Below are 72089 nucleotides of genomic sequence, written 5' to 3'. Positions count from 1 at the left end.
CCGAAAAGCTAACATGCTCCCGGATGTCAGCTCGTAGCATATCATGGTAACGAGTCCTCCTCATGTCCTCGTCACCGGCATACTGGGGCACCAATAAAGCCCTCTCCCGGAACTTGGCGGTGATCTCCGCCACAGTCTCCATCGTCTGCCTCATGTCTAGAAACTCCCTGGCCAGTTGCTGAAGCTCGACCGCCGGTGCAAACTCTGCCCTGAACCTGGTCACAAAGTCCGACCAGGTCATTGCCTCGATAGCTGAGGCTCCCAACGAGTCACCCACTGACTCCCACCAATCCCGGGCTTGGTCTTGTAAACACCCTGCTGCGTACCTCACCTTCGACCCCTCGGGGCAGAAGCTAGTCAACTAGGCAGACTCGATATCTGCAATCCATCGCCTGGCAACAATGGGGTCCTTCACCCCATGGAAATCCGGTGCACCACTGCCCTTGAAGTCCTTGAAGGACAGTGTGCGAGATCCTGACTGGCTAGAGGCTAAATCGCTCCTGAATGCCCGTAGGCGATCCTCCATCAACTCCATGATCCCTTCCTTGATCGACCCAAAGAGAATGGGGGTCGACTCAAGGATGCCCCTAGTGATCTCCGACGTGATGAACTCACGTAGCCTCTCGTCAATCGGCTCGGAGCCTGATCTCGAACCTGACCCCTCTCCTGAACCGCCATCTGTCGGTCTCGGTCGAAGTACCACCATTCTGCAAAACATCATAATAATCATTAGTGATACTGCTACTTTATGAGGGATCTCAACTACTTACAGGTTCCCTGGTCTCATCTTGGCCTCCCTTGGTTCGGGTACGGATCCTTTGCTTTCAGTAGTGCGGGCCCATACTACCTTCCACATCTATCCGTACCTTCTCCAAGGAATTCCTCGACTCCACCAGATCCCCTTCACTACTGCTGATCAAAGCTATACTCATCCTAGGCTTGCCCTAGGGAGATCTCTAATTCTACTCTAACCAGTCCTCAGCTGCTGCAGGCCTCATTATAATGCCAATTGGCCATTACTCGAATGCCATCACACGTGACGAGCCTCAGATAATCCTTCGAGTACCGGACTCGTCCCTACAACGGTTGGACTCAAACAAGAGCTATGCAGTAGGATCAAATTCTACACTCTAAGATTTTCCAATCCTGATTACATGTGATGTGACGCATTCAACTAATGGCTAACTCCCATTATTCAGAGTCCCACGGAGCACGAAGCAAGCAACATTCAGACAAGGGTAACAGTCTCAATTAACTCTATCCACTTTCAGGAACTGAGCTAGCATATAGTGCTAAGCTCATACTACCAGGCATAACCTATTCAGGCTATCCTACTTACTGTCTACTCCGTAACTAGCATGCAATTTCTCATACAACTGAAACACAAATAGTAGGCACATAAGGCATCACTCCTAGATCCTTAGTCCTATTCTAGCATGCGGTTCTACGAAAGCTGATAAACATAACATAAACTTGTATGGGTACTATGGGGAATACTTACTTGAGCTCGGCCGGTCGCGCACGTCACACACTTCGCTCTTTCTCATGACCCCTTTTCTAAGTTTCAGAGAACATTTTCTTTTAGAAAATCTTTCCATCCCTCGATTTGAGTTCAGACACTCCCGAAGGCGTGTCCGAATCCCTCAAACCAGGGCTCTGATACCAACTTGTAACGACCCAATTTTTCACATCAAAATTTTTTGTTTAAAAACGTTACTTTAGAAAATATTAATAACTAAAACATCATTCGATCATCCATATTATAAACTGGACCATGTCTGAAAACCAAAACATACAATTAATCAGAATATCAGAGTATCAATCCCAGAAAAACTCGTAAATGCGGAAACCAAAGAGTGTGTGTGTGACATGCTGCTACCGCGCCGGCTCCTTTCCCCTAGCTGAGGAGGTACCTGAAACCAAAACTAAAACCGTAAGCACAAAGCTTAGTGAGCTCCCCCATAATACCCCATACCACGCAAGAATTTAACAAACAACATGCAATTAGGAGATACGGGCCACACCCACACTCGTGAAGATACGGGCCCCGCCCACACTTCGCTTTCTGAGAGATACGAGCCCCGCCCACACTCGTGAAGATACGGGCCCCGCCCACACTTCGCTATCTGGGAGATACGGGCCTAGCCCACACTCCATTCTCGGAGAGATACGGGCCTCGCCCATACTCAACCGCCAACTCATATCATACAAGTATCGCACAGACAACAAGTGTAAATAATTCTATCATAGTGGCATATATCATAATCAACTCAACTAAGAGATACGGGCTCGACCCACACTCTAATACTAACGTCTCGTCTATACGGGCCGGCCTTGGTGCCTTAGACCCGTTACTACTGGAAGGAAACTCACCTCGAAATAGCTGCTGGTCAGTGTGGGAATTGATCACCTACTACTGCTGCTGCTGCTCCGGAAACTCCCCGGCTGTAATTCTCACAATATACTTAATCATACACCACTAACTGTCCTTTGGGTAAAAAGACCATTTTTCCCTGGTCTAGCCCTAAGTCAATTCGAAGTCAACTTTTAGTTGACCCGACTCGCCGAGTGGATCTCCACTCGCCGAGTCCCTGTCCAGACAATTGTCCTGGGTCCCTGATTCTACTCGTCGAGTTGGGCTATGACTCGACGAGTTCATCTTCTAAACTGATATTCAACTCCTTCATCCTACTCGCCGAGTTGTATGAACAACTCGTCGAGTTCATCTTCATCCGAAGAACACATATGCTAAGACTCGCCGAGTTGTATGAACAAATCACCGAGTCTGTTCTTGATCTATGAAGATTGCCTTGGACTCGCCGAGTCAGGGCATTGACTCGCCGAGTCCTAACATGGGTGAGTTCAGCTCCCAACTCACCGAGTCACCCCCCTGTGACTCACGGCTCAACTCGAAACATCATGAAGGGACCAAATCGGTGACTCGCGACCAGACTCGCCGAGTCACCTATACGACTCGCCGAGTCTCCGCCATGCATCCACCAAATACACCGATTTGCTTGATTTCAGTCCATGCCATTCATAGATCTGGACTTCTAGGACACAAATCACACGTAAAGTTTCCAACTTTACGTGTGGATATTCACCAATATGGATTTTAGGGCTCAAAATGCCTTAAAAGGGTAGATCTAGGGCTAACAAGCAACATGGGGCCATAAAGCTAACAGATCTGAGCTCCTGGAGCTCAATCTTGCCTAGATCCAGAGGCCAAACGTCTTAATACGACATATAAGGCACATACGAGCTTGGGGACTTGACCAAGAAAGACCCAAATGAAGTTTTAAGCATAGAATCATGGGGAAAACGGGTTATACCTCAAAGGAACTGCTGGAAGAACATAATAGTTGCTTGGTTGGCTTTCCTTCTTCTGGATCTACTTCTTTCCTCCTTCAAAACCTTCAAAAACACCCACAAAAGTCTCAAACTCTCAAGGAATGGCTTAGGACGAGGTATACAAGGCTCTAAGGGTGAATGGGGGCTGGCTTGGGGCAGTTAAGTCGTTTAAATAGGGTGCAAACCCCTGAAACTTAGGGTTTCATCCAACAGCGGCGACTCGCCGAGTCTAGGATATGGACTCGCCGAGTTGCCAACTTAAAACGTGACCTGGATCGCGTCTCTACTCGGCGAGTCAGAACCATGACTCGCCGAGTCCAAGGCTAAAATGGGAAATGTTCGAATAAGATTTACATACCAGAAACCAGGTGCTACAATAGTGTTAAACCATTAAACGAGTAATGAATCCCTTATGTGCACACGAGTTTATGAATGAAATTAATAGCTATAAGTTACTGAAAATATAGATAATCATGTATAATAGTACTGTGAAAAAAAAAACGAAGCAAAAAAAAAAAACGACGTTTAGTGCCCGAAAAACCAAAAATAAGAAAAATTCGTAGCTAATTCGCTACGGATTAGTTACGGATTTTTCTTATTTTCGGTTTTTCAGGTACCAAACGTCAATTTTTTCATTTTTTTACACCTATATTATACATGATTATCTATACTTTCAACAATTTATAACTATTAATATCGTTCATAAAGTCATGAGCCCTTTCGAGATCGTCGTCATCATCATCATCATCATCATCACCATCACCAACATCATCATCATCATCAACAACAACATCACCATCACCATCACCATCACCATCACCATCAAATTCTTTTCAAAGTTCTTTTCTCTTTTCAAAATTCTTTTTAGAAAATGATTTTTCTTTTGAAAATTTTCCTACCAAGTCCTTAGTTTGAGTCCAGACACACCTGAGAGTGTGGTCGAATCCCTCAAACCAAGACTCTGATACCAACTTATAACATCCCAAAATTTAAGACCAAAAATTTCATTTTAATTAAGTTATCATAAAACAAACAGTACAAGAAAACATCTATAATAACATATCATGTCAAAACCAGTATGTCAATAATCAAAGTCATGTGCCCCTTCGGGATCGTCATCATCGTTATCACCACCACCACCACCACCATCATCATCATCATCCCCATCATCATCACCATCATCATCATCATCATCATCATCACCATCATTATCATCATCATCATCATCATCTTCACCACCACTACCACCATCATCATCATCATCATCACTATGTCTATCATCATCACCATCACCACCACCATCACCATCACCATCACCATCACCAACATCACCATCACCAGCATCATTATCACTATCACTATCACCATCACCATCACCAACATCATTATCGCCATTACCATCACCATAACCATCACTATCACCATAACCATCACCATCACCATCACCATCACCATCAATTTCTTTTGAAAGTTCTATTCTCTTTTCAAAGTTCCATTTTAAAATTATTTTTAGAAAATGATTTTTCTTTTGAAAATTTTCCTGCAAAGTCCTTAGTTTGAGTCCAAACACATCCGAGAGTATGCCCGAAACCCTCAAACCAAGGCTCTGATACCAACTTGTAATATCCTAAAATTTAAGACCAAAAATTTCGTTTTAATTAAGTTATTATAAAATCAACAGTACAAGAAAACATCCATAATAACATATCATGTCAAAAGTACATCAATAATCAAATAGCATGTCATCATAAAACAATATCAGAGTATAATCCCAAAGATCTCATATCTGGGGACTGTTTCACCCCTATCGCTACCATATAATCCCAGCGGTATCAGGTGGTGCCCTCCCTCTTTGAGGACGAGGGTTCAAGTCTCGTTGTGGACATAGGTGGAATAGGTGTTGTTAGCTTAGGAGTAGATTAGATTTGCTGGTTCAAATAAAAAAACCTACCATATAATAACATAGCATAACATATATATATATATATATATATATATATATATATATATATATATATATATATATATATTGTCGGGTATATCTGGGTGCCCGATCTACCCCTTCGGTATCTTTCAGCCGGTATCCGGGAGTTGGCCTCCCCTTCGGTATCTTTCAACCGGTAACTGAGAGTTGGCATCCTCTTCGATATCTTTTAGCCGGTAACCAGGAGTTAACCTCCCCTTCGGTATCTTTCAACCGGTAATCGGGAGCTAACCTCACATTCAGCATCTTTCAACCGGTAATAATAATAATAATAATAATAATAATAATAATAATATAATAATAATAATAATAATATGTAAAAAACGATCCAAAGAAAAGTTTTAATACTCTAATAATAATAATAATAATAATAATAATAATAATATAAATAGAAATAATAATAATAATAATAATAATAATAATAATAATAATAGTAATAATAATAATAATAATAATAATAATAATTATTATTATTATTATTATGATGATGATGATGATGATGATGATGATGATCATCATCATCATCATCATCATCATCATCATCATTATTATTATTATTATTATTATTATCATCATCAGGAAGTGTTTAAAATTAATAGTAGGTAAAATATATTTGGATGTGGCATTCCGAGCCGAGTGGTAAATTATTTGGTTAAGTGTGCTCTAGATCTAAGTTCGAAGTTTATCCCATACGTTTTTTTTTTCAATTTTTTTGAAACATATACAAAATGTATAAGAGATCAACAATAGATGGAAGTGGCATTCCCGGCATGTTGGTAAGTTCTTTGTATTATCCTGAGGGAGCCTTAGGTCGAATCCTTCTACAACTTTTTCTTTTTTGGCTCGCAAATGAAAATTTCTAACTCCCCAAAATTAGGTTTCCCTCTTCTCTCGTTTTCACTTACCACCTTCTCTTTCATAGTATCGCATCCACTCCCGCCTTATACCGTTATGCCCGCTGAAGATGAAGCTTTATCCGCCGGATTCATTTGATTGTTGTCTCTCTCAATGGGAGATTTGCTTGACGGCCGCTGCTTCGATCCTCCGTTCTTCATTTTCCAGTTGATGAAGATGAAGCTTGCTCTGCCGGATTCATTCGATCATTGTCTCTCTCAATGGGTCATTGTTAGGGTGCAAAGTCACACTTGGATGAGGCTTTACCCACTTGTATGTGTAATGAGTTGCTTTTCCTTTATAAGGAAGTGAGTGACACTCATTTTATGTAATGAACCATTTGGAGTGTTAGACTAGAGTGTTACATGATGATTCACTAGATCTTACATATTCCGCACATGCCATCATAATCAACATCACATCTATCAGAGCGGGTGTTCTTGATTGGATCCAGAATTGAACCTTGATGGCTATCTTGATTTGGTGATTCTTCATGTTCTTATTGATCTTCGTATTTAAAGAGTGTTTTGTGTTCTAGAAATCGAATTTTTCCTTAATTTGATCCATAATTCAACTTTCTCTCTCTAGAATACTTGTTTGTATCAATTTCTCTCTCTAAAAAACCCATTCGAAATCACTTTCTCTCTCTAGAAATCTTCAAGTTTTTGTAATCATGGTGAATTTGCCTTACAATTCTTGGATTGTGATCGTTGAAGATATCAAATACAAAGTCATAAAAGATCAATATTATGGGTTGGTGTTAAACAAATTGATATATTGGGAAACTATGGTTTCTTATGGAGGATTGAAGGATGATCGTGGAAGCTTGATATTTCAACCTCTTTGTAAGATCAAATGGTTGGCTGATATCACATGGTCCATATCAACTCGTATTAGTGATAAGAATGGAGAAGAAAAATATTTGTTCAATAAGAAATATGTTTCTCTTATTGAAAACCCAAATGATCTTCATGCTCTTAAGTTTGTTGAATTTCTTGACAATGGAGTTCAATGTGATGTTCTTGATGTTCAAGAAAAAGGAGTTCAACTTGATGCTCATGATGAAAAAGTTTTTTGCATAATTGGAGTTCAAACTGATGATATTTTGTGCTCTTGTGATTCGTTTGAAAAAATGATTCCTTATCGGAAGCCGGTGATCAAAGAAATTCACAAATATCAAACTCCAAAAGATTTGATTCAAACTAATAAAGTTGAAGTTGTGGAAAGTGGGTTTGTTCATGAAATCAAGTCTTCAAGATGCAAAAAGATGAGAAAGAAAAAGATTAAATGGAAGAACAAGCGGGTTTATTCACAAAATTCATCGAATGTTGGTGTCAATTCAAAATCTGTGAAACAAATGTGGGTTCCAAAGCAACAATCTCCAAACGTTGCATTGAATTTGAAGTCAAAACCCAAATGTGTTGGTGGTTCATTTGAAGATGTTCTTGGATTGTTGTAGAACACGAAGAATACGAAGAACGAGTTGTACAACACGCATCGTGGGTGGTACAATGTTCAAATCGGAGATTTTCTCATTCCGACAAAAGAACCAAGATCTTCCAAATTTGATTCGTTCATTGAAAATGGAACTCGATTTGTCAAAAAGGTATCTCAAATTCTCAAATGGATTCCAAAACGTTCATAAATTCAATTCGTACGTTTACATTTTTCAATTTTAATTGTTTTGTTTCGTTGGATCTATTTTTTTTTCCCAAACCTCATTGTTGATCCAGCAATTTTTTTTTGATCAAGTCCAATCCAAATCACAAAACATTATTGTTAATCATAAATTCTTTTGAGCCCTATTTTCTTTCAAACACTATTCACTAATTCATCTTTTAAGCGCATAACACAATTTGTTTTTTATCCAATTCTTAAATTCGAATACTGTTCAATCATTTAAAATTCTAGCCCAATATATTTTTTTTCGATAATGTTCATCATTCACATATGTTCGTAATCCCAAATGATAATCAACTGCTACTATTCATCAATTCATTATATTGATCTCATATTCCTTTGACTTCGTTATTGGTTAATTCTCAATACTTCATCCGATTTTCAAAATTGAACATTCCATCTGATTTTGACTTTTGAGATCAATATTAGTTCACGAATCTTCTGATCAAATTTTTTGATTATTGATAAATGATTCCTTTTGTTGTCTTTGAGTTGTTCGTTCCTCTTATTCTTAGTTGATACAATATATGATTTGTGTAATGAGTTTTGAGTTCTCGATCATGTTATTTGAGATTGAGAAAGTTCGACATAAGCAGGCCAACTCTTGTGTGAATGATTGATTATCTTCGATTTGGTTAAGATTGGAGGTTAAAATCAATGATTGGTATTTTTGGTGATAACTAATGGCTAGATTGAAGAACCGATTGCGAAATTGATGTTTGAAGTTTTGATCAGTCAGGTGGTCAAACTCGATTTACAGATGGTCTATATTGTGTTGTGTTTGGAGTCGATATATCAAAAATCGACTGATGTTGGTTATTGATTCGCTTGTGATTATTTGATTTTGGTTGATAGTTTGATTTCAAATCCTCATAAGTTGATATTGATGATTGGAAATTGTTAACGAAGGTTTTGATTTTGGGAATGAAGATACAGATAACGAAAAGTACGAACTGGGAAGCAAGGTCTATTAATGATTGCTTTAATTTTGTGGTTGATAATTTGGGAATGAGCTGAGAATCACGAACTTAGATATGTTCGTTCGTTGGATTGATGTTCGTGGTTGATAATTTCGTGGTTTTGATTTTGACACTGGAAACGAGATGGGATAATCAACGTCTTTGTTGATTAAAAGCGAAGTCATGGTCGATCGATTTCAAAGTGTTGAGGTTGATTGTTAAGTCACGAAAACTCGATTGGGAATTCAATTTGGGAGTTGATTGAAGTCAAAATAGAGGACGAAGAACTTGTTAATATTTTTTTCAAAACGAATGGAAAGATTTTGTATTTCCGTCATGAAGTTAATTGTGATGATGGTTTTTTTTTGGCTAATTGAAATCGACAAAGTTTGGGGATCGAATGGTTCTGTTTGTGTAGAACAAGAAACAAAGGGTTGGTGGTTAATTTTGAAATTTTGCATTGTTAAGAACACGAAGAATTTGATTTCATATGAAGGGGTAATCAAATTCATACGAAGGGTACTTTTGTCACTTCTTCGTATGTATGGAATGAGAAAACAAAGTTTTGAAAATTGTCCTTTAACCTTCGAATGTTTAACACTTCTTATAGACATTCGAAAGTTGGTACACCTTTCGTATATTTTAAAGGAAAATGAAAAAGTTTCATATGCAGTCCCTATCATTTCGAATGTTTGGCAGTTTTTGTCCAACTTCGACAATTGGGGTATTTTTCGAATGTTTGGAGAACAAATGGCAGAATTGTTGAAATGAGTCCCTGAAGTTTCGAAAATTTGGTGGTTTATACCCTAATTCAAAAATGGATTGATTTTGCTGAGTAATTGAAGAATATGCATTTTAGGCCCCTACAGTTTGTGCGAATTTACGCTTTATACCCAGTTTCGCAAATGGGCTAGAGTTTCGAATATTTGATTATTTTTGGCTCAACGGGTCCCTACAGAATTCAAAAAATGATAATTTTTACCCGGTTTTTGAAAAATCTTGCAACTTTCACCCAAAGAGTCAAAAATTTTCACAAATTGGAAATTTTTTAGAGACTTTTTCGTGATTGTTTTTCCGTGCAAGATTTTTGGTGATTCATTTTTGGTACACATAAAGGGGGAGTATTGTAATGTTCATTCCCCGGGTGCTTCTCACCCTTAATGGGTTTTATAATCATTTTTTTTATTATAAAAAAGGGTGAGAATGATGGGTATTCGAAGCGGGTTTTTCGGATATTAGTTTGCGGATATTGAAGACTGGTGTTACTTCGAGGGGGAGTTTTGGTCTTGATCGCGCTAGCTCGTTGGAAACTAAAGTCGAGGCATCTAATCCTAACTTTGAGGGGGAGAATGTTAGGGTGCAAAATCATGCTTGGATGAGGCTTTACCCACTTGTATGTGTAATGAGTTGCTTTTCCTTTATAAGGAAGTGAGTGATAATCATTTTATGTAAGGAACCATTTGGAGTGTTAGACTAGAGAGATAAACTTTGTACAAACCCATTTGTATATTCTTTCTAGATCTAATAAGGCTTAAAAAGATTTATTTTACTCCTTGTGTTCTTGATTTTACATGATGATTCACTAAATCTTATTCATTCGCTTGACAGCCTTCACCGTCGGTCTCCTCCCTTCATAACCTTCACCACCTACCGCCTTAACAACCACTATCTTCTTTGCCGGTGTTGGTAGGGGCTCGTCTTCAAGACCTAATCGGGTAGTTCACCACGACAGTGCGCCCTTTCACTCTTCTCTTTGTTGATCCATGGTTTTCTATTTGCAGATTAAAATAACGACGACCAGGTACCATTGGACTCTACAACACCACCAACTTCACTATCGTGCTGCTTCGATTCCCATTCCACTGTGAAAACAGTGATGTAAAATTTACCTTCCAATACTTCTTTTATTGAACATTCGATTCTAGGACGAGAACCATTGAGCCAGTAAGGTAATATCATATTAATTATATGTTTTTTTGTAGTATTGAGTCTCAATCATTATGTAATTAGTTTCCAATACGTCTAATATGTGATTTCCCTGATTTTGGTATGTGTTGATGTTTGATTTGGGTTTTGCCATCTGTGGTGTGAATAGGGTTCTTTGCAGCTAAACATAGGAAAACATGGAAGGAGTTTATTTGTTACAATGATACCATAGGTTTGTTTGCTTCTCGTTTTTTTTTTTTTAATATTTTGGGTTTTATTTTTTTGACTTGTGCTTTGTGTTATGTTGCAAAAAGATGCAAAGATTCTTGCTAGAAATGCTACAAACAATACACAGTTTGAGATGTGTATTTTTTTAGTGCTTAAAATGCATTTCATTTTTTGACAATGATGAGTTATTTATATTTTTTTATTTGGGCTTTTATAATTTTAGATTTGGTTTTGTTTGGTGAAATTTACAAGTACATTGCTATATATGATAAGAGTACATTTTGAGTTAACATGCAATTCAACAAATGATTTGGCTTATTTGTATGAATTTAATTGATTTGTATTTAAGTTACTTCTATCTTTTGGCTATTGTAAAATAGTTACTTACATTTACAAAAAAAAAAGAAAAAAAACAAAACAAAACAAAAAAACAAAACAAAACAAAACAAAACAAAAAACAAAAAACAAAAAACAAAAAAAAATACAAAAAAAATACAAAAAAAAATACAAAACAAAAAAAAAACAAAAAACAAAAAGAACATTTTTTTAAATGTCTAAATACTTCTATTAACTATTTTTTTTTGTCAATTAAAAATAATATGAAAATGGTACATGTTATGGCTTAAAAAGTTAAGTAGTTTGTTGTTAATATTGATTAAATTAATAATAAACAAAAGTGCGTTGTTATTATGGTTAAAAGTTAGGTAATTTGTTGATAATATTGATTAAATTGAAAATAAACAAAAGTATGTTGCTATTATGGTTAAAAGTTAAGTATATTGCTATAAGTATTATAAACAAAAATACATTGTTATAATAAACTAAAGTACATTGCTATTATTGTTTAGATATTGAGTTGTGTTACCATTTTTTTAGGTTGATAGGTTACGTGCACAAGTTTCTACCACGGAACAACAACAACAACAAATAAAAGAACAAATGGAAATGGTTATGAGGATGATGAATATGTCTGGAAATCAACCTTGTGCTCCCCCGATAATCCACATGAGGACAATTGATAAGTATTTTTGAACAATTGAATTTGTAAACACTTGGTATTGTTTGTTTTGTTAATTTGTGCTTCCTTTTGTATTAGATTTTGGATAATAGAATGAAATGTGTCAAAATTGGTATTATAGACGTTTTTTGGTATATTTTATATGATATTTGGGACAAATGTGAATTGAATATGGTATTTGATAAAAAATTAGAAATTTTTAATTTTTATTTTTTTTAAATAAAACGAAATTAGCTACGAAATTAGCTACGAAATAGCTATAGATTTCCGTAGCTATTTAGTTCCGTAGTTATTCCATAGCTATCTCCTTCCTTAACTTTTCCGTAGCTATTCATTTATGTAGTTATTCCATAGGAAATCCGTAACTATTTATTTCTGTAGCTATGATAGCTACGAAAAACTTTGTAGCTATTCTGTAGTTATTCCGTAGCTATTTCGTAGCTAATCTGTAACTATAATTTAGCCACGGGCTATTATGCTACAGACATTTTTCCGTAACAATTCCGTAGCTATCCATTTATAGCTACGAAATAGCTACGAATTGTGTTGTAGCTATTGTATGAAAGAACGTTGTAAGTGCATTGATGAATGGCTAGGGGCTATTAATAATCTAGTTGCATTGTTTTGACAAGGAAAATAAATTATATCTTTATGGAGTTTTTCCGCAGAGCTAATCCTAATAATAGGTTATGCTATTTATACAAAGCAAATAAGCTTTAATATCAAAATTTCGATACATTCGATTTTTGCTTTGTAAAAGTAAACAATATAATAAAATAGTCAATAGACAAATTGCTTCACAATCACAGGTTTTCTTAAAATAGGTAAACATGATACTTATGATATTATCTAATAACGCACAATTTGGTCCTTTAGCATGAACACGATCACCATGTGAACGTTAACAAACAATATGCATAACTTCTGCTGAGAACTTCACGCTTGTTATATATTTGCTTCGTACTATATTTTATGATGATGAACTTGATCGTTCTTACAAAAACTTCATTAAGAACGTGAATTTGGGACTCTGGCCCAAAAAATCTATTTGGCATTTTTTTTTTTTTTTTTTTTACCGAATCTCTACGTGAAATACATTTTATTAACATATATCATTACTTTTTGCAAATTTGTTACGTAATTCAGATCAGCATAAGTCCTCAAAATCTACACCCTTTTTTGAACCAATAAATTAAAAAAATATAGTTTCTATTTATGGAATCATAGATTTGAGTGATCTTGGAAATGTAATGCAAATCCAAGTGTAGATGTAGCACTTAACAAATCATTATACACTGTATTAGGGTTTTTGAAAGCATAACACAATGCTTGGTTCATTGAGACAAGTGTTGCCTTTTATATATATATATATATATATATATATATATATATATATATATATATATATATATATATATATATATATATATATATATATATATATATATATATATATATATAGGGTAAAGTGAATATACCTAACAACCTTATATAAGCTTAGGTACTTAACCTTATCAAACTACGTCATTTTGCATTAAACTTTCATTGCAATCATCCAAGGTTCTTAAACTTCATCCCTAAACTTGATTTACTTCAAAAAAATTTGGAAATTCATCATTATATTTCTCCTACATCGTTTCATTTGTAGCGGTAGGATATGAAGTCCATAGGTGGTATTCGATAGAAAGACGTGATGTAAAAGAAAGATATTGTTGAAAATCCAAAGATTTTGGAAGTAATCAAGTTATAGGGTTGAAGTTTAACAACCTTAGGCAATTACAATGTATATATGATACAACCGATGTAGTATTATGGAGTTAGGTACCTAAGCTTATATAAGGTTGTTAGGTATATTCACTTTACCCATATATATATATATATATATATATATATATATATATATATATATATATATATATATATATATATATATATATATATATATATATATATATATATATATAGTTCAGATCGGTTGAAAACTCAAAGTTTTCCGAAAACCCGAGAATTAAAAGTGGAGCGTTGGATCGAAAGTAATTTGTTAAGGACATGATCATCATTTTATCAATCTCATTTAAAGTTTTTTTTTTTTTTGTTATTTAATATATTAATATAAATATCTAAAAATTAACAAAATAACTCAAAATTTCTGATTTATTTTTTTAATTAATTTTTGGGTTTTTTTAAAGAATGAGGTTTTTTAATTTTTTTCAAAAAACAAGAATTTTTCAAAAAAAATTAAAAAAAAAATATGTTTTAAAAAACTGCGTCTTTAAAATTAAAAAAAAAAAAAAAAAAAAAAAAAAAAAAAAAAAAAAACTGCCTTTTTTTTAAATAAAAAACTACATTTTTACTAGAAAAAAACTATATTTTTTTTTCAAAAAAATAGCATTTTTTTTTCAAAAAAACTACACTTAAAAAAATTGTGATTTTTATAAAAAAAAGTACATTTTTTTTTTTCAAAACTGCATTTTTTTAACACAAAAATCAACGTTTTAGGTGTATATATGCATATTTTTTTCAAATGCACATACGCATATTTATTATACTATAATATTCGTAAGTAAATTATAAAAAAATTTCATTTTTATTAACCACTCTATAAACATAATACAAGTTTTTTATTCAATACAAAGTAAAATATTAAAAAAACTACAAAGATTTACAGTGTTATCATTTCTTCATATCAAGATTTCCATATTTTCTTCAATTTATCACTTTTCACCTCTTCAATATTTTCCAAAAATTCTTCAAAATCTACAGGAAAAAAAATTGATTAATGCAAGAACACACACATGTATATATCATATAAGATTCACATGTGATTATATAATGTGATATTCACATGTGATTGTATCTTTTAAGATTTAAATGTGAAATTCACAAGAAAATCTTAAAAAATAATTAACGAAGAACACTTACACAAAATGCATGTGTGCATATAGACGTAATTCATATGTGATTCACCTTTGATTATATGTGAATCACATGTAATTCCCTTGTGATTTACATGTGAATCACATGTAATTGATATGCGATTCACTTGTGATTTACACGTGAATCACATGTAATTCATATTTACATGTGAATCACAAGTGAATCATATGTGAATTACATGTGATTAAAATGTGAATCATATGTTAATTACATGTTATTTACATGTGAATCACATGTAATTCATATATGATTCACTTGTGATTTACATCACATATAAATTACATGTGAATCACATGTAATTCATATGTGATTCACTTGTGATTTACATGTGAATCATATGTAAATTACATGTGATTTACATGTGAATCACATGTAATTCATATGTAAAGTTTGCAACCAAAATACTTCATTAAAAATATTTTTTCATTTATATATTATACTAATGGATTAGTTTATTGGTCACCGAATCAGAAATCAAAGATGGAACAGAAATATCCCAAGGAATAATTAAAATATACCTCTTTCCTTAATGTAAAATGACCAAAAATCCAAACGAAAATGATCGTTATACTTTGATGAGTCATTTAATCTTATAGGAATTCTAATTTTTGGAGCATCAATGTCAATATCAAGAGCAAATGCAATAAGAAATACATGAAATTAGCAAACTTTTTTTTGTAATAGTTTTATCAAAGAGAAGGATATTAGTTTCTCATATATATAGTTGAATTTAGTAAAATTCATCCACTTATACCTATAAAGCAGTTGTCGTTTCATAAGCAACTTCAAGGCTAACAAAATTGTTCTTCACAAATTCCAGAAAATGGAAGGAATTACATTCATTCAAGAATCGTCCATTCCAATGGAATGATACATTCTGCAAGAAGAAATACAGGAAATTAGTAAATATTTTTTGTTTTTTTGTAATAGTTTTATCAAAGAGAAAGATATTAGTTTCTTTTATATATATATATATATATATATATATATATATATATATATATATATATATATATATATATATATATATATATATATATATATAAAAGGAAGAGTTATATGGAAAATGAATGATTAGGGCAACACATATTTGAACAATTGAAAACATGACAACACATAACTTCTACAATAACTTCCACAATACATTACTTGTGAAGAAAGAAATGGACACGTGTTATTTGATTATTGGTTGCGGTAGATGTTGCCCTAGTTATTTGTTTTTCATAGAACTCATTCCTATATATATATATATATATATATATATATATATATATATATATATATATATATATAGTTTGATTTATTAAAATTCATCTAACTGTACATGCAAAGCAGTTGCTATTTCATAAGCAACTTTAAGGCTAAGAAAATTGTTGCTCTTCATAAATTCCAGAAAATAGAAGCAATTACATTCATTCAGGAATCATCCATTCCAATGGAATGATCCATTCCATTCCTTCTCCATCATACCAAGGCTGAGCTCTTTGAGGGCATAGATCCTACATGACATTTTCCTTACAATCTTTGTGATCATGTAGTATACACCCAAATCAGATATAGATATGAAGTTGTTTACCAAATCAGATCGATGAGTAGGAGAAACATATATGGTAATGAAATGTAACGCCCACGTTTCTAGGCTAGGCATTATCATTGATGTAATAGTTTAGGTTAACCCTTGTAACTCTTTTTGAAGTATTAATGATGAAATAGTTAAGTATTATGTGTTATGTGCTTAATTGTGTGACTTAATTTAATTAAGAATAAAAATAAGCGTCAAAATGAAATGTTAGATAAACCGATATCTATGGATAATGTTGTAGTGGTTGAAACGAGGTTTCCGAATATATAAAGAATGCCGAAATCCAAGTTATAACGAAGAAGTTATGATCTGTCGAAGTTTTGCGACAGAACCGGCACCACTGAATGACGTAAAAAGTGAAATTTACGTTAGTGCGATATTTAGCCTTAGTGATCTAAGTGAATGTTGTAGATTTCCTTAAACCGAGAGCGTGCATAAAAAGAACGCCCAAATCTGACTTCGTATGAGGAAGTCATGATTTTTTCGAAGTTTCGACTTAGCGGTATGCAGCCCGAATACTTGAAATAGAGATCAAGTGATATTTAGCCAAAAATTTCTAAATGAGAATTGAAGATCTCATTGATAGTAGTCCAACAATAAAAATATAGACGGAAACGGAGTTCAGATGAAGGAGTTATGAATTTCGAACACAGTTTTCCTGTCCCGGTCTACTAAAAATAATATATAAGTAATATACTTATAATATATTAAAAATAAACTCAAAATTAGCCAAACGAGACTTGTAGAGCATAATCTCACCTTCGCATCGATATAAAGAACGTTGAAAACGGAGTTCGTATGCGAAAGTTATGAATTTCTGAAGTTCGGGGCGCGAAACCCCAAAACTGTTAGATACCACGACGTGGAAAGTCTTCTGACACCTCCGGGAGTCCCCCAGACGCAACATACGATGCCGCATGCAGTGAAGACCAAGCCCACGATGTGGAAAAGGGTGCCACGATGTGGCAAGGGCCAGTTTTGCCTTATAAATAGATTTGAAGGGGCAGTCGAGTTTGGTTGCTCATTCTCTCATCTCTCACTTGTATTGCATCGATTTACGTGCAAAGAAGTACCCCCAAAGCCCGTATATCATTCCCGAGTCCCGAAGTAAGTCCCGAAGGCCGAAGATCCCAAGAAGTGCAATTCCTGAGCCGAAGCTCTGCCTACGAGGAGCTCGGTTTTTGTGAAGATCTTCCAGATCTACTGAAGAATACTACTTCTGCAAGTCGTAGTGCTGTCCGATCATCTTTTGATCAAGTGAGTGTGTAGTTACTTTCTTCTAACACATAGATATGAAGTATCTCTATAAAATTCGTGCTATATGTTATATGTATATTATCTCGTTATTTGGAATGGGTAAGTGTGTGTGGTTGCTTTCTGTTAACATACATATATAGATTATACTCTATAAAATACGTGCTATGTGAATATATACTATTTCTCATGTGATATGAGTGTTGAAAGAATTTGTTATACAGGTTTTATGTTGTATATAAACAAATATATTTTATCTGCAAATATGTGGGTAGAACATGGGTAGATAGTGATGTGTGATGAAATAAAAATGTTGAGAGGCCTCGATGTCATTGTGATCCAGTCATCTAGCGGAATTTAGATGACGACCACAGACTCTTTCTAGACAGTCTTGTGGAACTCTATCAGGCTCATAACCTATAGGTGTTAATGAACTTGGGTGTTTATTCGTTGTATTCCATCCCCCTCATGGTTGCCTTATTTGACTTATATTGCTGAGGAACCCCCGAAGCATGTGTTGTTGCCCCGATGAAATATTCTTAGACTAGGTCCCTTGTGTTAGTTGTCTTAGGGACGTAAAGTGAGAATAACGGGAATGAGTAATTGGGTTATTATTGGTTGATGAAATTAAATTAATTATTTATTGTGGGTTGAAAACCCTATATGCTCACCAGGCTCCCAAGCCTGACCCACTCAGTTTTCTTTACATTACAGGTAATGACACAAGTGTATAAGTTGGTGGACTTGACGAGAGGTTTTGGATTATAGACCAGTAGTTATAAATAACTGTTGTAAGGTCTATTTTATATTGTTTATGCTTTTGGTCTGTATCGGAACATGACATCCCGAGGTTTTTATTATTGAATGAAAATACATTCTCTTTGATAAATGTTTTGATAAATGGTTATCATATTTTGTTTTGGGAACAAATTCCACAACCGTTTTCTTTAAAAGATTTACTCTGAAATTATTTTTAAAGCATAAATGAAACCGGTCTTTTCTGGCGGTGAAATTGGGGATGTCACATGAAGGCACAACAACAGAGGAAGAAGAGAGATCTCGATCGTAGTGGATTCATCCGATGTTGATAGAGAAACAAGGGAGAACGGATGTGCAATAATGGCGGACAAACCGATTCAAAATCAAAGCATCTTCAGTGGAATTTTTTCTATGAACAACGTGAGATCAAGGAGTATGACAGTTAACAGAGGTAGAGGTGGCCGGTGAAGGGAGGAGGGAGGCAATCCACGCCGGATGATTGAGGAGGTTAGAGGCTATTTGACGAAGCTCAGTCGTCGGAGGATGGATCGTACATTTGATCGAGAGAGGAAAACGGGGAGTAGAGAGAGAGAGAGAGATATGAAAATTTATTTAAGAAATCATTTAATTATACTTTTATTCCTATAATACCCCTGACTAAATTAATTAAGATACCTCTCCTTCTTCTTTTGTCTACTTATTTACAAAAACGACACCTTGCATCTCGACCATTCCATTTTTTGATCCAATGTTCCACCTTTACTTCTAAGGTTCTCGGGAATCTTTGAGTTCTCAAATAATCTTTCCTATATATATATATATATATATATATATATATATATATATATATATATATATATATATATATATATATATATATATATATATAGGAAAACTGCAATAAAACATTTACGTATTGACCTCATAATCGATTTAGCTTTTGTAATTTTTTTTATTCAATTAAGTCCCAAAAGCTTGTAATCGTATTCAATTTAGCCATTTGACCCAGTCAACAGGTCATCCAACCTTCAAAAATTACATTTTTGGCCCAAATTTCAAAATTTATTACAAATTTGATCCAAATTTTACATTTTTGGCCCAAATTTTAAATTTTATTACAAATTTGTTCTAAAATTTACCATTTTGGCCAACGTTTTAGAAATATGTTATGAATTCATCATAACTTTAGTTTTTTACAACTTTTTCTCAAAAAAAAATTGAATATTGTTTTACTTTATAATATCATATTTTTTTCTCAAAAAAAATTTGAATATGTTTTTACTTTATAATATCATATTTATACAAAAAAACATATTTTCTTATAAAAAAAACTTATATTTTCTATATAAATTCTTCTTTTTAGTTTTTTTTATACGAAATTCCTATTTATAAAATTAGGTATTTATTTTTCGTGTAGATGGTTTCATGATTTTTCTCATAAATAATATTGTAACAATTTTTTTTTCTGAAAACAATTTAAATCAATTGATTGAATCTATTTATATATGAAAATTCGTATGAGTTTGCAATTTAGTTTTTTATATTAGTTACAGATAACTATTGAGAAAAAATAATTAAGAAAAAAACTATTTTAAGTTAAAAAATTAGTTTATTTAAATATAATTTGTTTTAACAGTAAATATTTTATTTAAACCTTCTTTGGAAATATCTACAAACGTTTTAAAACGCAAAAAAAAAAAAAAAAAAGCACTTAAAATGAAAGAACTGATTTTAATCACTTCCATATCATAAAATAAGTATGTCTCTAGATTCAACAGACAGAAAGATAATCAGGACCATTGAATCCATGTTAAATGATTGTTGTGTTTTTATCTCCTTTAAGACTTTTTCATCCATATTATATTAACCTTCATTATTTTTCTTTTTAATTATTTTAGAATTCATTGTAACAAAATCAAATTAAATCATAGGATAACGAAAAATCAATTACAAAAAAGAGATAAAACTAAATTATATAAAAAGAATCAAAATATGATCTCTTTAAGTTTAATATTATACTCCCTATTAGTTTGGATCATCGCCTGAAAATATGATCTCTTTTGACTATATATTATGTTATTTTTATTAAACCGGTTCTAATTACATATTCTATTAGTTCCACGTAAATTACAACAAATAGTTGTTTATATAGCTATAAAAATGATTTATAGATGGATATGTAAAATATAATTTATTCTGTCAAACGAAATTGTTAAATACGCTTATTTATGTACTTAATAAATACCTAATTTTATAAATAGGTATTTTGTATACAAAAAATTTTAAAAAAAAATTTATAAAAAATATAAGATTTTTTAATGGGAAAATATGTTATTTTTGTATAAATATGAGTTTATAAAGAAAAAATATATTCAAAATTTTTTTGAGAAAAAAGTTGTATAAAATCTAAAGTTAGGATGAATTCATAACATAATTCTAAAACTTGGGCCGAAAAGGTAAATTTTGGACCAAATTTGTAATCAAATTTAAAATCTGGGCCAAAAGTGTAAATTTTGTATCAAATTTGAAATAAAATTTAAAATCTGAGCCAAAAATGTAATTTTTTGAAAGTTGGATGACATGTTGACCGGTAAAAGGTCTAAATTGAATACGATTACCGGTTTTGGAACTTTATTGAATAAAAAAAGTATATGGACCAAATCGATTATAATGTCAATACGTAAGGGCTTTATTGCAGTTTTTCATATATACATTTGTTTTGGAACCAATTCAAAACTATATATGTTCAAATGAGAACATTTCTTATATTGAGAACAATTTTTAAACTTTCTCTTGTTACATATCTCTCTATGTACCTCTCTCCTCTTTCTCTCTATATATATCTCTCATCTCTCTCTCTCTCTCCCTCTCTCTCTCTCTCTCTCTATATATATATATATATATATATATATATATATATATATATATATATATATATATACACACATATATAGGTAATTTAAACCACAATCACTATTAATAGACCTCCACTAAAACCACCGTAATGACACCGAAACCACCCTAACATTGCTAGAATCACCTTAATTTTGTTGGAATCATCAAGCTGCTTCTTCACTCTCTCTGGATCTATTTGGTTTCCCGATCTCCAACTCTGATTATTGTCATCTCTGTCCTTTAGAAACGACCTCCTCTGCCTCTTCACTTACTGTTATCTCGCTCGTCTCCCTCTGTTTGAGCAAAGAGTAGAAGAAAAGAGAGAGCGAACTAGAATAGGATCATCGAAAATCGCCACCAGGTCGGTGCTTGAAACCACCAACGATAGTGAGTCCTAGTGCATTCTCACCTCCAATACCAACTCATAAACCATTTTTGAAACCTAAATCCTTACCTGGACCTTTTCACAAGCCTACATTCAATTTTTCACCAGAAAAAGTTGGAAGACCGCCTATTTATCATCCGAAGATGATAGCAAGGAGCGAAAGTTAAAGATAATCGTTGCAACTTCAACCACAGTGACGAAATTTACTTGTAGTGTTGCTTTGAACAAAGGCATTGGAATCATTTGTCTTGGAACCAATTCAGAACTAGAGAATGCAATTCAAGGCACGTTTACAAATTTATGACTGTTGAATGTTGTTGTTTGAGTTAATCACATATGTGGAGTAAATTCTAGCTTTTTTTCTTTGTAGAGGTAACAACGATTATTTACAAATGTTTAAACATATACTATCTTGGTGGGTGTGTTTTGTAAACGGCAGTTGCACTAAAGCAGTTCGATAAAATGTCTCAAAGAGACCTCATGCTTTTTTTTTAAAGTCATTATCTTATAAAAAAAATTGTAATACAAGAGGAAGTTGGGAAAACTATAAAATATTTTAAATTTGATAAAAAAAATTATTACTAATTCGAGGTCTTTACCATCATCTGTTCAACTTAGCACTAGTATTGTATCTTGAAAGTTTATCGAATAAAATTGATAAAAAAAAAAAAAAAAGATGATTCATCATCCAAAAATAAAAATTAGAAAATTAAGAAACGCTAACTGATTTTAGCATTTATTAAATGTTGAAAATAATAGAAAAATAGGAGTACGTCTTTGATTTATTTAATAAAAACTAACTTCTACGGTAGATATGTGGAAAGATTCAATCACATAAGAAGGTGAATGGTTGTTCTATACCCTTACAACAACTTCAAAATTAAAATTCTAAAAAAACATTAGTCATATGCCCTAAAAATAATCTAAGATACATGTCTTTAGTTATATTTGAAAATTTTATCTTGTTATAGCAATGTAAAAAATATTGAAAAATGCAAAAATCATATCATTTTGACATTTTAATATGTATAATAATCATTAAATTTACTTTGTCACTTTCTCGGTTTCTATTTCTTTCACAACTGTCATAAAGATATGAAATGAACAAGCAATTAAATAATGACATATTAACATTTCTTTTCAAACAAAATGTCCTCCATTATTTTTATCAAAATGAAATTACATTTAACTTTAAATGATGTTGATAAATAAAATCAACGATAAGTTATAATTGGGCTAATAATATTAGTATATTTATACTTAATTGTTAATTGGGTTTAAATCGGATGAGGTCAACCATATGTTTTTGGAAGAATCCGAAACATGAAAATTAATCGTGCCCACATAAATCATATGTAATTAAATACATATAATCATATATGATTAGATACCTGAGATCAACTATTGAATTGGAAACCCGAAAATGAATATTATCCACATAAATCATATGTGATTAAATTCATAATAATCATATGTGATTATAAGTATCTAATCACATATGATTTAAGTGAACAATATTTATTTTTGCTTTGTCGATTCAATAATTGTTCTTGTGTATTAATCATATGTGATTAAATACATATAATCACATGTGATTAAATACATAAAAAATATATTAATTAGAAAACACAAAAAGGAATCTTATACATATAAATCATATGTCATTATACCATCCATAATGGGAGTTGTATAAGAGTTTAATAGAATAAATATGAATATAATAAAGAGGAGAGAGAGAGAGTGTGTAGTTAAATGTCCATGCAAGGGTTCAATGGAATTGTAATGGAAAATTATGAATTTTTAAAGAATTTAAATGAATGTATACATTCTCTTTCCTACTTGACATTTCATACAACTCTCAATGGGTTTAATCCATTGGAGATGGATTTAGATACATCATACATATAATCACATATGATCATATACATGAGAACAAATATTGAATAAAAAAATGCAAGAACTAATCTTTTCCCCATAGTTATTAAATACATATTGTAGCACCTCGGTGTTCACGTACTTTTAAATTCATCCTTATACTTTTAATTCGTGTCATTTTGGTCCCTGTAATAGAAGGAAGTATCCATGAGTAGCAAAATCGTAATTTGGAAGGAATGGGAGTATGTCATGCATATGTGTGTACGCTTAGTGTACTAAGGCTACGTTAACATACATGTGGCGTACTCATCAGATGTTGAAAACCCTAATTTTAGGGTTGAGCTTAGGGGTGTCAATTTATGACACAACACGACAAAAATACACGAAGCGAAACGAAATCGGGATGAAATAAAAATTCGAATTCATGTTCGTGTCAAGATTAGAAAACAAGATGTCGTGTCCGTGTTCATAAATCGACATGAAATTGACACGACTAAGTATGTGGTTTTCAGGTTTTTCGTGTTTGTCATTTTTATCGTGTTATATATCTTTAAGTATGAATGAAATACACTAATAGTTATGTAATATTATCTTTGTAGTTTCATGTCATGTTGTCGTGTTTTAATTGGTTCGTTTTCTTGTTAATGAAAAAAACACGATATCGTGTTGTGTTGTGTTCGTGTTATACAAAACTTTTTCGTGTCGTGTCGTGTCAGACAAAAACACGACACGATTGCCCGATTTGTATAACACAAACTCGACACGAATGCCTAACTTTATACCTTATGGAGCTTCCTGATTATTAACTGGATGTTTATGTTGTTGTGTTAGTACTTAGTGAGCTAGCAGTCGGATATGAGCTAAGGGCCGGGGAGTGCATGCCAGACTCATACTGAGGGCTCATGAGCATTCCAAATACGAGCTGAGGGATGGGAAGGGCATGCCAAACTCTTACTAAGGGGTTAGTGATATTCAATTCGAGGACTGATTTGGTTGGGGAGCAAGCCAAACATAAGTTGTGTGTTAAGTGCAAGCCAAACTTATGTCGTGGGCTTAGGGGAATCCAATATGTTAGTTGTGGACCCATTACATGTTGTTATTATTTATGTGTTATTTGTTGTGTGTTGGTATTTTGGGGGAACTCGCTATGCTTCGAGCTTACAATTTTGGATTATGTTTCAGGTACCTCAGATGTCCGTGGAAAGGTGAAGGCGTGATCGTGCACCTCCTCATGTTTAGCTTTATGATTTTGGAATACTATTATATTAAACATGTTTTGAACATTATTTTGTAAACAATGATGATTTATGGGTTGGTTTAATGTTTAAATTTTGTCATGAATTTTATGGATGTTATACATATAATCATTTGTGATGAAATACACAAGACCTACTATTGAATCGAAAACGCGAATGAATATTGTCCATATAAATCACATGTGATTAAATATATATAATCACGTATGATAATTTGTATCTAATAATATATGATTTTTATATGGATAAGATTTATTTTTATTTTCTTTATTTGATAGTTTTTATCAATTATTTAATCACATTTGATTATATGTATATAAATACATATGATTTATATGGAAAAAAATCAAATCTTGTCCATATAAATCATATGTGATTAGATACATTTAATCACAAGCGATTACACACATGAGGACGATTATTGAATCACGAACACAAAAAAAACTACATAAATCATATGTGATTAAATACATATAATTACATGTAATTTAATACACGAGACCAAATATTGAGCCGAAAACGTGAAAATGAATAGTGTCCATATAAATCATATGTGATTAAATACATATAATCACATGCGATTATACGTATCTAATAACATATGATTTATGAGGACAATATTCATTTTTGCTTTGTCGATTCAATAGTTTTTTTCATTATTTAAACACATATGATTACATATATGTATCTAATCTCATATTATTTATATGAACAATATTTGTATTGCGTTTTTTATTCAATATCTGTTCTCGTGTATTTAATCACATGCGATTATATGTATCAAATTACATATGATTTTTGCATTTTTTATTCAATATTTGTTCTCGTGTATCTAATCACATGTGATTATATTTATCAAATCACATATGATTTATGTGTTTAAAATTCCTTTTTGTGTTCTTGATTCAAATTTGTTAATTGTTCGTATTATTCATATATATATATATATATATATATATATATATATATATATATATATATATATATATAATCACACATGATTAAATACATGAGAAAATTATTGAATCGAAAAATTGAAAACGAATCTTGTTTAAATAAATAATAGTGATTAGATACATATAATCACATATGATTATATGTATTTAATCACATATGATTTATTTGACTAAATACATGTAATCACATATGATTTAAGTGATTATATGTATTTAAATATACGAAAACAACTATTGAATCACATATGATTTATATGGATAAGATTTATTATCGCGTTCTCGATTTAGTATTTGTTCTTTGTCAACTTTAATCACATGTGATTAAATACATCTAATCACATGTAACTATATGTATCTAGTCACATATGATTTATATGGAAAAAAATAATCTTGTCTATATAAATCATATGTGATTACATACACACAATCATATGTGATTATATAGAAGAGAAAAACCATAAAATCAAAAACATAAAAAACAAATCTTTGTTCTGATTAATCATATGTTATTAAATACAAATAATCAAATATGATTAAATACATGAGAAAAACTATTGAATGGAAAACATGAAAATGAATCTTGTTTATATAATCATATGTGATTAGATACATATAATCACATGTGATTATATGTATTTAATTATGTGTTATTTATGTGATTAAATACATATAATTACACATGATTTATGCCATTATATGCATTTAATCATATATAGTGTTGGTAGTTGTAGGTAGTAGGTGGTAGACATGAGTGGTGGTACGCATATATGGTGTTGGTGGTTGTAGGTAGTGGGTGGTGGAGATGAGTGGTAGTGTGTGGTGGTGTTGGAGGTGGGGAAGGGTGATAGGTAATAGTGACGGGTTGTGGTGGTGAATGGTGGGTGATAAGGATAATGGGTGATAGTTGGTTTGTAGTAGTGATAGGTAGCAGGTGGTGTTTGTGGTAACGGGTGGTATGTGGGGGTGGGTGGTGGTTAAGATGGGTGGTGGATATGTTGGTAGTGGTTGTGGTAGTGTTGATAGGTGGGTAATGATGGGTGGTGGTGTGTGTGGTGATGTTTGGTGCTGGCGGTGGACAGTGGTGATGGGTAGTGATGATGGTAGGTGGTAACGATGTGGGTAGGTCGTAGTTGGTGGTGGATATGGTGGTAATGATGGGTGGTGGAGGCAGGTGATGATGGTTGATGTGAGTGGTGGTTGGTGGGTAGTGGTGGTAGTAATGGTTGTGGGGGTTATAGTTGAGGGTAGTAGTGATGGGTGGTGGGTGATTGTGGTTTTGGTGGGTGATGGGTGGTGGTGGTGGTGGTGATAACGAATGGTGGTGATAGGTGGTGGAGACGAGTGGTGGTAACAGATAGTGTGGGTGGGTGGTGGTGGTAGGTGGTAGGTGTGGTTTTGGTGGGTGATGGGTGGGAGGGGTGGTGGTTGACGGTGGTGATAGGGGTGGTAGTGGGTCGGAGCGGTTGTGGAGGGTGGTGGTGATGGGTGGTAGAGGCGGGTGGTAATGGTGGGTTAGTGAGGGTGGTGGTGATGGGTGGTGAATGCGGGTGATGGTGGTGATGGGTGGTGGGTGGTGGTTGGTGGTAGTGGCAGGTGATGGTTATAACAATGGTAATGGGTGTATCGTAATGATGGGTGGTGGATATGGGTGGGTGGTAGTTGTGGTGTGTGTTGGGGGTGATAGTTGCGGATGGTAGTGATGGTAGTGGGTGGGGGTGATAGTAGCAGGTCATGGTGGTCGGTTTGATGGTAGTGATGGTGTGTGGTGGAGGTGGTGGTATTGATGGGTGGTCGACACAGATGGTGGTTGTGGGTGGTGGGTGGTGGTAGTGGCAAGTGGTGTTCATAATGGTGGGTAGTGGTTAGGTGATAGTGTTGGATGGTGGAGGTGTGTGGTGGTAGTGGCTGTGATCGGCAGTGGGGGTGATGGTGGTCGGTGGTGGTTTTGGTGGGTGGTGGGTGAGGTGGTGGTGATGGGTGGTGGTGATGAGTAGTGGTAGTGGTAAATGGTGGGTGGTGGTTGTGGTTGGCGGTGGCGAGTGATAGTAATGGTGGTGGGTGGTGGTTTTTTTTGGATTGTGGATGGGGGTAGTGTTGATGGGTGGTGGTGACGGGTGGTAGGTGGTGTTGGTTAGTGGGTTTTTAATCTTTTACTTATTTTTTATTTATATTAATATTATTTGACGATCTTAATTTTAATAAATCGTGTTGTTCAAATTTGTTTTAAAATGTTCTCGCAATAAACAATGTTCTCGATTTAACGCTCTTATATATATATATATATATATATATATATATATATATATATATATATATATATATATATATATATATATATATATATATATATATATATGTATGTATGTATGTATAGGTAAAAGTTCAAATGAGAACCATTTAAGGTTAAAAACTCTAAGAACCATTATTTTTACCTTATAATAAAGGGTATACTTGTCAACTAAAAATGTTTGATTATTTTAAGGTTTTCCTAAATGTCTAAAAGTAATAAGGGCATGATGGTAATTTTGAAAAGTTAAACAAAACAATCCAAACCTAAGACTAGAAATAAAGACATGGTCATTTTTTTTCTTACATTCAAACACTTACACACACCTTCAAGAACTTAAGACAATGCAAGTCTACATTTGCATCAAATACCTTCTTTGTCTGATGACTCCACCTTCCTTGTTTCAAATCTACACCGACAAGCACCTAAAAAATCGTTAGATCCACTCGGATCTATTTCTCCGCCACTCTCTGCCATCAGATTTAAAACCTAAATCATCTTCGCCGCTCATCTCATCCAGATCTATCGTGAACCACAACCGCTACCACGACCGACGACTACCACTGCCCTTTCTCATACCATATTTATTTAGATCTGATATAGATCTAAGAATTTGGGGTATTTTGCAAAGAGATTTCTTGCATTTTACTGACGACGTTACACCACCGCTGCTACGGACGACCACTGTTGCCACTATAGTGGTTCACATCCATATATTTCTCTCGAATCTATGTGAAACACCACCAAATCTGTTCAGATATGGTTTAGAGTTGTTCAGATTTGGTCTAGATCTAGTCTACCACCAACCTCTGATGACTTTCCACCACTAATCTTCGACGCATCTGATCTATTACCTGACTGTTAACGTTAAACGATCGTCAAACCACCGCCTCATCATCAGTATTTCTCACTTAATGATCGTAAAATGTTAGATCTGGATATAAATTGTCGGAAAGTTTTAGATCGAAGATAAAAAGATAAAAAAACAACCACTACATGCCGGAATAGCTTAGATATGAAACCTTCGTGTAGCTATTTTTATGAACCAACAAATCTATGAGCTCCCACGGATTATATCTACAAGCTTCGGTGACTAAAGAGGATCCACCACAACCTCCTCCATTTATTTCTTTCTCTCTTATCATTGGTGAACACATCTGGTAGGTCGATTTCTATTGTTTTTCCTTCTATTAAACTGTGAATATAATGTTTTAATATATCATTTTTGTTTATTTTTGTTAATCTTAGTTTTAATTGTTCTGAAGTTGTAAATGAAAGTTTATTTTCTTAGTTTTTGTAATATTTGTAGAAAAATGTTACTCCTATTTACGTTTTATGATATTTATATTGTATACTGAGTTTAGAATATGTGTTACTATTTAGTTTCTCTAAAGAAAGTTAATTTATGTTTTAATGTTGCAATTGTGATGTTTTAATGATTCGTTTATTGTTTAGTTGTTTTAATGTTAATTGTTTTTAATAAGAAAATATAAGTTTTAAGCTTTGAATTCATGAATTTTTTTATAATTTTTATGTTGTGCATGCATGTTTTTTTAAGTTTTAAACTACAAATGAATAATTGTTTTTTATAAGTTTTAAGCTATGAACTTTGTGTATTAAACTGTCAATTCACTGTATTAATAATTTTAATTTTATATTTTGGCTATGAATGCATACTTTTGTGTACTAAAATGTAAATTTATTGTATTAAACTATGAATTTTTTGTATGAAGCTGTGATTTTGGTGTTTTAAGGTGTAAACTGACTGCATTAAATTGTGAATTTTCTGTCTAAACTATAAAATGACTATATTATCCTGTGGGTTTTTTATTTAAAACTAGGATTTTATTGTACTAAGCTATGAATTTTGTGTATTAAACTGTGAATAGAGTGTATTAAAAGTTTTAAGTTGATAATATGACTGTCAATTATACTTTTTGTATATTAAACTATGAATTTGTTGTATTAAGCTGTGAATTTTGTACATTAAGCTGAGATTTTTGTGTTTTAGACTGTAAATTAATTGCATTAAGGTGCAAATTTTTTATTTAAACTGTTAACTAACTATATTAAGCTATTAAGTTGTGTACATTAAATTGTTATTTTTATGTTTTAAACTGTTAATTGACTGCATTAAGTTGTGAATTTTCTGTCTAAATTGTGCATTGACTGTATTAAGCTATAAAAGTTTAATGAATTTTTGTGTGAAAAATATGAATGATTTATATATGAATGCTTGTATTAATTTTCTTATGAATGTATTTATTATTTGTATTGTATAATTATTTTGCATTAAACTCTAAATAAGTGAATTAATTGATTTAATAAATTGTGAATATCATATTTAAGTTGTTAATTGATACTTTATATGTACATATTTGATTTAGAAATAATGGTGATTATAATGGTGGCACATGTGGTTTTTGGTGCCGTGTGGTATTTGGTGGTGATAGTAAAGTTTGAGTTTAACTTCTTTGAAATTTGAATTATTGTAAAATGAATTACATTAAGTTGTGAATTTTGTGTATTAAACTGTCAATGGACTGTATTAAGTTGTATATTTTATATAAAATTTGTATTAAAATAGGAATGAAGGTATAGATAAAAATATTAAGTTAGTGAATTATTATGTTTATTAAATTGTGATTATGATATTTTAAACGGTTAATATATCTTATACACGATATATTTTTCAAGAAATCTAAAATTTAGAAAAAGAAAAAGTTGAATATGTCAAGACATAAATCTATTTTGTTTTATTAAAATTTTGTATATTTGGTTGGAAAAATAAAATTGTACGCATTAAAAAAATATCACTAAAGAAGTGAGAACTATAATGTTTGTTCTATTAAGCTGTGAATACGACTAGAAAATGCAATTGAATTTGATGTTAGTCCAACGGTGGTCCGACTGCGGTCCGATGATGGTCTGACGGTGGTCCAACGGCTGCCAACAACAAGTGACAACTAGTTATAAATTAGGGAATGCAAATTTTTGTTTAATATAATATTAATGTTTGATTTGTCTAAAATTCCCTTAATGAAAACATTTAAAAAAATGTTTCTTAGGGTTCCTAACATTTTCGGGTTTTCATTTAAACCACTCCTTATATAATATATATATATATATATATATATATATATATATATATATATATATATATATATATATATATATATATATATATTTGAAATTTTTACAAATATATGTTTTTTAAATATATCAATGACATTGTTATTAGCTTTTATATAATAAAATTCATAATAAGTTGCTATAAACATTGTTTGTTTTGACCTATATAAGAATGTAGATATCTTTTAAAATTTTATAATCCTAAGTGTCATAATGACGTCTACCTGCAGGTTACTTATGATTAAAATTAAATATAATATATGATTTAATGATATTTATAGTTGTTGTTATGATTAACTAATTTTAATTAGTTTATTTGTTTAAGATTTTAATTTCTATCATTGTAATTATTTAAAACATTAAACATTGTTTTTTTAAAGACAACAATATAATTTTTGTATATAATTTTACTTTTAACTATTATTGTTGTAAGTTATTTAAAATAACGTATTTCGAAACTTTTAATTATTTTAATTTGGTTTCAAAAATTTATTTGATGAATATTGCTAGTTTCTATGATTGTAGTTCTTTAAAACAAAAAACAATGTTTTTGTTTTTAAAAAAAACATGATACTTTTTTATATAATATTACTTTTAATTATTCTTATTGTAAGTTATTTTTAAGCTATTTATTTGAAAATTGTTAATAATTATAAAAAAGTAGTTTCATGTTTTTTTTTTGTTAATTTAGGATTACAATTTAGGTTTAACACTATAATTTATAATCAATAACTATTTATAAAGCAGTCTCTTGATATTTTTCATGTTTAACTGAAATCTTGATTTAAGTTAATTGTTTAATATTATATCGAAACTAATAATTTAACTATTTTGCATCAACTCATAAATTATATAAATGTTGTGACTTTAAAATGACAATTGCTCTGTAACAACGTAAATTTTAAAACAAAATTTTCATTTTTGCAAACATCAAAAACCATCGCTTAATATTCCAAATTCAAACGCGAACAATGTTATCATAACAAAATACATCCCATGATCATAAAAAAACAGTTTCTCCGACAGTGTGTACAATCACGCCGGCACCTTCCCACGGTCCTCGCCAGTATCTGAAACACATAACACAACTACTGTAAGCATAAATGCTTAGTGAGTTCCCCAAAATACCACCAACGTACATACGCCTTTCCAGGCCCTGACCTTCCGGTCCATGTGTCTCAGGGGACTTCCGTCCCGACTAGGTAAACCTTCCGGTCCTACCTACGTCAATCTTACGGTCCACATCACAACGCCTTCCGGCCCATAACATATACGCCTTCCGACCCATATCAAGCATATCATACATGACACATATAAACAATTAACTTATCACATACAATGCATATAACTCATAACATATCCGACCTTCCGGTCACACAATAAGACCCTTCCGGGTACAGTATAGTGAGAAAACTCACCTCGTGGAAAGTCTAAGATCTTGCGTACTCGCTAACTCCAAATCCTAACGACGACTCTACCTCACCCAATCATAAAAATATCATTTTAATAATCAAAGACTTCCACAATTAAACTTTACCCCTTATCATCATTCCTCAGAGGGTAAAAGACCATTTTACCCTTCCTTGACCCAAAGTCTTCATGTTGACCAAAACCCTAAAAGTCAACAAAAGTCAACCTTGTGAGTACGCGGGGCGTACTGCTTGATGTACGCGGGGCGTACATCGCCAACCCATGGATTGGGGTCTCCGCTCAGTACGTTGCGCGTACTGGGAGTTACGCCCAGCGTAACCATCAGACTTTAACATACTTCATTTCTAGTCTTAATCGGTTAAGCCATTACTCCAACTTCTAGATCCGACTTTGTTTATGCGTCTATACCCATAAGCCTTGGCATGGCTGTAAAGGCTCCAACACTTCTTAACATCATTCTATTCCAACTCAAGGACCTAGATCTCATGCATGGTGTAACATTCACGTCCAAGATATCCTTTTTATGAGTCTACAACTCCAATAGACCAGAAATATGATGGATCTAAGCTTATGGAGACCATTTGCACAAAAAGTCTCCACATTTGGGACTAAAACCCTAGAAAATGGTACTTGAAGCATATAACATGAACCCTATGTCAAGATCCGAACTTTTTACCTGATAATGAAGCTTCAACCTTTGCAAAGCTCAGATCCACACTTGAACACCACTTCTAGCCTTCCCAATGAGTTCTTCTTCTCCTTTGCTACCTTGGAATGGCACCACCAAGCTTAGAATACTCACAAAATGGCCTAAGAACGAATGCACACTCTCTTTAGGGTTTCTCTCTGAGGGATGGTGGCTGAAAAGTCCAGCCACACATTCCTTTTATAGCCCTCCGAATGGATTAGGGTTTTTAGGTCTGGACCGATTACGCCCAGCGTAACCTTGGGTATGCCCAGCGTACCCGAGGGTGAAAGCGTCCAAATGAAGCGCGCGAGTACATGCATCGTACTCCTGGTACGCCCAGCGTACTCGCCTAACATGCAAACCCTAAATGGCAACATAGCGAAGATGCAGGGCTAAATAGAAACATACCTGGATTTCGGGCTGTTACATGCTAATATATGACAACAAATTTAAACTAATAAGTTAACTATAATATGTTAAAAAGTTAAAGTCATAATTTTATAAATAGAAATATAATATTAGATTTTAATATTAGTCAATGGTTTGAATGACTTCTACCTGCGAGTTACACAGGAATAAAATTAAATATAATCTATGGTTTAATGTTATTTATAGTTGTTGTTATTGTTAGTTAATTGTTTAAAATTTATTTGCTTAATGTTTTAATTTCTATCATTATAAACTTTTAAAACATCAACATTGTTTTTTATTTTAAATATAACAATATAATCATTTATATAGAGTTATTCGTAACTATTGCTATTGAAAGTATTTTAAGCTACTTATTTGAAAACTTTTAATGATTAAAAAAAGATGTTTAGGAAATATTTTAGTTAAATTGAGATTACAATTTATCACTTTTAACTATTTACAAAACATTCTTTGGTTTTTTTAAGTGGAACTAAAATTTATATTTATATTGATACTATAATGTTATACTTAAATTAATAACTTAAGTATTTTGTTCAAACTGTTCAAAAGTTGTAGCTTTAAACTGATAATTGTTTATATATAACAACATTTTAAATCTAATAAATTAAGTATAATATATTAAAAGTTAAAGACGTAACTTTATAAGTAGAAGTAAATATATTTTTTTTTAATTGAAATTTAGTTTACTTATGATTACACATGAGGTTTGATATTTATTTAACTTTATTAACCAACTTATAATCATTATTAGAAAGATGCTACAATTCATCACTTTTAACTATCTACAAAATATTTTTTGGGTTGTTTAAGTTAAACTAAAATTTATATTTAAGTTGACTCTATAAAGTTATATTTAAATTAATAATTTAAGTATTCTATACAAATTGTTCTAAAATTGTATATTTAAAATGATAATGTTTTACATCCAACAATATATTAAAACTAATAAATTAAGTATAATATGTTAAAAGTTAAAAAAAAAAAAAAAAAAACATAACTCTATAAGTAGAAGTAAAGATATTATTTTAATATTGAAATTTAGTTTATATATTATTACACTTTAGTTTTGATATTTATTTAACTTTATTAACCAACTTATAACTATTAGTTAAGTTGTGTATATTAAATTATGATTTTTAAGTTTTAAACTGTTAATTGACTGCATTAAGTTGTAAATTTTTTGTTTAAACTGTACATTGACTATATTAAGCTGTAAAATTTTAATGAATTTTTGTGTGAAAAATATGAATGATTTATATATGAATGCTTGTATTAATTTTCTTATGAATGTATTTATTATTTGTATTGCATAATTATTTTGCATTAAACTCTAAATAAGTGAATTAATTGGTTTAATAAATTGTGAATATCATATTTAAGCTGTTAATTTATACTTTATATATACATATTTGATTTAGAAATAATGGTGATTATAATGGTGGCACATGTGGTTTTTGGTGTCGTGTGGTATTTGGTGGTCATAATAAAGTTTGAGTTTAACTTCTTTGAAATTTGAATTATTGTAAAATGAATTGTAATAAGTTGTGAACTTTGTGTATTAAACTATCAATGGACTGTATTAAGTTGTATATTTTATATAAAATTTGTTTTAAAATAGGAATGAAGTTATAGATAAAAATATTAAGTTAGTGAATTATTATGTTTATTAAATTGTGATTATGATATTTTAAACTATTAATATATCTTGTACACGATATATTTTTCAAGAAATCTAAAATTTAGAAAAAGAAAAGTTTAATATGTCAAGAGATAAATCTATTTTGTTTTATTAAAATTTTGTATATTTGGTTGCAAAAATAAAATTGTATGCATTAAAAAGTATTACCAAAGAAATGAGAACTATAATGTTTGTTCTATTAAGCTGTGAATACGATTAGAAATTGCAATTGAATTTGATGTTTGTCCAGCGGTAGCCCAGATTCATTCTCTCATTATCAAAATTTTTTTCTCAATTGAACCTTATTCTCTCTCTCTCTCTCTCTCTCTCTCTCTATATATATATATATATATATATATATATATATATATATATATATATATATATATATATATATATATGGAAAACAAAAAACCCTAAAAATCATAAAAATGCATAAAAATTACTTAAAGATCACAAAACTTTTTTTTTTAAATTTTTTTATGAAAAAATCGTAGGATTTTAAATAAATTTACTATTTTTTTTTTAAAAAAAAGTTGATTTTTAATTTTTTTCAGCGAATTTATTAAAAAACATGCGATTTTTTTATAAAAATTAAAAAAAAAAAAGGTTTTGTAATATCTAAGTATTTTTTATGTATTTTTAGGGTTTTTTTAGGATTTTTTTATTTTCAAATTAACCTTCCTTTTATATATATATATATATATATATATATATATATATATATATATATATATATATATATATATATATATATTGTAAGGTTCAATAGAGAACTATGATTAACAATGAACTAAGGAACCAATTGTGAGGGCCAGAATTCATAATGTTCAACAGCCACATAAATGAATATACTTGTACATTGGATGCACATACACCAGATTATACGATAAAACCACAATTTTACTAAAAAACTCACCTCCTTTGTTTCGTTAATTTTTTTTTAAAATCATGTTTTTTATCGAAAAAAATGTATATACCATTGCCACGATTTTCCGTTATTTTCCGTAGAGATCCATGTTGATATATAAAAAACAAACTTCCTTTCAGAAAACTCCATTTCGTTTTGTTGTTTTTATTCAATATTTTAAGTTTATTTTTTATCAAAAGAAAACAAATTATACAAAAAATCTTAATTTTTTGTCGTTTGTTAATAAACATCATAACGATTAAAAATGATCAATAAAAAATAAAAAACTCGATCAGTTCATATTCACACTGTGAATTTAAACTATAAATTTTTCAATTTTAACATTCATAATGTAAATCTAACTTATAATTCCAACTCGTAAATTAGTTTTGTAAAATCAACAAATTGATTTATTCATATTGTGAATCTTAACTGTATATAATTTAGTTTTTAGAATTCACTCCGTGAATCTGCTTACTATTATTCATATTGTGAATCAAAGCAGATCACAATGTAAATATTAACTGAAATTCAATTTTGTTAGTCATCAATGTGACTCCAAGTTTAATAAGTACCAAAAAAATATGAATTTTGTATATTTATTAAGTTTTTTCAACAAAAATAGAGCTTAACTTTTCAAAAAAAAAAAAATGAAGTATTCCTTTTGAAAATGAAATCATTTTTATATATCAATATGGGATAGAAAAATGACGAAAATTCATATATAACAGTATATTTGTTTTATTTTCGATAAAAAACATGACAAAAAAAATTAAACCATAAAAAAATGGAAGTGGGTTTATTATAATCTGATGTATGTGTGTCCATTGTAAAAATCTACAACATTTTCTTTTATCGTTGATTGCTTTCAATTACGACGTTTTGGATTTTTTTTCATTTGTTTATTGATTAATAATGGTTCTTTATTGAATTTCTTATTATATATATATATATATATATATATATATATATATATATATATATATATATATATATATATATATATAAGGTGATGTTCGACAGAGGACCATTATTAACAAGGAACAAAAGTACTAATCGTTATCATTATCATTGAAATTTAAAGCAATCAACGACCAAATGAATGGATGTACACTTGTACGGTGGATACACATATACATCAAATTATACCATAAAACTATTTCTTTACCAAAAAAATTCAGCTCTTTTTTTGTTTAAATTATATTAAGCCATGTTTTTATCGAAATATATGTTGATATATATATATATAAACCAAACTTGTTTTTTTGAAAAAAAAACTCAATTCGTTTTGATGCTTTATTTTAATATTTAAGTTTATTTTTGTAAAAAATTAAATTATACCAAAAATCTAATTTTTTGTCCATTATTAATAAACATAATCAACGATTAAAAAAAACTCGATTAGTTCAGATTTATATTATGAATCTAAACTATAAATATTTCAATTTTAACATTCACAATGTAAATCTAAATTATTATTATTATTATTATTATTATTATTATTATTATTATTATTATTATTATTATTATTCACATTGTGGATCTGCTCAAATTTACAATGTAAATCTGTATTGAAATTTCATTTATTTTACAGTATTATGAATCTATGTTTAAAAAGTACCCAAAATTTTGAATTCTAATATATTTATTAAAAAATTCCGATAAAAGTTGGTGTTAACTTTTCAAAAAACAAATAAATGAAGTGAATTTTTTTTGAAAAAAAATTCATTTTTTGTATACCCACATGGATCTCTATATAAAGATGACGAAAAATCATGAACAATGGTATATTCAATTTCTTGTTTTGATAAAAAAAAAACATGGTCTAAAAAATTAAACGAAAAAAAGAAAGTGATTTTATTATAATTCGGTGTATGTGCGTCCATTGTAAAAGTCTACAACCCTCTTTATGTCGTTGATCACTTTGACGCTTTAGATTGGTTCATTAGTTCCTTGATGAATAATGGTTCTCTATTAAACTTTTCCACCCACATACACACACACACATATATATATATACATACATATATATATATATAGAGAGAGAGAGAGAAAGTTTGGTTATTGTGTTCTAACTATCTATTGTGTGCATATAGGATTGATTGTGGACGAATCTGAAACATCCAGGTATTATGACCCAAAATTTTCATTTTTTATTTAAGTAAAAACAATATTACAAAACATTGTTCATACATCCCAAACAAATAAATATGTCAAACATCTTGAAAATCAGAGTACGTCCCATAAACAGAATCCATATGGTGTATGCGATGCGGTCAACACGAGCTTTTTTCCTTGGAACAAAAAGTACCTAAAACATAAACTAAAAACCGTAAGCACAAAGCTTACTGAGTTCCCCAAGATACTGCATACTAAATAAATCCTATAACGGGCCTCGCCCAATGAGATACGGGCCCCGCCTACACTCGCATAACGAGCCCCACCTAATAAGATACAGGCCCCGCCTACACTCGCATAACGGTCCTCGTCCAATGAGATACGGACCCCGCCCACACTCGCAATACGGGCCCCGCCCAATAAACATACATATACAAGCACATACAAGTATCACACAGACAAGAAGTATATCGACATAACCAATAAAAGGGTCGGACTTGGTGCCTTAGACCTGCTAAACCCCGTGGGGACACTCACGTCGAGAAGATGAATGAAACAAATTATCTCTGACTGCTGGTTCTACATCTCCCCAAGCTATCAATTTCTAAATAAAAACTAATTAAATTTGGGATCTACATCATAACCGGAAATCCCTACTTGGGGTTAGAAAACTATTTTACCCATAACATAGCTTGGTCTAAGAATGAAGCCCTTAACCACAATCCAATTGGCCCAAAAGTTAAACAATCCATCAAGGCCCAAAATATGGCCCAATTTCCAATTGGGCCCAATCCCTTCACATGGGCCTTAGCCCAAGGCCCAATAATGCTCCCTTAGCCCAAACGTTCGATTCCAGATGGCCCACTAAGGCCAACAATATCCATGGAAGTATCCCAATCCATAAGGTCAACATTGGGCCTTATCATAAGGTCCAAATTTCTACCTGGCCCAACACTCAAACTCAAAAAGTCCAACAAGGGTCAAGGACGAGTTGGCCCAAAGATAGCCCAACTCGCAAAGGCCCATCAGAAGACATGCATTAGGTGTACTTTGAAACTACGCGGGGTATACACGAGCCTCGCATTGACTGCATATGTGGGGCATACTCCCCTCTACACAAAGCGTACCCTCACAGAGTTCAAAACTCTAATAAGTGCTTAATGGCTTAATCAGTTAAGCCTAAATTCCAGATACATCGACCAAATGTATCTTAAAAGCATAAAATCTCAAACTTTAAGACTTTGGAAGTATAAAAAGTCCTTAATACATGGTCTAAATCAATTAAGATCTTTCTACAATATGCATGGGACACTTCTAGCCATTAGGACTTCATTTTTATCACTTAGGACCCTTCCTAGGGTCTGAAAGGACAACTTATAATGTCCAAAACATAACATCCACCATATTAGGACTTTTGGGACATGAAGAGTACCAAAAAGCTAATAAAACAAGATCCACACAATACAAGCACAAAGGCAGAAGCTTTTTACCTTCTGGAGCTTCTAAATGACAAGATGATATCAGATCTGCAATCTTGATTCACTCTCCATACACCTTGATGCAACTTCTTCTTCTTCAACCACACAAGAACACACTCTTAGCTCACACACACGGAAGAGAAGCAAGGGTTTGTCAAAAACGATCTCGGGACTTGGAGGCTGAAAGGATGGGGGTAAAGGATCCATAATGGGGTTTAAATACCTAACAAACCCTAAAAGTTAGGGTTACACTCGGAGATACATACACCCTGCAAACTAGGGCGTGCCCTAGTATGCCTAGCGTACTCATATCTACGCCTAGCGTACTCCTCCTCCAACCAAAATTACCAATTTTCCCCTTGGGCCTCTTCGGGCTAAATTCCACCAAAATCAAGGACCAGCATGACATATTACTTACTTAGGGAATGATTTGAAAATACATGGAATCACGAGATGTTACATGATGGGATGAAATCCTAATGAGATAGATCACGGAATAACTCTGAGAACGGAAACCTTTTAAGGGGTAGATATTTGTAACATCCTAAAATTTTAGATAAGGTTCTTAAATTTATTAAGATATTTAAATAAAGTAGGATTTACATAATTAAATCATTTAAATAATAATCATATCATTAGACGATATGAAGCTTGCAAAGTTAAAGGTTGAGATGTTAACATTTCAAAGTTAAGGGACCCAAAGTGTCAATTTGGAAAAGTATGTTTCACCAAGGGTTGACTCACCAAGGTTAAATGGATGAGAAATGTTAAGAATGGGATGGTCAAGTACTCATTATGTCAACCTATTTTAGACAAATGTGAAAAGAAATGAAGAAATGGTAAATTTTACAAAAGTTGTAAAATAAATGGACTAAATGTGTAAAATCCGAAAATAAGAATGAACTCTCTTCATTTTCAGCAAAATGAGATTGATGAGAGGAAGTAGAATGATGTGAAACGGTGATTCTTCACTCTTTAGCACCTAGGGTTTGATTCAAATGAAGTTTTGAAGCATCCAAGCAAGAAGAGAAGCAATCAAAAGCTAAGAATGTATAAATTCTTCTCAACTACCTCTATATCTCGAGTTCATCATTGGGGATTGAAGCCCAATGTCGGTTTTTGCCTTAATAGATTATTAGGGTTTGTTTTTCTAAACTCCCTTGAGTGGTTTCCATGGTTCTAAACTCCATCCAATCATTGTATTTGTAAATTTGATTATTTGGGTAAAATCTCCATGAACCCTAGGAAACCCAAATTTGGGAATATTTCAATTGATGATGAACCGAGATTGTATTCTATGACCTAGATGATATTTGATAGCAATAAAACCAATTGGAATGTTAAAATTCATCCATAATGGTGGAATCAAACATAAACATGGGTTTTTGATGGTTAAATGAGAAATTGTGTTGAAAACACTGAAATTCTTGGAATGTGAGCATTTGATGAGTATATGATACTCATAATCATGAGTTGATACTAACAATATGATTTGAATGCAAGAATATGAAGGCTTGAGTGATCTATAGTTGAATTTACGGAATAATTGGCCATAAGGGCATTTTAGGAAATCTATTTATAATTACATAGTTATTAGCATCTAAGAAGTGAATGACATTCAAGAGCATGAATTGACACTCTAGATATGTTATTGGAACATTAAATTGAAGGAATGTTAGGGAAGTCCTAGCTCTAGTGGTTGTTTTAACCCATGGGCAATTTGGGAACATGGAATTGAATTGAGGATTCCATTGTTAGATTGGTTATTTACAATGAGATTAAATGTGGTTTTATATGCTTAACAACTTTCAAATGAGTATACATTGAGTTAGGTTCAAGTTTTGTAGACTTGGGAATGTCCAATTCCATTGTAGCATAACTAACCATCCTCTTGGAAAATATAAGAAACATTATGTCTTTAAGGAGTTCAATGATCACTTAATGGATTAAATGGGGTGTTTCTAGATGATAAAACACCTCCTAAACATATGTAAGAACCTATACAAATGGTACAAAGTGGTTTGTAAAAGGGTCTTCAAGAACTATTCAAAGTATAGTGATGTTTTGAGAAAAATCGAGTTTTGTGTGCGTGCAGACATGAAAACACGGCCCGTGTAAATGCATGCTTTAATTTACACAACCCGCATAAATCCTTATTAGAGGTTTTCTTTTTTTTTTCTTCATAACTTTTGCATACGGACTCAGATTTACGCACAGTTTTCGCCCATATTCATATTTTTGCATGAGGAATGATTTAAAGTAGTTTTGTAAAGGAACATATAAGGGGTATTTTGGTCATTTTAATTACTTATGTCCATATATGGTGTAGGTAGTATTTGAAGAGGGTTGTTCCAAGGAATGGAGCTAGAAGAGGACTAGATAACCTTCGTGTGACTAAGGTGAGTAAGCATTGGCATTTTCCTACTTTAGGGTACATATAAAAATGATTTTTGATAATAAAACACTAATGTTTGATATATGAAATGTTTTGAAAGGAAAATGTCAAATGTTTTTGGAATGAATATTTGGAAAGAATGTCTTGAAGGCAAAGATGTTTTTGAAATAAAAGAACGTTTTGGAAGATCGATTGTTTTGAAAATGTGCTTGAAGCTTTTCAAAATATAGATACTTTACTTTTGAAATAAGTTTTTGCTACTAATGTATGGAATGTGTAAAGTATGGAAAGTAATGACAAAAAATTAAAAGTAATGGAAAAAAGTGGAATGTAATGAAATGAAACAGGATGTAATGAAAAGACTTGGAAATGAATGAAACGAATATTTTACTCGCACCATGATGTCCCCGTAACAGGATATAGAGGAATATATCGGGGTGATGCCTCCCATTTGCGAGATAGATGTCTTAATGGAAATGATGCATTGGTTGATTGATTTGTTCTTTCCATCTTGGTATAGACTTGAGGATATTGCTAGGCCCTAAGTATAAAATGACGACAGTTTAATACCAAAATTAGCCCTTAATGGAAAAATGGAAATGGAAATGGAAAAGAAGATAATGAAATGATAAGATAAGAAATGATACTTATGATATGAGATGTTATGTTACGTATGAAATGCTTTTTCATTAAATTGATTGAAAAAGTTTTACGATATGCATGAAAGAAGTTTTTCTTTGAAAATGATCGAAATTGTTTTATTCTTACAACCACGTAGCACACGAGACATTTTTGTCTTACGTATCTCTTTTTAATGCCATGTATTCCAGGTTGCAATAAAGAAGAAAATATGATAGATGAAAGTTAGAAGTCAAGAGATAGAGAAATTAGTGGAACTTGTCAAGTTCCTTATTAATGTTATTAATGTAATTCATATTTTCTTGCTATGATTATATGGTGCTTAATAGTAACACCAAAGGTTTTAATTGTAATTTTTTTGTAGGACTGATTTTTGTGGAATGTGGGTTAATACGAAATGTTTTTATAACCATAGTATTTGAAAACGTTTTGAAAATTTTGGGGTGTTACATATATACTATGTTGCGGTATCTAGAGATTAGAAAATTTATATTGTTGATTGAATTCCATCTTCTAACGTGCATAATATCTTCTAACGTGCATAATATCCTTATCATTGTAATAACTCACCTTTCCGTTGAGAACTTGTAACATGCATAATATCTTTGTTTCTAACCTGTTTTCTATGATCTTTATATCTACGCAAAAGTAGGAACATACTCTACAATTTTGTTAAGTCATGTCTCACTACATTAATATGAGTCTTAATTTATTAAGTCACAAACTTTGACCAAAAGCATAAAAATACTCAATTTACCATTTTAGCCAAAAGGTATCTTCTCATGCATTCTTTCTCTTAAACTTATTCTATAATAAGTTACTTAAACTCATCTTAGCCATTTTCATGAAGCCACAACTTCATATTCTCATTAATGAACATTTTTCCCTTTTGGTTAATATTTGACTAAAAGTCAACTTTCTCTAAATTTCGGGTTCTTACATTCAACTTCACAAAATATATAACATCACATGCAATCATTATACATCGTTATAATATTGTATTACATATTGTTCCTTGTTTAATTCCTCATTGTAATTATGTATCCTCATTCCTTGTTGTGATTACTATTAATAATAAGTCATCATTGTAATTTCTTATCCTCATACCTCATTGTAAATAATGTTAATAATAATTCATTTATGTAATTACTTATCCTTATTCCACATAGTAATTACTATTAATAATAATCAATAATTGTAATCACTTATCCTTATTCCTCGTAGTAATTTTTTTCATCATATACATAGGTTCCTACATCGCTAACCACAAGGTAACAACACAATTTACTACTAGCCTGATCGGCTAGACAAATACACCAGGTGAGGCGTGACTCTCACTCATGACATGGTCACCCAGTTCATTGCTTTCGCTTCTCCAATGTTACAAAATAAAAGTATTTCACAGTGCCATTAATGATTGGTACGAATGATGCCGATACAATCACATACATCACATATACCCAATGTGATGCTTGTGTTAGCTTTCCTATTAAAGCTAACATCACTCCATTCCACCCATTGCAACAACCATGTTTTGAAATGGACATCTAGAAAACCATCGACTCTTCTATGGCTTAAGCTCTTTTACCTAAGGTATCTTTCAACACATAAGTCACCGTACAATCCAGATAGGGTATGCATGATTAAGGTTAATATGATTGTGCCTTTAAGTATGCTCCCAATTTATTAATTTTTAGTTTATAATTATTTACATACAGAGGAATTCATATTCATCCAAAACCATTATGTATAATTTTCACCACTTAACAATTCACATTACATCACTAGCATGTAACATCCCGTGATTCCAGGTATTTTCAAATCCTCCCCTTGGAAATAATATGTCATGTTGGTCCTTGATTTTGGTTGAATTTAGCCCTAAGAGGCCCAAGGGGCAAATTGGTAATTTTAGGCGGAGGGGGAGTACGCTATGCGTACATATGAGTACGCTTAGTGTACTAAGGCGTGCCTTAGTATGCAGGGCATACATATATGTATGCAAGGCGTACATATGTCTGAGTGCAACCCTAACTTTTAGGGTTTGTTGGGTATTTAAACCCCATTATGCACCCTTTACCCTTATGCTTTCAGCCTCCAAGTCCCGAGATCGTTTTTGGAAAACCCTAGCTTCTCTTTTGTGTGTGTGTGTGTGTGAGAGAGAGAGAGAGCTAAGAGTGTATTCTTATGTGTTTGAAGAAGAAGAAGTTTCATCAAGGTGTTTGGATAGTGAAACAAGCTTGTAGATCTGGGATCATCTTGTCATTTAGAAGCTCTAGAAAGTAAAAAGCTTCTGACTTTGTCCTTGTATTGTGTGGATCTTGTTTTGTTAGCTTTTTGGTACTCTTCTTATCCCAAAAGTCCCAATATGGTACATGTTATGTTTTGGACGTTTTAAGTTGTCCTTTCAGACCCTAGGAAGGGTCCCAAGTGATAAAAAATGAAGTCATAATGGCTAGAAGTGTCCCATGTATTTGGTACAAAGCTCTTAATGGATTAAGACCATGTATTAACGACTTTTTGGACGTCCAAAGTCTTAAAGTTTGAGACTTTATGCGTCTGAGATACATTTGGTTGATGGATCTGGAATTTGGGTTTAAGTGTTTAAGCCATTAAGCACTTATTAGAGTTTTGAACTCTGCGAGTGTGCGCCCCGCGTAGAGGGGAGTATGCCCCTTGTACACAGTCAACGCCATCGTTTCCGGTCAATGTGAGGCTCGCGTATACCCCGCGTAGTTTCAGAGTACGTCCAACGTATGTCTTCTGATGGGCCTTTACGAGTTAGGCTATAATTTTGGGCCATCTTTGGGCCAGCTCATCTTGGGCCCTTATTGGACTTTCTGAGTTTGAGTGTCGGGCCAATTAGAAATTTGGACCTTAAGTAAAGTCCCAATAAGGAGTTGGGCATAATTTGGAAAATTGGGCCAATTATGGTCCTTGTATATTTTGGACCTTTTGGGTCAAGGTTAGACTTGGGTTTGGCCCAGTTAATGAAGAGTTAATGGACGATTATGAGTTAGGGGATTTGAGGTGATAATCATTTTATTAATTGGAGGGTTATTTATTATGATAGTTTGAGATTTTCGTGGGCTAACGATCGGAGGTTCTGTTTGATACGTCAGTGTAAGGTGAGTTCTCATCACTATACTAACAAGGTTGAAAGCACCAAGGTCGGTCCTTTGGATTGTATCCATGTTTATCATATGATGTTATGTGTAGTGATATGTTAGATCTGTGTCCTGGTATATAGGATAATGTTATAATTGATGATCGGTTAGGCCTATATGATTACTGTATGTGCTAGCTAGCGTTTTATATTTATGTGATGTTATGTGATGGTGGTCCTACTGTGTGTTGAAGGCTAACAGATCTAGGGCGCCCCGGATAGACCGAAGGCCCAACAGGGCATACCAGTCAGGCAGAAGGCCTGGAGAACGATCCAGATAGGCTGAAGGCCCGGTGAGGCGGTCTAGTCATGCTGAAGGTTCTGTGAGTAGTCCAGATAGGCTGAAGGCCTGGTAAGACGGTCCAATCTTGCTAAAGGTTCTGTATGCATACTATTTGTTCATGATATTGTTCTGGTTTGTATGGTGTGGTATTTTGGGACAACTCACTTAGCTTTAGGCTTACAGTTTTGGATTTATGTTTCAGGTACATCTGATGATCGCAGAAAGGCGAAGGCTTGATCGTGCACCTCCTCACATTTGGTGTTACGATTTCTGGGATTTCTCTAAAGTTAAACTATTTTGAAAACAATTTGTAATAACCGGTGGTTTTTGGTATTTTAAAAAGTTTAAAAATTTTATGATTTTTTATGGGTGTTACATAGCATGCATTTTTCATAACCATTATAGACAAAGTAATTTCCATAATCTAGCATGCAAACATCCTTATATAACATCATTAAGTCCATCGACTAGCATGAATTCAGCATCACATAATATATCATCTAACATGCATGACAACCAAATACTCATACCGCAACAAGATAATATATTTCCAGCATATAAGTAATACAATATCACTCCACACATAGGATAGAATAATTCGGATCAGTGGATTCATTGTGGGTTATGGACTCATTATTCATGACAACCTAAAGCTCATACCGTAACCACATAATGTATTTCCAACATATAAGTAATACGATATCATTTCACACACAGGATAAACTAATTCGGATCAATCGATTCATTGTGATTTATGGACTCATTAATCTCTCATTGTGTTATTAAGATCTAGTAGCGATTCAACATCCTCGTTCTGAGTTTCTTTCTAACTCCCTTAGTGAAGTAGCAAAACGAAACTACCTCACTTTTAAGTGTAATTAGCACTTCTACCCTTAACCCTTGGGTGGGTATATAAAGTTTACATATACCAAGCACCATCTATATATTATGGGCTTTGAATCTAGTACTCAAAGGTTTCAAATTTTGGACTAATATGCTTTACAAATAGTGACCAAGCAAGTATCGTCGATTCAGCCTTCTTGGATCATGCACATTGACATATGTTTCATCACATTCAAAGCCTCGATCGTTATGCTAGAGAAATAACATGCAACAAAAATGAACAAGTAGCAGACACCAATGCACTTCTACAATCAAATCACGATTTCCTCAAAGTACAACTTGGAGTTTTGCAACTTTTAATCAAGGGAGTGTTAAAAACTAATTAACACTCTCGGCTTTAACCAATTATTGCTCCATTTCCCTCTAATCTAGCTCTAGTCAAAGTAGTTGAGAATAAACTGTTGTAATAGGTATTTTGCTTTTTATTTTTTCTGATTCGCTTATTAGATGTAACTATGTAAGCCTAGCAATTACGGCGTCCTTTTACTTTGTATTAATATGAATTAATAGAGTACTTTCATTAATGAAACTTGGTTCGAGCATTTTTAATTTAGTCAAAGAAGCGGTGGTTTTGTCTCACCTATGGGATGTTTGGAATTATAGGGATAGGGTTTCTTCTTGAGGACGATGTAATACATCATTTAAATAGGTCTTGTAAAATTCAAATCAAAACTCAAGATATGGAGCATTATACCAATCATAAGGCAATATGCGGACAATTACATACATCTAAAGGCTAACGTTTTCTCCTTTTAAATACTATAACGAAAAGAAAAAAATTAAACAAGTTAAAAATTATAAAAACCTAGTAATTCAATGGTAACGAAATCCTAGGGCAAATCACCATCACAACCATCAAACCACCATCGAGAATGTGATTAGTATCTCGTGGAGTAATCGCAATCTTGAGATAAAATACGTGGATTCTTGGCCAAATTATCGACCTTGAAATGACACAACATTGATATCGTCTTGCTCTTCATCTGCAACGTCCCCACCTTCATTTTCACCGGAACCCTAAACTCTAGTAATATTTCGACATGTCCTTGGGATTTTCCAGTCGTCCTATTCATGCTTTTTCGAATTCCCATCGGTAACTTACTGTTGGATGAACTCGTAAGGGTTAACTTCACGTCCTTCGAGTTTTTAGGGCTTTGTACAGACGACGGAAACCTTCCAATGGCGAATCTTCTATCTTTAAAAGACAAAGCAGCTTTGCCATGATCATCAAATGATATGATCGTGTGAGCATTAGGGTTTCTTGATGCCAACGTGATGTCGAAATCGGTTTTCTTCTGTCGGTTTTTTCCTTTCATGTTAACACGTACACGTTCTACGCGAAATCTAGGGTCATCTTTCTTGATCACCACTAACATAATCCCACCTATGAATCCTAGAAGGAGCACTATGATAGCGATGGAAATCAACAGATATTTAACACAGTTAGATTGTTTCTTAGCAGGAGAGTTACGATAACGTTCCACGATCAAAGCGTTTTCTGGTGGTGGGGTTCTGTAAATTCGATCTTTAGGGACTTGGACAACGTAAGTCCCCGGAGGAGCGTCTTGGAAGTTGTTGGTGGCGGGAATGCTGTGGTATTTGTGGGTGGAATTAGGGAGGTGGTCACCGGAGACATGGGAAGTGGAGGGAGGCCCCCTCTCCTCCATGAAAGGAACAAAAATGATGGTGGATGGTGGTGGTTTTGGCAATAATGGTGGAAGAAGGTGGTGGTGGTTTGCATACAGGGGGAAGGGGAGGTTTTTCTGAATTAACCATTTGAGAGGTTGAGCACATAGAGTGGGATTGATCTTGGTGTAAGAATTTTTAGCCTATTATAAAATTTTGTTTGGTTAATTTAAAAATACATTAAGCGCCAAGGAAATTCTTCAATTCGATTACGAATTTGATGGGAAATTAAATATTAATGCACAAGATTAATTTCGATAAGAAATTATGAATTATATATGCAAAACTCATATTTAGTATTATATTATACTATCTAAATTTGGATGCTTGCATATCTGGTTTTCATTTTACTTATTTTGGTCATAAGTTTATTTTTACTTATTGTAATCATAAGTTCATTTATTTAACAACAATATTCACTAACTTTATTACGTACAATCCCAATTTCTAACATATGATGAATTAAAGCACCTAACTTATTGTTCTCTATGTGCAGATCTAACTCCTTTTTAAAAAAAATGAAATTAGGATGTTATTGAAATGTAGGATATTGATGCCAATTATTAACGATAAATTTGAAAATATAAATGGCCAAAAGCATTTGAGTTTAAAAAAAAAAAAAAAAAAAAAAAAAACCTAAATTTTGGATTTTTGAAAACAGCAATCATCCTATTTCAAAATAAATGAAAAATGAAGTAAGTTCTATTTCTCGGTTTTGGTTAATAACTACATTAAATAGGATTATAATCTTTAAATATGTTTCCAGAAAAATAATTCGTAAGAAACTTTTACTAAATTGTTACAATAGTCAACTAAAGCTCTTCCTTACAAACAGAAAACCATAATAGACTTTGATCTTTGTTGGTCGAATTACAATAATAAAACTAAAATTCTCCATAGTTTGGTTTTGGTCCAAGTATGTAATTCAAAAAGAAAAGTAGGATTTTTTTTTTTTTTTGGTCTAATCTGGAATTTAAAAAGAAAAGTAAGATGTTATTTTAAAGTAGCTGAAAACAGCAAGCATTTAGTACCATAAGTACGATGATGTTTTTATGTTTTAAAAAAATAAGTATAGATTAACCTTATCATTTACATGCTTCAAAATTCGTGAGCAAAATGGAGGCATCTCTTATTAACAAGCTTATTTATTTATTTATTTTTTAATTTTGGAGACCCTTTGGTGTTAATTATAGTGTTTATTAATTGTTTATTACATTTTAGCCCAAATCTCTATGAGTAGCAAGCAATATAGATTCATGAGCTATATTTTCAATATTAGGCCCAACTAACCCTGGCATAGCTGAAGGGATAAGGTCACAAATGACATCTTTGTCCACCTCCATGAGGACCTCTCGTAAATATAAAAGAGGTCCTTTGAATCTTTTTTTAAAATAAAAGAGGCATTGGACATTGCTTCTTTTTTGAAATAAACTAATGGTTTTGTAAATTGTTAATTACTGAATAGCAATGTACCTTACCCTCTGATTCATGCCATGTACTTTATTGTAATTATGGTAATATAATAGAAAAAAAATGAAAATAGAATGCTATATAATACACAAATAGTTTATTTCTTGCATTTAACCCCTGATTGTGCTAAATGCAAGAAATACCAATACACTTTCATCAGTTTTTTCTAATATCGCATCTCACATATTACCTTCTTCACATAAACATCACTGCCATTTTATATATAATGGGCGTGTTTGGCAAAAGTAGCTGTTAGCTGGAAGCGGGTAGCGGTTAGCTGGTAGCGGGTAGCTGGTAGCGTATAGCTGGTAGCTGGTAGCGGGAAGCTGTAGCTTTTATTTGTTATATGAATGTTTGGCAAAAGTAACTGGAAGCTTTTGAAATATATAAAATTACATAAAAGGACAATTTATTAAAAATAAAAAATATATACAAATATATTTTTAAGGGTAATTATGGAAATTGATTTCAAAAGCTCCGGAGCGTTTTGTTAAAAGCTACATGAAGTAGCTTTTAGAATCGGAGCGTTTTGTTAAAACTAAAAGCTAAACGCTCGTACTGCCAAACGAAGCTTTTTGTTTAAACTAGAGCGTTTTGTCAAAAGCTAAAAGCTAGAAGCTCCCAAACGCTTCCAAAAGCTCCATGCCAAACACGCCCAATAAAATTTTGGCTGTTTAATCCATCAAAATCTGATACTTTGATGGTTTTTGATTATATACAATTAATTTAAAGTTAATATTCAAAACATTATAAGAAACATCAACAAGTGTATTATTATTCTTTTTATCGTTTGTAGAGGTGATGGGACTACGGTGGAATTGCAGAACATATCTACAAACTGATATTTGAACCAGCATGGAATTATTTGAATAAGATTGATAGAGTATGGGGAGTTTTCAAGCCAAAAAATCCCAATGAATTTCAATAGAGTTTTAGTGGGTTTAACCATGGCCTATACCATAATATGAATGTAGCTACTGTAAGTTTTTGGTCAATTGTGTCCCCTAGATATGGAAACAAGTCCACAATTGATCAGTACATTAATGAATTCACGTTGATGTAATCTACTGAAAGTAGATGATATAATTTTTTTTAACCCTGATTAGCAATGCACTCAAATTGTTTGACCTATAATATCAATATACTTACATTGCTATAGCCCGGTAGGTTTTGCAAGGTAAAATGTTGCATTAAGAAAAAATAATGGTGGAATGCTATGATAAATATTTAGTGAAAGTATCTTTTAACCCAATTGAAGCTAAATAACGGTAGAATGCTATGATAAAAAAATAATGGTAGAATGTTGCAAAGTAATATGTTCCATTAGATATGCAAAAAAATCATGAAAATGATCATTAATGGATATTTTTTAAGTTTATAGGAGTGTGTTTTCAACAAAAAATAATGCTTAAACCTCCGCCGTAACATGCGGACTTAAAATCTCGTTATATACTATAATCAAGTCCGATATGCCACTATGAATTCATATCCAACTAATTTTAATCAAATATAACAGCTCAATCAAAAGGATGTACTAAAACTGCAAACGAATTGAACGTTTAACAAATTGTTCGTAAATCGTTCGGCGGAATTTTACATTCGTTTATCTAATAAACGAACAAACATGAATAAGATATATCATTCGTTTAGTTAAACGAACGAGCATGGACAATGCTCTCGTTAATTTATTTATGTTCGTTTACCTTCATTCATTTGTTATTGTGTGTGTTTGTTTGTTTAAGTTCACATCTATCTATTTGTTTATGTTCATTTAAGTTCATTAGTATTTGTCCTTTAATGTTAAATTTTGTTCGCTTAATTATGTGTCTTTGTGCTCGTTTGTGTTTATTTATGTTCATATCTATTGGTTTAGGTTTACCAGTTAAATAAACGAACATAACTAAACACGAACATAAAATTTTGTTCATTTATTTGTTATTAATGTTCGTTTGTTTATCGTTCAAAGTTAAACGAATGAACATGAATACAATTTTGTTCATGTTCGTTCGCTTTGTTTACAGCCCTATGCACGAGCTTAAAGATGCACAAACATTGAGTAACTCGGAAACTAGATTAACCAGATATATTTTTGGATTTGTATATTGGATATGGATACCTGATAAATCCAAATTTGGTATTTTAAGATTTTTGTATTGGATATGGGTAACCTGAGTAATCAAATTAGGATTTAGATAATCCAAGTTTTATGGTATCCGAATTCAAAAAGTTCTTTAAAAAACGGTTTTAATTTGTTTTTTTCAGTTTTATATATATCTCCAACAAAATAAATACGTGTATAATATTTGGTTCTAAAATAAAAAATAAAAAACTAATGCTAAAAGTACATCAGTGTAAGGATAAAAACTGAAAATACTTTTAATTTGCCTTGAATTTTGTCGTATTCATAACATCGAATTTTATCCTAATGTGAAAATTCTAGAATGGTGTCTTTATCAATGTCATCCCCAGTACTTTGGTGATTGGAGGTGTATCTCTTGTGTAAGCTTTTCTTCATGTATGAACTCTTCGATGGGTGGTAAGAGAGCGGTTCTTGAATATCATTTCAGCATGGTTAAAAAGTCCTTCAAACAAACACATACTTTCATTGATTCGGCCAAGTAATCCAATTACTTTCATTGATTCGGCCAAGTTATCCAATTTTGACCCTTTATGTTCTCAAATTACCATAAAAGTTTAAACGGTTTGTATACCACAAGCTATGATGGATATAATCATAATTTACGATTCATTTTCTTTCTACCAATCCAAAATATTAAGGTTTTACGGTTTATGTGTGGTTGATGTTTATAGTAGGATTTAACGTGCGGAAAAAAGAAAAACAATAAGCATCTCCCAAAAACATTATAAAAGTTTTAGTTTCATGAGCATATAGGCAACAAAACAGGTAATCGTATTGTGTTTTTGTCTGACACGATACGGCAATATTTTATGTAACGCGAATATGATATGACACGATGATTTACTTTTTTAACTAACATGAAATTAACCAATTAATTAGTTTATTTAAGTAATAATAAATCATACATAACACGAAAAATATGACAGATAAATGCTAAATCAAAGTCAATTTTGTTTCGAATTTTGAACATAAACACGAACGACATAACGGTGTGATTTTTATACTAGACACGATAGGGACACAAATTCGAATTTCAATTCCGTCAGAATATTCCTCTATATCATGTATTTTTTTCATGTCGTATTATAAATTGTTACCCTTACATAAGGATACCCATATAAAAAAAATTATGGGCGTGTTTAGCAAAGAGCGGTTGGGGTATCTGGGAGTCTCTAACATTTGACAAAAAACTCGGTTATATATATATATATATATATATATATATATATATATATATATATATATATATATATATATATATATATATATATATATATATATATATATATATATATAGGTTTTTAGCGTTTTCTTTAAACAAAACACTCCAAATCTAAAAAGTTATCTCATGTAGTGTTAACAAAACGTTATCCACTACCAACTACCTACTACTTGCTAGCAGATAGTGTTATCAAACACGCTTATGGTAGCATTTGACATTTCATATTCGGTCCATAGTTTAATGCATCTCGTGTCTAACGATAATGTGACTTAGTGGATTATAATTGTAACGACCCAAAAATCAAGAGTAAAAATTTTATTTTTATTATAGTCAAAACACAGATATCTTTTAAATCCAAACATTCCAAAAACATGATTAATTAAAAACATTTATCAGAGTTCTTCCCAACATATATCGTGGAAACACGGGTGTATGCGCTGCGATCAAGTCGGGCCTTTCCTTTCCCAAACCGATGATACCTGAAACCATAAACAAAACTGTAATTACGAAGCTTAGTGAGTTCCCCAGAGCATGCCACATAATCCTCATAACCGCATAAACCATATCTATCACATAGGTCGTGTCAATCACATAAGCCACTTATATCAACATATAAGGAAGCCATGGAAACACTCCAAGGTCTTACACACATAATCACAGAAACCATATCAACTACACAAGTCATGCATATTAATATATAGGGATGCCCTGGAAACCCTCCAGGGTCTTACTCCGGGTGTCATGGGAACCCCCACATGGTCTTAGCCCAATGCCATATAAATAATACATGCAAATAAACATATAAGGATGCCCTGGAAACCCTCCAGGGTCTTACTCTGTGTGCCATGGGAACCCCCACATAATCTTATCCTAATGCCTCAGGAACCCCCCCCCCCCCCCACCCCCACCCCAAGGCCTTTCATACAAGTATCACAAAGACAACTAGCATATCATATACCTTATAATCAACTAGTATAACATATATAACTAATTTCCATGGGAACCCCGGTATGGTCTTCACATAAACACATAATGTATCAATAGCACATCCGTAATAATCATCGCAACTAGATAAATAGGATAGCATTGGTGCCTTCGACCATTGGTATGGTAAAAAGACTCACCTTACACTGCCGAAGTCCAGCGGATAAAACTCTAGCTACTGGTTGACATATTCCCGAACTGTCAACATCAAAACAACACCTAATTAATAATTGGGTTCCAATACATAACTATAAGTCCATGCATAGAGTAAAAGACTACTTTACCCCCAAGCTAGCTTGATCCAAGCCTAAGGCCCAAACACACACTCTAAAGGCCGAAAAACCAATTAATGAATCAAGGCCCAACATATAGCCCAATTTTCCAAATTGGGCCCAAACATCTATATGGTCTTATTTTAAGGCCTAATTATTTATTCAAGTCCAAACATTTGGAATTTCGATGGTCCAATATCTCATAATCATCAAGGCTCATTTTTGGCCCACTAATGGCCCAATTTTCCAAATTGGGCCCAAGCCTTTTCAATGGACCTTATCCTAAAGCCCAATAATTTCCTTAGTCCACAAACTTGTTCCCATTTGGCCCACGAAGGCCCATAGTAGCCCAGTCCAAGAAATGGCCCAACAAGAACCCAAACCCAAATTAGGGTTTTCACATAAAATAACGATTAGGGTTAAGTGTTCCTACTTAACCCATTAAGGACTTAATCCATTAAGTCCACCACTCCACTAGTCCAAACATACAATGTGGTCGGGCGTAATTCAAAATTCCAAATCCAATGCTGTAAACGTGGGTCCCGAAAAATCCAAGACTCACATTTCCAACATTAGGGTTTTCTAAACCCTAAATAGGGTTTCCAACCCAATCGTATGACAATTAGTCAAATGGTTAGGTTTTTAGGTCAATTAGGGCTTCATTAGGTCAATTATGGTTAAATAAGTCGGTCACCACCCACTTCCACCTCGGGTAGTGGTGGTCAATGGGCCGACACCTCCCAGTGGTGGTTATCAATTTCCTTGATTATTCAGGTCACTAATTACAATTATACAACACATTATTCCTAAAATAAACATACACAATAAGATACACACACTCAGCCACCTTTGTGGTAGTAGGCGGTGGTAGAGAGTGACAGTCACTACCTCACGGTGGTGATAGTGGCTTTTCTCGTGAAATCTGACCAAGAAACCACACGTATGTCATGCACATAAGTGGCAGATGCACATACACACACATTCTACTCGCAAAATGAACCCAGCCACCCACCTGGTGGCGTGCAGCATCAGCAATGGTTTGATATGACAACAACAACTCAACAGTCGGCGCTATCGACAGTGGCGACAACGGTGAGCATCTTCTGAGGCGCAGCGGCAGAAGACTGGAGAGGAGACGGTGCGCACGACCCTTCGTCTTTGTCAGCAGTGGTGGTGGCGCTGGTCCCGATTGAAACGAAATCATGATGTTTTTCCTTGTTCTCGTCCACAACAGGAATGGCGACATCGAGATTATCTCGGTGGTTCCTGGCTTTGACAGCGATGGTGGCGGCTGGAAAGTCAAGAACGATGACAACCACGACGTCGACTTCTTCCCTGGTCTTCAACTGGTGCAACGTCATTCCTGGTTTTCCTATTGGTTTTCATCATTGCCGGCAATAAGAGTCACCGGAGGTGTTCGATGGTGCCAAGTGGTCGGAGCTGGTAGTGGTGGCTGGAGGTAGGGAAATGAGGGTGGCGGATGACTCTTAATGTTAGGATTAGGGTTACTGGGAGGGTGACGAGTTATATAACCTGACTCACGAAACCTCCTCCCATAATGACACAATCGAACCCTCCTTCTCCTTTTTCTTTCAATTTAGCTCCAATATTTACCATTTATACCCTGACTTCTGAAATCCTTTTCAAATCCAATCTGTAATTTACCCAACAGCCCCCAGTCTTCAAAATCCTTTCATAATATGTCCAATACTTACCAAACACCCCCTAACTTCTGAAAACCTTTACGAAATAAATCCCAAAATTACACTTTAACCCCCGAAAACCTAAATTATATCATTTGGCTCCCCAAAACCAACACCCCGCTAAATATTATAGGTTTTAGGGCTACTATTCATTCATTAATTTGTCTATTTATTTATTTAGTAAACGGGGTGTTACAACTCTCCCCCACTTAATTTAAATTTCGTCCTCAATATCATTCCTTACCATTCCTTACATGCCAGACAACTTGAATGTCATGGTCACAACCACAAGCATACCCCAACTTTCCCAGGGCAACCAAAACCAACTCTCGCATGGCTCTTCAATCCGTAGATGAACGAACTCCTTGTAATATGATCACATATACTCAGTCTGAAATCTGTAGCCTTGAGGTGGTTTGTCTCCTTGATAGACCGCCCACACTAAATCATTGCCGAATTCATTGTACTTATCTCCCAACTTGCTACTAAAATTCTGATAACTAGATATTCCCACTAAAAAACTGAGTCACAAGCCAAATTTCCCTGCAATACACTTATACTTAACAGAAAACTCAGATAATTATTCGAGTAGGAGACTTATCCCTACAACGATTAAGACTCAGACAGGAGTTGCACAACATGGTCTAATCAACCACTCTAAGATTATTTAATCCAACTGCAACAACTTAGCGTATACCCCGGATACAAGAAACTCCACACACAAATCCCAAATCACGGAACCACTCCAACTCATCTTGCTACCACATAGCTGCTTTCCTTAAGAACAATCGGGACCTCCCTGGTCCCAACTTGTCTGCCAACTATCCGGAACACGGTACACCTACCCAATTTTTGAAACAAAATAGACACACATAACAACCTCGCATGCCTTCCAAAAAGAACTCCGACTGGTAAGATTTTATCAAAACACCTTGCTGCCAAAACTTCTGCTAGAGGAATGAATGTTACTTGATATTGCAGCCTCATATCATACACGATCACCATCTATCCATCTTTTCCTGATTTCCAATATGCCATGGCTCTATTACTGATAGAACCAGCCTGAGACACATCATAACAACTTAAGCTACCATCGAACCAAACCCATTCATTACCTTGGAATCCTGCATTTGACATCCTTGGCATAATGATGCCCCAAATCTCATATCACTGATACGAAATCCTGCACTTGCGTAATGCACCACGACTTCCCAACATCCCTTACTTGACCGATAAGTAAATACCCTTAAGCCATTCCCCGAGACTACCAATCTCGCACCCGGTCCAACTACCAGATTGCCAAGAGATCAATATCGAGGCTACCTAGCCTAGACTCCTCCGCGTCACATACTGATTATCCACATGATCCTACAACTCAAGATCCAAACCCTTGACTCAACAGTCTCTACCAGTTCCATCCTAAATTCCCATTAGAAGTTCGGGTTGCACCCATGTATTCCCACTTCTCATTATGCATAATCAAGGTGATGCCGACCGGCGATTGGGAGTTCCCTGAACTCCCATCAACACAACCTAGGCCTAAGCAGCCACTTGCTTCTCCCCCACTTAGGCTCAACAATGTTCTTCCACCTCTTACACCTTATGGACCTCCGATCCATTTTCATCAACATGCATAACCCGCCCAAATCCTGCACCGAACAACGCAAGCGCCCCATAGTTAGCCAAACACAATGGTACTCAGCTCTGGAATTCCCGGAGAATACTCTTGTATTCTTAACCAATCGGATGATCCAATCACTTCTCAAGGCACCCTTTTACCCAAGAAATCCGAAGACGAATACATATTTACCACTATCTTACCACAATCTAGGGTCCGATAAATGCTACAGGCTACCCCGTAGACTTATAACATTGTAGCCTCATCACAACTATCTATAATGTTACTGTCGGTCCATTAAATCGGACACTCTAAGTCAAGCATCCACTTGTAATGTCACCTACTAACACGATGAATCCTGCTACGCTGGTAGCAACCCATACTCCTAGAGTGATAACTCCATCGTACAATTTCCACACATGTTGTACTGACTCCGACCCTACTGGCCTCTTAAATGTCGTTCAAAATTCTTGGGTCTCTTCCTAAGACCTTCCACTAAATGCACCTGACCTGAACCTCTTTTCCTGAGGTACTCCAAATCGATCTCCCACCCTCGAACCTTTTTCATTTTGTTGTTCATAATTCAATAATCAAAATTACACCAAATTTTTAGGATTCAGGTTTAATTTCTACCACCTCAGTATTAGTATAATTTTTCGTTATAACACCAACACTACCGATGGAAGTGAAAGCTCGTGTGGATGTAATTTTTTGTTTTGAAATTGAAAAAAGAAGTTTGAAACTGTTATAAACATTGAAAATAATGATCGACTTTTCGGTGTGTTGAAACTAAATAAATCTTGAAAGTTATTTATAAGGTAGAATGATCGTTTTAGTGGGGTTCTAACGGATCATAAAATGTAACGTCTCGTTTTCAATCTAGCTATTGCAAATTAGAGTTACTAAATAATTTAGATAATGGTTTCATTCAAGGATAACTTGGGGCATAAGATAGTTAAGTTATTAAATAAAACACATTTATAGGCGAAAGTGGACGAATTAGACTAATTAAAATAAGATTTATTAAATTAAATTATTGATTAAGCACATCGAGAAGGTTGATAATAATAATAATAATAATAATAATAATAATAATAATAATAATAATAATAATTGGAATATGTTAGTCCAAGTTCGAAATGGTAACATTCGGAAATCGATTTGTAAGACAATTAGATTTAGGGTTTAAATTGCCAAGCTTGATGAACCCTAGGGACCAAATATGTCAACTTCAAAACCATGTTTTACTCTTCCTGATTCATCGACAGACACTGCAGCTTGTCGTTTTCCCTGTTATGGTCTTGCAATTGTCGATGCCATTGAAGGGAGTTGGTTCCATTCCCTCACACATTCCGTATTAGCCATTTAAAACAATTGTTACTCTTTGTAACGACCCCGAGCCCTCCCCTTCAACCTGTAATTTAGAGAGAGAGAGAGAGAAATATAGAGAGAGAGAGAGAGATAGAGAGGGAAGAGTAGAGAGGTAGAGAACATCGTGTCGAGCTGTCGAGTGTGTATATGTGTGTGAGCTCCGGTGATTTTTGTGTTTTCGGTGGTGTTTGTGGTCCTTTTTGGCAAGCGTAGATATCAATAGATCATAGATCAATAAGGAGAATTGAGTCGACAAAGTTTCATCGGCAAAATATGGGAGAAGTTGAGAAGTCGAAAAATTGAAAAAGATAGAACCAGAAATAGGAGATGAATTAGGTAGCTGACTTCCTCTCTAAAGATGATGATGGTGGTTTGTAACATTCAAGTTATGGTAAGTTTCTCTTTTATCCCTTAATGAAAAATTGTTAACATTTTGGTCCCTAGATAGTATGCGGGGCGTACTCTATAAGTACGCTTAGCATACTAGCCCATTTGATGATCGCAAGTTCCACCCACGTACGCAGGGCGTACATAGAGTACGTATGATGTACTTAGTGCAGGGGAAAACCCTAATTTAGGGCTTGCACCCAACGACTTAAACCCCTTCTTGGACCTTTATTGACCAGCCTCCATCTCCCTTTACTCTAAAAATGAAATCCTAAGAGCTTTTGGTGAGTTTTGAGCTTGAAAAATGGTTTGTTGGTGTTTTGTGGTGAAGAAAAAGAAGAGGAACACTTGGAGGAGTAACTTGAGCTTGTTGATCAAAGATCAACTTCTCATTTTCAATCTTTTTGAGGTAAAAATATCACACCTTGATTATCATTTGTGTTAGATCTACTTTATGTTGTTTTGCATTTTTGAGTCTTTTGAAATAAATATGAACTTTTGATCTGCTCCAAAAGCAATGGATGCTAGATCTACTCCATATGTTCATAAAAATGCAAAATTTATGGATGTTTTGGTTCATGCAAGTATTAAGACCTTTATTAAGCTCTTTTTGAGCTTTGAGCACCATTAAGCCATGCATGAGAGTAAAGTTGCCAACTTTACATGATAAGCCACCCTTTAAAACCAGATCTAAAAGTTTGACTTGAGGTCTCAACTGATTAAGTGCTTAATGGAGTAGGTTAGCAATCTATGGAGTACGTTGGGCGTACCCAGCTGGTACGTTATGCGTACTAATCCCTGATGGAGTACGCTAATCGTAAAAGCTGAGTTCGCTTCGCGTACTCGGCATGTGGGCTTGGCAATCATCGGTATTAGGCCATAGTTTAGGTTTGTAAGTATGGGCCTTTTTAGGCCCATAGACTTAGGTATTGGACTTTGGGCTAGTATGTTGGGCTTCCTTGGATTTAGGCCCATGATGGGTTTTGGGCCCAATTTGGAAGATTGGGCCATAAATTGAGCTTTGGGTTGCCATTTTGGATTTGGGCCTTTTAAGTGTTTGAGTCGGGCGTTGAATTTGGGTCAAGTTAATTAAAGAGTAAAAATGGTCTTTTACTTTGGTGATGGACTAAGTAGCTTAGATTTTTGGTTATGGATCGAAATCCAACTATTAATTGGATGTTATTTTTATGTTGATAACGCGGGGATTTTTCAGACCAGCAGACAAATTCATTTGAGTGATTTAACAGCTAAAGGCGAGTTTCCTCACTGTGTTTACCGGGTTGATGACACCAACATTGGCTCATGGTTTGTTATGTTAGGATGTTATATGTTTACATGACTCTTTCATGCGCTATGTGCTTGTATGCTTACCGGGCGGTGCCAGATGACCATTTTGTATGATATTTACCTTTGTGATTATTACATGTGTTATGTGTTTGTATGCTATATGACTATATGTACACCGGGTAGGGCTTGATGATCGATAAATCTATGTATCGAGCGGGGCTCGATGTCGGGCAGGGCTCGATGCCGAGCGGGAACCATTATGTGTTTATTATGTATGGTATGTGGTGTTTTGGGGAACTTACTAAGCTTTTTCCTTACGATTTTCAATTTATGTTTTAGGTACTTCTGGTTCGAAGGGGTAGAGCCTGGGATGATTATAGTGCACACACCACCTCATTCCGCATTTTATGATTACTCTAATGCTTTATGATGTTCATACACCTTATCCCACCTTGCTTTTATGATGATGTTTTGGATTATAGTTTTATTAATTTAAAAACAAAATTTTTGGTCTTAATTTTAGGACGTTACAAGGTTGCTAAGTTATGTTTGACAAAGGAATAAGGTGTGCTAGAGATGGAAGCTTCGCCGGAGGTGATGATATCGTCAGAGTGGAAGTCTGGAGTCGCGTAGGGGTGAAGGTGCCTACTTGGCATCAGAGATGGAGGTGCTAGAGGTATATCGACTTCTTTATTTCTCATGTTTTGGATATTAGGTTTAATCATTAATGGGATAATGAATCGGTTTGGGCTAATAAATCAAATTGGGCTGAAAATAAGACTATCTAGTATTTGGACATGGAATTTTGTGTTACAATAATAGTCAATTGAAGAAGGAAAAGATTTATTTATGGGATAACTATATTTTATCATGCGATTAATTAAAATATCAATTAGATGGAAGATATTTATTTAAATATGATTTGGTGTAATTATTTATATGATTATAGTTATTCAATGTCAATCAAGTAATATCAGGTAACGACATGTAAATATGATTTATGTTCATGGGATGACCAATCATAAGTAATTGATTTTATCTAAGAAATATCCTATAACTAATGATTGAGGGTGAAATAGCCAAATAGGTCTACCAAGCAGTTGAGATCTTGAAGTGAACTGCGAGTTAGGCACCATACTTTTAAACAAGACATTTATGATATTTTATATTGGACACATAGGAACACATGCCGATCGAGGATGAATTTAGGAGTAATTCATTCATTGCATGATAATAGTGAATATATATTATTGATGCCTCAATTTACTTTCAGGATGATTTAAGCGTGACTAATTTAATAATATCCCAAAAATTGTAAGGTAAAAATTTTATTTTTAATTCAACAAATAAACACGATTTATTCTTATCAGCCATTTAAAGGTATGTCAGAGTAAAAATATTTATCATAGTACAATCCTAAAATCATAAAGTACGGAAACATGGGTGGATGAGCTGCGATCAAGTTGGGTCATTCTCTTCCGAACTACAGGTACCTAAAACAGTAAATAAAAAACCGTAATCACAAAGCTTAGTGAATTCCCCAAAATACCACATACCATACATAAATGTCAGCTCAAGGCTGAACCGGGTCTGTTTCACCCCGACTCTATTTCACCCCCAAGTCTATTTCAACTCATGTGACAGCTCAAGGTTGTACCGGGTTTATTTCACCCCCGAGTCTATTTTACCCTAGATTTATTTCACCCCCACATACATATTGAAAACAAACATACATGTATACAACAGGATTCATAAAGACAACAAGCACATACTACCAAAGTATCCTATAGTATAATGTGAAAACTCACCTCAGTCTAGAGATAACCGAATCATACATGTTGCTACTACCGGGCCACTTGAACACATCCAAATTATCCTTATCAATAATCAGTAGAGTTTCCCATAATCCAAGGTCCGATTTATATTATATCATACCAATGGGTAAAACACCATTTTAACCTTCCTATACTTGGCCCAACAAAGCAAGGCTCAAACCCAAAATGACCCAAGATCCATTTAGGTGGTATGCCCCGCATACCAACCTGAAACGCCCAACATACGATGCTGAAGCCCAAATTTGACTCTAAACCTACTAATGCCTTAAGACAATGTGTATAACTTCCAGATCTGATTCATATGGGACATCATAAGTCATAAATCTCTTGACTTTATGACATTACATGACTTAATGGTATCCAAACCAAAGCCCTAAATCTCTAACTTCATCAAAATACTACCAAACCAACCCTAGGCTTGGAGTCATTACAGACTCGGGGTTGATACGGACTCGAGGGTTGTTACAAGCCTAACACAAATACTTGTTGTTATATGTAGTCATTATGAAATCATGGTTGATACGGACTCGAGGGTTGAAGGTATACCGACTTCTGGAGTCGTGTAAGGGTGAAGGTGACTGCTTGGCATCAAAGTTGGAGGTGCTGAAGGTATACCGACTTCTTTATTTCTCATGTTTTAGATATTGGGTTTAATCATTAATGGGCTAATGAATCGGTTTGGGTTAATAAATTAGATTGGATTGAAAATAAGACTATCTAGTATTTGGACTTGGAATTTTGGGTTACAATAATAGTTAATTGAAGAAGGCAAAACTTTATTTATGAGCTAACTATATTTTATCTTATGATTACTTAAAATATCTGTTAAATATGACTCGAGGACTTGGTGCATTTGGATCGTGTTCATGAAGCACTTGGAGCACTTGGACCTTAATGGAGCACTTGGGGTTCATGGAGCATGTGACAAAGGAACAGGGCCAGTCTAGACGGTGGGTAACCCGGGCGACCGCCTAGGGCCCATGACTCCTGGGGGTCCAAAATTTATGGGCTATATAGTATATATATATATATATATATATATATATATATATATATATATATATTACGAAAATGATATTTAAGGCCTAAAGTTGGTTCAAACTCAAACTAACTCAAAAGATAAACAATTTGGCTTGCTTTTTATTGTTAATTGAATGTGTTTATAGTCAATAAAAAACAGATTTTTTTAACCTTTATTATATTTATCTTTAAAGGGCCACTTTTTTCTTTTCGCCTCGGGTCCCATATACACTTGGACTGGCCCTGCAAAGAAACAGATCTTCTGAGAGAGGAATGGATCATCCGACAAAGGAATTGATCAAGTGTTAAAGGAACGGGTCGTGTACAAGAGGGTTTAAAGCACCTAGAAGGAGTTTGAAGCACTTGGAAGAGTTTAGGATCAACAAGGGGTCCTTGTTGAGCCACATGATGAAGAGATGGGTCAAAAGGGATTCTCTTGAGCCATCTTGTTCTCCTCTTAAGCCATCTTGTTTTCTTATTGAGCTATGCACAACCTTATTGAGCCATGCATGTGCCTGTTGCTCATGGTGATGTTGTTGCTCCAAGATTGATGTTGTGCACCATACTTGATGCTCTTGTACCATTTACATCCTTGTTGCGCCAACTAGGGTTGCTGTTGAGCTATGAAGAAGTTTTTGCGCCATCATGGACCATCTTGGTACATGATGCGCCATATTGATTCCTTTGTTGTGCCATGTTGATCCAAGTATTCCTAGAAGATGATAATGCTCAAGAATGTTCTAGAAGATGTTGCATGGCGGATTGTGTTTGGTTGACACCCTTCATGGGCCTATGTGCCAATGGGCTTGGCCCATTAGGGTTTTTATGTCTGATCCCTTAAGTATAAATAGGGATGCATGCTAGGTCATTTTTTGTATCTTGAATTCTAGAGTGATAGGAGAATCTCTGTGTAATTGTACTTGTAACCTCTGTGTTAAGAGCTCTGAAATAAAGAATGCCCCCTCTTGCCCGTGGACGTAGGTCACCTTGACCGAACCACATATATATTGTGTCTTGTGTCCTTTTGGTTTTGCTAGTTATCCACTTTACTTCCTAACAATATCAATTAGATGGAAATGTATTTAAATATGATTTGGTGTAATTATTTGTATGATTATGGTTATTCAATGTCGATCGGGTAATATTAGGTAACGGCATTTAAATACGATTTATGTTGACAAGATGGTCAATTATAAGTAATTGAGTTTATCTAAGTCATATCGTAGAACTAATGATTAAGGGTGAAATAGGTCTACCAAGCAGTTGAGACCTTGAATTGAACTGGCGATTAGGTACCATTATTTTAAACAAGACATTTATGATATTTTATATTAGACACATAAGAACACTTGGCGATCGAAGATGACTTTAGGAGTCATTCATTTATGGCATGATAATAGCGAAGCTATATCATTGACAACTCAATTTACTTTGAGGATGATCCGAGTGTGACTAATTTTTGGGCTACATCTTGTAGAGATTTAAGTGTGCTTTTGATCAAGTGAGTCTCTTCACTATACTCGTGGGTCGAAGGTACCAATGTCAACCCACTGATTTGTATATGTAGGATGCATGTGTTTATGTGACTATTGCTGGTATGATTGTATGTTGTATGCATAGAGCCGATCTGGGCTTGGAGTCATTATGGACTCAGGGTTGATATGGACCTACGGGTTGTTACAGACCCAACATAACTACATGCTGTTATATGGAGTAATTTTGGACTCGGGGTTGATATGGACCTTACGGTTATATATATACTCTAATAAATGAATTTGCCACATGTCATATTCTTATTGATTTAGCCACATGTTATTTTGTGGTTATTTTCCATTAAATTTTTTCCACATGACATTTTGTGGTTTTTCTATTTTATTAAATGTCATATAATATTTAAATATAATAATTATAACAAAAGTAATAATAAATGCATATCAATTTCAATAATTAACTTTCCTTTTAATTTCAACAATTGTAAATTAAAACTTTATTTGTTTATTTATCTAAATTATTTGTTTATATTTAAAAGAGAAAAAAACACATTAATTTTAATAAGAGTAATTTACACGAATGGTCCATATGGTTTATAGTAATTTAGGTGTTTGGTCCCTAACTTATTTTTTAACTCGGAAGGTCCTACTGTTTGTTTTTGTTACATGATTGGTCCCTAACTTATAGTATGTGGTATTTTAGAGGATCACTAAGCTTTGTGTTTATAATTTATGTTTAAAATGTTTTCATGTATATATGGTTTCAAAAGGAAGAGCACGGTTTAATTACACTACATCTCCTGAAGATTTATTCTGCGCTAAATGTTTACAAATTACTTTGATGTTTTGAGAATACTTTTATTCCGATTATCTTTGAGTTAATGAATAAATGATCTGACTAATTGTACCTTCTTTATTAAAAAAAATTTGAAATTTTGTCTTCCAACTATAATTTCCGGTTTATCCGGATCCGATCAGGATTTTTATCCCTCGAAAAGATCCGACTTCAGTCTTTCACGAATTCGGATAGGATGCAATCGGATAAAAAATATCCGGACTGGATTCGTAAAAGTCGAATCCAGTGTTTGTATGTACCTCGATCATAAAGATATTTAGTCACACAATTGGGCTTTTAATATGAAGCCCAGTCTGATGATTTGGGTTCTGTAAATTCACAGGTTGATCCGGCGAGTAGAAGATCTGACGACGCTGTTCACCGGCGACTCCAAGTTTCTTAATGCGATTTGATTGATTCATAAAGGAGTGTATTTTGTAATCTCTTGGATTCAGTCGAAGAAATATATTAAGTGGAAAATTTGTTCTCAAGATCGACACATACTTTGCATGTCGAATTCTTATCGGCCTTGTTCAGCTTGAAAATTGAAACCGAATATTAGAAAATTGATCTAAGTGTTGTTTAGATAGTGGAATTCTCTATAGATTTCAGAAAATGGAAAGGATAATGAGCAAGATGCGGAATTTGGATGCGTATCCTAAGATCAATGAGGATTTCTACAGCAGAACGATCTCCGGTGGTCTCATCACCCTTGTATCTTCCATCTTAATGCTTCTGCTTTTCTTCTCCGAAATGAGTGAGTTCTCTCTCTGCATATATACACACATAGGGATGTCTATGCTCGTTGATTGATGTTGTATTAGTCTCTGATTCACATGAGAATATATGATTGATTCGATACCTAAAAAAGTTAGGTTTTCAAAATTTATGACTGATTTCCATACAATTTCTCTTTCCGATTGGAAAAAAGAGCACATTTGGGCTTTTCAATCCGGTTAACTTAAAACTGGTGTGAAGTTTGGACTCTAACAGAACAAAATTGTCAACATCATTGAGTTTTTTGTCATTTACTTCAAAAAAATGATACTATTACATTTTCAGCAAACTTCGTTTTCTGAATTCCACTTTTGTTTCTCTAAACGATCTAATTGAAATGTATGCTGCTACTTCGTTGCAGGATTATATCTTAATTCTGTAACTGAAACAAAGCTAATCGTAGACACCTCAAGAGGAGAACGACTACGAATCAATGTAGTAGCATTTTCTGTACAGTATACCTTCTCAATTATGGTTCTATAGTATTTCAACTTCTGGAATTAATTGTTATACCCTCTATTTCATCTGAAAGTGCAGTTTGATATCATATTTCCATCACTTCCATGTACAATACTTAGTCTTGATGCTATGGATATCAGTGGAGAGGAACACCTTGACATTGTATGTAATTTCATATCATTTCTTCCCTATTTTCATTAAATCAAAATCCAAACATTATCATGTTGATTCTCATTTCAGAAACATGATGTTTATAAAAAGCGACTTGATGCTTATGGTAATGTCATAGAGTCAAGACAAGATGGCATTGGAACTCCCAAGGTTAGTGACAAAATTTCCTCCTTCTTCTTCTTCTTCTTCTTCTTCTTCTTCTTCTTCTTCAAGTCTCAAAACTTGATTAAAAACAATATTTTTCTTACAAGTAACAGATTGAAAGGCCATTGCAAAAACATGGTGGAAGACTTCAACACAATGAAACATATTGTGGTTCATGTTTTGGTGCTGAATCAGTATGCTTCCAAACTATGCAATGATTTGGTATTTTGGTATTGATTTCTCTCAATGTTCCAAATTATATAATTTTACTTTTTTTTTTTTTTTTTTTTTCTTTCTTTCTTTTTTAATTGTAGTCAGATAAGGAATGTTGCAACTCATGTGAAGATGTTCGTGAAGCATACAGAAAGAAAGGTTGGGCAATGTCAGATCCAGACATGATTGACCAGGTCAAATCTCTCTCCCTCTCTCTCTCTATATGTCTCTCTCTTCATCTCTCTCATTTACTTTTTACTTCATCAGTGCAAAAGGGAAGGATTCCTACAAAGAATCAAAGATGAACAAGGTGAAGGGTGTAATGTATACGGATTCTTGGATGTAAATAAAGTTGCTGGAAATTTCCATTTTGCCCCTGGAAAAAGCTTTCAACAATCACATATGCACGTCCATGATCTAAAAGCGTTTCAAAGAGACAGTTTTAATGTAAAGATATAAAATATAATCACAATTTATTATTATTATTATTATTACATTAAACTTTCATGTAATAATAATAATTAATAAATGACTCTTTTTAGCACAGATAAGTCACAGGATTATTCGTTTATCATATGGAGACTATTTTCCAGGTGTCGTAAATCCCCTTGATGGGTATGTATGTTAATGTTAATATGTTTGTCTTTTCTTAATTCATATTTAATTTTTTTTAATATATATTTATTTTTATTCAATTATTTTGATTTTGTAGTGTGAAATGGACACAAATAACCCCCACTGGAATGTATCAGTATTTTCTCAAGGTAGTACCAACCCTTTACACAGATGATAGTGGACACAGAATTCAATCAAATCAGGTTTTAATAATTTATAATATATATATTTTTTTTCTCTTTGAATAGGCAATGTAGTTTTATAATTAATTAACACAATTTTTTATATTTTTTTATATTTTTATATAGTTTTCAGTAACTGAACATTTCAAGGGAGCAGAAGTTGGGCGTCTTCAGACTCTTCCTGGAGTTTTCTTTTTTTACGAACTTTCACCTATCAAGGTTTTCTTGTTACAACATATAAAAAAAAAAAAAAAAAAAGATTTTTTTTTTTTTTTTATAAATTATATAGAAATGGTTTTTATTTATTTATTTATTTTGTAGGTTACTTTCACAGAGGAGCATGTTTCGTTTTTGCACTTTCTGACTAATGTTTGTGCGATTGTTGGAGGTAAAATTTCATTTCTTTTTTTTTGGATATTATGAAAGATTTCTCTCTTAGGGGTTGTTTTTATCTGACTTGTTTGAGGGCATTTAGGTATTTTCACTGTTTCGGGGATATTAGATGCGTTTATATATCATGGTCAAAAGGCTATTACAAAGAAGATGGAGATTGGAAAGTTTAATTGATGATGGAATTGGCTCATAAAAATGGCATTTTTTTGAGAAAGAGAAACAGATCCCCATGAAAGATTGTTTTTAAAAAAAAAAATTAGTTTGATTCCGGTTTATTACAATCGCTTTATTTATTTATTTATTGAAGGTAATAAAGTCGATGTAAAAATCTCATGGGTATAACAAATTCAATGTCAGCGGCTTCATTTTTTTTTTAATTATTATGATAAGTATATGATTTTTATAATATACATGCAATTGTAATTTGGTAAATACTATTAATGTTATGGGCTTATGGCGTATTTTTGTGGTATAAAGATGGCTATTGGAGCATATGTGGGTGCTTAAGGGCATATTGTATGCCAAAAGAGATGGTTATTAGTGGTGTGATACTTGAAAGAATCAAAACCAAATTTAAAATATGACGAATAAAAAATAAGCTATTTTAAATTGGTTTGGTGTTAAAGGGAAATAAACGACAACAAGATCCTACAATCCTATTAAAATGGGATAAGAAGAGGTGAATATGTTCGCAATGCTAAATCAATAAATCAAAGTTGGCTTAACTCTATAAAATGTAATCTTTAATTTCATTGGGCCTTGTTGTCACATAAGAGCCAGAGAGTGTGTGTTCCACTTTATTCAACCCGCCTTCATGTGATGGGTAACATCTATCTCCATGTCCCTTCCATGTGGATCATGGACCTTAAATACTTCAAATTATCAATTCATGGACCTTAAATACTTCAAATTATCAATTCGTCTAGGGTATGTTCCTCTATACTTGTATCTACTCATTCAACATTTTCTTCTACTCTAAGCACACAACACAACTTACACAACACAAACATTGTCTTAGGCCGAGTGGTATACCGAGCACGAGGACGTTCGTGGTTGAGCTAGCCACGAACAACAGACGTGCACACTACCCCGTTGCTTCGTGGTGGCTCGTGGTCGTTGTGTCTCGTGCTCGGCACAACGGAAACACACGCCCAATCAAATCGAAGCCTTCTATTTAAACGTTGCTATATCCGTTTGTAGCCGTTGAACGACTACTTTTTAAAAAAAATAAAAAATAATAAAAAAACAAATAATTAATTTACCTATAAATACCAAATTTTTACTTCTTTTTTTTACACCATTCTTTTCTTTCTCTATATACAAACTACAAACTACATCTTCACAACCAAAAATCATGGACCCCAACCAAAAATACCCCTCCAAACTACAGAAATCGCAAACCTGATAACACTTTCGCGTTAGATACAACACCTCGTCAATTCTTGACTATAGAGTCACCTCAAGGCGGGTTTATCAATCTACTTCAAACCGGTTCTCCTATCTAATAAACACCACTTTTCCAACAACATACCAACCTTTTCCGTCTTTCCAACATCAACAAATTTCACAACAATACCAACAATTATAACAATTCTAACAACTTCAACAACTCCAACAACAATCGTCACAACAACAACAACCACCAAGCTCACAACCGTCACTTTCGCCGGATTTTGTTGCGCAAACGCAACCTTCACCACCACCTCAACCAAAAAAGAAAAAAGGAAAAAAATCGGTCCGACCCACTGCCACCCAAGAAAGGGTCCCATGGACAAAAGAAGAAGAAGAAAAGTTAGTGGAGGCATGGGTGGCGGCTTCCGAAGATCCAATTGTAGGAGATAGTCAGCCTTACGAAAGTTTTCTACGAGTTAATGGAAAGTGAAACTCGAAACGCCGATCAAATTACGTCGAAATGGCGAGATATTCGACTAAAATGCACCGAGTTTGGAGGAATCTACAACAACCTCCTAAACATACGCAAAAGCGACTCGAACGATTTTGATGTTTTCAAGGCGACAATTGAGCAATTTGAAAAAACAACGCCAACATGCAAAGCTTTTCCGTATATGAAACCGTGGCTAAAATTGAAAGACGCCCCAAAATGGAAAGAGCAAACGAAAGGAACTTCACAGTCTTCCGGTTCAAATCGTTCGAGAAACCCCGATGCAAATTCCCAACAATCGGACGGCCGAACACACATCGACATCAACGACGATTCGCTAGATCTTGAAAACGACCAACCTCTTCGTAGGCCCGTTGGAAGAAAAAAAAAAAAGCGGTGGCAACATCTTCAAATTCTAGTGTTGTGGATATGTTTGGCGATAAATTTGATCGATATG

General features: G+C 33.4%; 2 protein-coding genes across 2 annotated transcripts; one reads left to right on the top strand and one right to left on the bottom strand.

The window, feature by feature from the left end:
* Window positions 1-48193: 48193 nt before the first annotated feature.
* Window positions 48194-56611, bottom strand: LOC145016218 (NDR1/HIN1-like protein 13). The gene is made up of 2 exons (XM_078974603.1): window positions 56330-56611; window positions 48194-49305 (listed from the first exon to the last, which is right to left on the bottom strand). Exons 1-2 carry the CDS (start codon window positions 56609-56611, stop codon window positions 48355-48357), a joined length of 1233 nt encoding a protein of 410 aa, XP_078830729.1. The 3' UTR covers window positions 48194-48354.
* A 10479-nt stretch (window positions 56612-67090) lies between these two features.
* Window positions 67091-70195, top strand: LOC145013901 (uncharacterized). The gene is made up of 12 exons (XM_078972250.1): window positions 67091-67553; window positions 67935-68008; window positions 68111-68194; window positions 68273-68353; window positions 68461-68541; window positions 68662-68754; window positions 68828-69007; window positions 69108-69175; window positions 69273-69378; window positions 69484-69576; window positions 69679-69745; window positions 69833-70195. Exons 1-12 carry the CDS (start codon window positions 67412-67414, stop codon window positions 69922-69924), a joined length of 1161 nt encoding a protein of 386 aa, XP_078828376.1. The 5' UTR covers window positions 67091-67411; the 3' UTR covers window positions 69925-70195.
* The last annotated feature ends 1894 nt before the right edge of the window (window positions 70196-72089 follow it).

This window comes from Lactuca saligna, chromosome 9 (assembly GCF_052625555.1).
Source record: "Lactuca saligna cultivar CGN05327 chromosome 9, ASM5262555v1, whole genome shotgun sequence".
NCBI classification, from domain to species: Eukaryota; Viridiplantae; Streptophyta; class Magnoliopsida; order Asterales; family Asteraceae; genus Lactuca; species Lactuca saligna.
Note: the sequence above shows the minus strand (reverse complement) of the source record. Positions and strands in the feature narration are given on the sequence as shown.

What these genes read in the sequence shown, in the direction of transcription:
- LOC145013901 (XM_078972250.1), top strand. Translation starts at nt 67,412, where the DNA reads ATGGAAAGGATAATGAGCAAGATGCGGAATTTGGATGCGTATCCTAAG. An exon ending in GAGAGGAACACCTTGACATT is followed by an intron (nt 68,195 to 68,272) that starts GTATGTAATTTC and finishes TTCTCATTTCAG; the next exon opens with AAACATGATGTTTATAAAAA. An exon ending in TGTTTGTGCGATTGTTGGAG is followed by an intron (nt 69,746 to 69,832) that starts GTAAAATTTCAT and finishes GAGGGCATTTAG; the next exon opens with GTATTTTCACTGTTTCGGGG.
- LOC145016218 (XM_078974603.1), bottom strand. Translation starts at nt 56,611, where the DNA reads ATGACGTTGCACCAGTTGAAGACCAGGGAAGAAGTCGACGTCGTGGTT. An exon ending in TGCTCACCGTTGTCGCCACT is followed by an intron (nt 49,306 to 56,329) that starts GTCGATAGCGCC and finishes ATTTTATAATAG; the next exon opens with GCTAAAAATTCTTACACCAA.